General features: G+C 44.0%; 1 protein-coding gene across 1 annotated transcript; it reads left to right on the top strand.

Moving 5' to 3' along the window:
• The first annotated feature begins 14,085 nt into the window (after window positions 1-14,085).
• LOC123440997 (cysteine-rich receptor-like protein kinase 10) lies at window positions 14,086-17,979 on the top strand. Its single transcript, XM_045117531.1, has 7 exons — window positions 14,086-14,959; window positions 15,706-15,816; window positions 15,930-16,111; window positions 16,757-16,967; window positions 17,046-17,283; window positions 17,415-17,565; window positions 17,671-17,979. The coding sequence occupies exons 1-7, from the start codon at window positions 14,086-14,088 to the stop codon at window positions 17,977-17,979; spliced, it is 2,076 nt and encodes a 691-aa protein (XP_044973466.1).
• The last annotated feature ends 42,969 nt before the right edge of the window (window positions 17,980-60,948 follow it).

Here is a 60,948-nt window from a genome sequence, read left to right as displayed (position 1 = left end):
AAACGAGCCTTCGAAGTTTCCAACCCCTCTTATATAGTTTGTTAGTTTATTAGATAATCAAATGTCCGTTTTTTGCAGAACTATGGATCCACATATCAGGAACCTCGAAGAGGAAGAACTTCTCGAGGATATAATCAAAGACGGCCCCGACGTTGAACCAGCCGAATCTCCGACGTCATATCTAAACGACTCCGGATATGGAATGGAGGTCGAGCGACACGAAGATGAAGCCGATGGGGCAGGAGATAGGTCCAATGACGGAGAAGGTGATGATAGCTCCACTGATGGAGAAGCCGGTGGAGAAGCCGGTGAAGAAATAATAAAGTCCGGCGAGGTATACATATGAAGTTCGACAATCACTTGTAATATGTGAAAAATATTGGAGATAGCTCTATATTGTATACATATACATTCATTTGATGAATGTTTCTCCCTCTTAGGCCTCCACATCGAGCAAATCTACGAAACGAGGCCCGACTAGAAAGTTGGATGCACGGACGCATTACACCTTTGAAGTGATAATGCCTACAGGCGAACCCAAGCTTCCTAAGAATGCTGCTGACACATTCAAGAAGCAATGCGGAGTTCTCGTTAGGGATCACGTCCCGATCAGCGTTCGGGAGTGGAACAAGCGCAAAGGGGCAGCCGATAGTGACTATGTCGCCGAAAGGTACAAAGATAATCTTTGGAATGATCTCATGTCACATTTCAACCTGCCAGAATGTGAGAATGAAGACGCCGCAGACAAACTGAGGGCCAAAGTCAAGCAGTGGACTCTAAATAAGATGGTCGAACTGTTCCGTAGCTGGAAGAAGAAGCTATGGAAAAACTATCTGGAGACAAAGAAAGTGCCAGTATTCGAGGGGTATCTAGCCAAGCAGGCGAATCACTGGAAGGAATTTCAAGAGTACAAGGAGTCAGAAGATGCCGAGGCATTATCAGAAAAGAACAAGATAAATGCCGACAAGAAGAAATATCACCACAAGCTGGGGCCAGGGGGCTATGAGACTGCCATCCCAAAGTGGGAAAAGAAAGAGCAAGATCTGATAGATAAATGCATCGTACCTGAACCACTCCGTGATGAGTGAGAATTGAGAGCAAGAAATTGGTTCCTTGCTCATGGTGGGTCGTACGACGAAAAAACAGGGGACCTCATCTGCAATGACAATCTTAGGATACCCAGGGAGAATTGGAAAAGGATAGTGAAAGAAATTAAGGAGGGACAAAGAAAGTTTACCGCAGATAGAGATAAAGATTTGCTCACACTGGTCCTCGGCAATGACGAACATGGAGGACGAACGCGAGGCTTCGGTCCATCTTACCCGTGGTGGCTTGGGTTTGCCAGAGACCAAGACACTTACAGAAGCCGAGAGAGAGCAAAGAAGCGGCAGCAGGATGAGGAGAATGACAAGTTCAACCAGTTGCTTGCCAGGATTAACGAGCAACAGAAGCTGATTGATGAGCTTAGAGGAGTACCGCGCCAGGAAGATCCTGCACTTGATATTACCGGCGCCCCATCTAAGCGGAAAAGCAGCGTGGCTGAATCTGAGGCCCCGCCCGACGATGAACGAAGAATAATACAGGGCGGTCCCGGCTACCCCGTGGGTGGAATCAAGGAGTCAACATCATGTGAACTCCATCAGAAATTCAAGAACATATCCATGAAGGTGGCCGTTGGACAAGCTTTACCTTCTGGCCCTGATGCACGCTGGCATGGCCGTGAGATTCCAGCTGGCTTTGCTAAAGTCGGGGTGGATGAAATCATAACGGGGTTTAGTGATATGGAGCTCGACATAGCTGGACCCGAAGATGAGAGGACACTCGGAGAAGTACTGGGTGGAGTCATCCTATGGGACAAGAACTACATCAAGCTTCCAGGCTCGGCCCCAAGGACAACACCGCCTCCGAGTCGTCGCAGGTCACCTACACCTCCATTACCTCCAAGCCCTCCACATGACGTCGGCCAGCACAACACGAGTCCATCTCGATCTCCGCCGCCGCCCGCTCCGGATACAAAGCCTGAGCCTGCAACGGATACAAAGTGGGAGCGTGCCACCAAGAACGCTCCGCCGCCGCCCGCTCCGGATACAAAGCCTGAACCTGCCACGGATACAAAGCGGGAGCGTGCCAGCAAGAACGCTCCGCCGCCGCCCGCTCTGGATACAAAGCCTTAGCCTGCCACAGATACAAAGCGGGAGCATGCCACCAAGAACGCTCCGCCGCCGCCCGCTCCGGATACAAAGCCTGAGCCTGCCACGGATACAAAGCGGGAGCATGCCACAAAGAACGCTCTGCCGCCGCCCGCTCCGGATACAAAGCCTGAGCCTGCCACGGATACAAAGCGGGAGTGTGCCACCAAGAACGCTTCGCCGCCGCCCGCTCCGGATACAAAGCCTGAGCCTGCCACGGATACAAAGCGGGAGTGTGCCACCAAGAACGCTCCGCCGACGATTCCTAAGCCACAGAGCACCCCAAAGCGCAAACGGTTGCCCCTCCCAAAGGTACGTCATGCTAATCTTCCTATCGGACCTTATGATCGTACCCCCTTCCATCACAGTATGACTTACACCATAAGCCTGATGACTATACACGCACATTGCAGAAGGAAGTGAAAAAGAGCAGATCACGTGCAAGCCCTCCACATGACGTCGGCCAGCACAACACGAGTCCATCTCGATCACCGCCGCCGGACTTGGGTCGTCCGTCTCTGCCGCCGCCCGCTCCGGATACTAAGCGGGAGCGTGCCACCAAGAACGCTCCGCCGACGATTCCTAAGCCACAGAGCACCCCAAAGCGCAAACTGTCGCCCCTCCCAAAGGTATGTCATGCTAATCTTCCTATCAGACCTTATGACTTACACCATAAGCCTGATGACTATACACGCACATTGCAGAAGGAAGTGAAAAAGAGCAGATCACGTGCAAGTGCAAGTGGGAGCAAATCAAGTTCAACTACAAGCAAGAAAAAATCAGACGTTCCTCAGCTTGGACAACAGGCCAAACAGTCGATCCCACCCCTCAAGGTGTTAACCTAGAATGTTCCCCCTTCGGAGCAGGGGCTAGCTTTAGAAAGTGCAAAGAAGTTGGCGGCTCCATGCGGTGTCTCGGTTGAAGAATTGCTGTCTTCCCAAGACAACAAGATACCCAAGGCTGTGGTAGCCCCTAAGCCACAGTTTGTCATGGGTGAGCCTTTGGTCAGCAAAGATGATCTCCCAACAAATATGCGTTACTTGCATCAATGGTACTTAAGTGAATCAAAGAATGGGAGAACGATGATCGTGCTGAGTGTCCCCAAGGAGTACTACGGCCGCCCTGAACAAATCCATATCGACTTTGATGAACTCTTCCAGATGTACAATGGCGACGCCCTCGACAAATCGCTTATGAGTTGCTATTGTCTGTAAGTTTTTCAATTCGTTGTCTACATATAACTTGTTTAGCTATTTCAATTCATTGTCTATATATAACTTGTACTCTATTATGCAGAATGAAGATTCTGTATTGTAAAAGTAAGTGCATCCTAAATATTGGGTTTATTGACCCAGATAAAATACATATAGGGACGCTAACTAATTATCCCAAGGAGATGGAGGAAAACCTTCTAAGGTTTCTAATAGATCAAAATTTCTGTGACCACATACTGTTTCCATACAACTTCAGGTGAGGGTCTTTACTCTGTTGTGTCCATTCACTTATAAGTGTAATTGATAAGTTACTGACACTTATATATATATACATGTGCAGCTTCCATTGGATTCTGTTGGACATTCAAATTGATAAGGGAAGAGTTGATGCCTTCGACCCATTATCGAGACCCTTGAAACAGTTCCAAAGCCTGCAGGACATGCTCCAAGGATAATTTTAATCGTTCTTGCGCTCTATCGGTCTCTTTCGATGATTTTCTGATATATCAATTAATGAAAAACTTAGCAAATCATTATCTTTGTCGGGCAGGGTTTGGAATCGGTTCAAGTGCGTGACTCCCGGTAACTTTCATGAGAAGCTGACCTTTAAAGCGGCTCAGGTAAATAGTAGTATGATATACTTCTATTAATTTTCAATACATTTATGATGCTAGATTATTATTTTGATTATATATATTCTATTCTCGTAAAGGGCGACCAGCAGCCACGGGGAACGCATCTATGCGGATACTATGTTTGCGAGACCATTCGCACGTTTACCTCTGAGCACAAGGATCACAGATTCGACGTAAGCAATGAACATTCACACCTCTATTTTTACCCGTCATTCTTTGTTATCATGATTGATATTCATATTCATCTCCTCTTCTTATATAGCACACGGCCACGACGACGAAGGTCCTACCAGAGCAACGCGCGATTGCTGTTGCACAGGAGCTTGCGACCTTTCTGAGGACGGAAGCTATAGATGATAAATGACGATTTAGTGTAGCTAGGGGCCATTACTGATGTCCGTCCATGTAATCGAATAGACGGGCTCTAGTTCCGATAATTCAGATCTCCATATAATTGTATATATATATATGCTCGCTTGTAAGATAAGTTAACCTTATATATATATATATGCATAATTATTTCTATTTTAAATTATATGAAAACTAATTCCCGAACACCAAACGAGGCATCACGTTAATCTTCCGAACACCTAAACCCTAAAACCCTAAAACCCAAAAATAATTTCATTCAAAAAAAAAGACAAAAAACAGCAAAATCTGAAAATCTTTAGTCCCGGTCCGTGTAACGAGCCGGGACTAAAGGGCCTGCCCCTGGGGCGCTACGAGGCGCCCACGTGGAGCACCTTTAGTCCCGGCGTGTAAGAGGTCCGGGACGAAAAGGTTAGGCCTTTAGTCCCGCTCCTTTAGTCCCGGTTGGTGAACCGGGACTAAAGTCCCTTACGGGCCGGGGCTATAGGCCCTTCCTCCACTAGTGATGGTACGGCGGCGGTCAGCAGATGTCAATTGGAGATTACGCGTCAACTCATCAATACAATCTTTAACCAGGTAGGCGAGAACCAATCTCTAACAAAGTTACGGTCCCAACGAAAAATAAATTAAGATTTAGGAATTAGGAACAGGGCTATAGGAGCCAAAGTTAATCAGGAGGCCAAGCCGTTGGCAGCCGGCAGGAGTAGAAAACACTAAAATTAGGGCCTGAATCTTGCAAGTATTGATGAATTGTTTAACTCCTGCCTGTATCAAATCAAGACGGGAAACACTTGAGGTAGATCCTACACATGATCTCACATGACTAGCGTAGTGAGAGGAACGAGTCTTTGATCTACCTGTTTTGGCGATGGTGAGAGAAAGATCATCAGAGTTCACACGAAGTTAACCGGAACTCCGAAAGCTCGTTGCCCCGCATGACGCCGTGTCTCCACGAGAACCCGCTGCTAGCTCTGGATGAATTGCGATCGCTTCTGTTCTGGCGTGGATGCTACATCTCGCCTGCCAATTCCTTCTGGGTGCGATCGATCCGGTTCTGTTTCTGATCGAGGCATCGCATCGATTAGCTGCATCACGCGGAGTCGCGTGGACGCGCAAGGCACTAGCGGCCCAGCGCCATGTACGGCCCAAAGCACAGCAGAAAATATACATAGGCCTATATAAAAATTTGGGGCCCCTAAAATTTATGGGCCCTGTGCGGGCCGCACACTCTCCACGCCTATGGACCCGGTCCTGTGTACTAGGATTTCAATTATTAAACTTCCTTTTTGCTATAATTATTATTTATAAGTACTAAATGGGTAATTATGGTTTGAATTATTAGGGTATACTAATCGTCAACATGTGCATCCGCACATGCTAGCCTATGTAAGATAGATATTAAGAGGAATATGATTTCTACTTTATTTATTGAAATATTAATTAGTTTTTGGGATTGTTTTGTAAATCTATACTCACAATATAAATTAAAGTAGAAGTTGGTACATCACTAAATGAATGATATATTCATGTTCCTTTGTGTACTTACTGACCGAGTCTCCTAGATCTCTAACTTATTCATTGCAACAATAAGTTGTTTTTTTTCACGTTGCATGAATATGATGGATTTATGGGGCTGGATATCTACACATATATGGACAGATGCATTGGAGGATTGAGCGGTCCGGCGGTCACTGTATGTGGACTGACCTGATTATGTCTGTGGACATATAGGGGGGCCGGATTATCTATGACTTCCTGTAAACGCTCTTACCATGCATGAATGAATCATATATGGACGTATGAAAATTTCAGAAACTATTGAAAATAATTCCAACAGAGAAAGCTTGCAGGATCAAGTTAGCAGTGCAGTAGTTGTAACCACAAGAGATTTTTTCGCGAATATGCATTTGAACGTATCTATACTTATAGTAATTAGGGACTCTCAAGGAATTCCCACGTTAATTAAAATTTATGAGCCGTTAATCTGGTGGGCCCGAATTATTACGGTACAGATCTACCCTTATATGATAAAAATAAAAAATTAATAGAAGCCAGATGTTCCACCGTTCTACCATTACAAGGTTTACATCTAACCTAGCCGCCGCCATCTATCCTCTATGAATATTCCATGCTTCTGTTCAACTATGACGCTCCAGCTTCCAAATCAATATTAAGGTTTACATCTAATCCATCCATGCCACTTATACTCTCTTTGATCGATTTTTGTTAGGCGCTTTGCCCATATACGTTTGTATTTCCCAGTAGAATCCATCAATCAGTTAATGCTAGCTAGCTAGCCCATTATAGGAAACGATCAACCAGCTTAGTCCTGTACATCTTATTTATCTCGGCCAAAAGCACTGGCGAGCGAGGAGATTGCAAAGTGCAGTCTGCATACGGCCGGGCGAAAAGAAATTGCCCACTTTAGCAAACTGCGTCGAAGTCAAATTCGGCCGGCCCGAGATGTTTGATGTAGGTCAGGTGGGATTGATCAATCAGCTAGCTAGCTATTGAACGAAGGTATCCATCAACCTGGTTAATATATGTGCGTGCTATTTCCCCGTTAAAAGCACCTGCCAGCAATTAGACTGTATGGTGCACCTCACGCAACGGAAGTTCAACAGCCTACATTGGTGATGTGCCAATGTCCAATACCAACTACGGTAACCTGGCTTCACTATATACGTGGCTACGTATGTCGCCAATGCTAATGATGACGGATCCATTCAGGGCCGCAATATGAAAGTGTGACTGCTGTTAAGGTCCATGGATGACTAGCAAGCTATATGCTCAACAAAAGGTAGCAGATTTGGTGACACAATCTACTTGAGGTAACGTATCCCCAACTCCGAATAATAGTTTGTGATTCCATATACCTATCATATTTTTAAATACGATGCATTTAGGTCGTCATATACTTTTCTATAAATGAATTCTTTCCTTTTGGACCGCTTGGTCTGGGCTCAAGAATTTGTTACGTTTAATGTTGGTTTCTAAATATTTGTTAATGAGTAAAGTTTTGTTTTACTAATGGGGATGACCCCTTAGGACACAAATCTTTAAATCATTGTTTTAATTTATTCTAAAACAGTATATTTTTTCTTTCAAGGACGACCGATACAAGTTGTAGACATAATTAATGTCGAATATTTGACATGCACCATTAGTAAATATCTTAGTTATTTTTTGAGATTATGACTTTCTTGGCACAGATCGAGATCAAGGTTGGAACATATATTTCTGAACACATGAGGTAATATTTACGCGACGGTAGTACAAAAGTAAATAATTCGTAAGATCATTACGATTATGTTTTTTCTCTACTACATATGTGTGTGGATCAGTTGCTTCATGAATTTAGTAGGGAATCCTTTAACATATTTGAAATTATTTGTCCATGGTTTTTCCACACAATATCAAAGAAAAAAAATAGTTGGTTTTTCTTTGAACTACGTCATGGCATACAAACCTTGCTTCCAGCCTTAGGTTATTATTGAATTTTAGTTGACAATGATTAAGATATTTTGATGTTTATTTATAAAAACATTTAGAAAACCAGATCAGAATAAGTTAGGTCAAGTAGGCCAAGAGCACTATCTTCTATATCGTTTCACGTGCATTTCATTAGATACTGCAACTTCTCATTAAACTTTTTGTTGCTCCTAAGTGTATTCTCTTCGAAAAACTCATCTGGTGACCTTTAGTGGATATAGTAACAACGTTGGCTAATATTAATGATAAATAAAGATGTTTTGTAACACAATTTTCTCCTTTTGCTTTTTGTACTAATTTGGTGTCTTGGGGTTGCTTAATACTCGAACTCATGGTGCATATCTATGTGAGCTACTAAGGTTGCTTCTGAAGTGCAGGTACCCTTTGTTTTACATGTATGTATTATTTTGACCTACTTATATGTAATGTATGCATAACATCAAATGCATATATAATTATGTATTAATCTTACTTATTGTATATAGCATCTATTCTATTTTATAATGTTGTTGATCTGAGCTCTTTGAAAAAAACCAAAATTAACGTATCTTAGTTGTTATACATGGTTCATGTTTGTCCTTTCTATATGATATTTGAACTATGTGATGTACATGCAAATAATCTCACTGATTGCTATATAATGGGTTTCCTATATAATTGTTTTTTTGGAACGAAACAAATACTCTATTCTTCCCATAATCATTTGGTCAAGTAATATTTTATGTATGTACTTTCAACCAACATCTCATTGGATTGAGAAATGGTTTTATTTTCCTTTTAGTTACTACTTTTTGCAATTATTTCCATTTAATATCACACTCCCTCTGTTCCTAAATATAAGTCTTTTTAAATATTTCACTAAAGACTTTATACGGATGTATATAGACATACTTTAGAGTGTAAATTCACTAATTTTGCTTCGTATGTAATCCATAGTGAAATCTCTCAAAAGACTTATATTTAGGAATGGAGGGAGATCATAATAAACAAAAGAAATTTGCATTTCATGACCAGATTTATTTTTGGATTCTAAGTTATTTTTTTAAATAGTAGCATTGTAACTATGCACGTGCAAATGCACGGGTCTACGACTAGTCTTTTTAGTTTTCATAGGGAAAAGTAAATTTCTTTAATATTTTTGCCTAGGAATTACACTCCCCCTCCCTTCCCACCACCACCACCGGATTAACCTGACACACCAGGATGATGCCCATGTAACGTTGCGATAAGCGGCAGGGACAACCTGGCGGCGAGGGCACGGTGCCATGCACCGTAGGCCATCAGGGAGGACGCTTGTAACTCCCTTCTTTCGTGTTTAGACAGGTCAACTCTGAAATCTCATCAAGTAAGGTAGATTGTAAGTGGATGACACAACTTTTGTGGATTCAAAACTGCCCGATGAAACATTTCTCACATATTCATTTCGCAAAGCAATAAGTGTAGTGCCATTCCTTTCACTGAATTTACATGGTAGATGTACAATAAGATGCATGCATGACCACCAATTTCCTCTCTCTTAGGCTCGTCATAGTGTACTAGTAACACGCATATGTTACTAGTACCTTCTTATATGGGTAGTGTTATAGTTGTAGTAACATAGACACCCTTGTTTATTATTTTCTTGACTCATTTTTTATTGGAAAGCGCTGTGTAATTGTGACATCTTATGTTACTTCCTCCATCTCAGTTTACAGGTGATGTGTGTAGTTCTAGTTGACAATTTAACTAGCTAAATAAGCATCATATGTGATAAAAAACAATGTTTAGAAACTACATCCGCTTAAAAATCCAATGATATACTTTTTATGACATATAATGCATATTTAGTTAGTCAAATCAATGACCTAGAACCATGCACATGTCTTGTAAACTGAGACAGAGGGAGTTCTCTATTTGTCTTTCTCCTCTTCAATTGTTTGCCACATAATCTATTTTTCTTATATGGTGTATGTTACTATCTTTTTTTTTGAAAAGGATGATGGCCCCCGGCCTCTGCATCTGAAATATGTATGCAACCACTTTATTAATTATTTATAAAGACCTTAGAAAGTAATATTCCCTCCCTTCCTAAATATAAAACCTTTTAGAGATTGCACTATGGACTATATACAGATGTATATAAACATATTTTAGAGTGTAGAATCACTCATTTTGCTATGTATGTAGTCCATAGTACAATCTCTAAAAGGTCTTATATTTAGGAACGGAGTGAGTACATCAATATGTTTGAAGCCATCATCTTGGCAACATATTTCGTTACTCCTATGCAATGATGAATGTGTGCAGAAAGTATGAGCCGAATATCCAGACCTGTTACCTAAGCTAACCATCTAAATCTGGAGCCCTAACCAAGCCACATACTAGGTTTGGGGCACAAACCGGACCGACACACTCATAGGTCATCGCCGCCGTCTTCCATCAATCCATCTTCAAACCTGATACTTATGCATCGACCTTGCAAGGCCTGCTGTCGACGCCAGCATGGCTCCAGACAACACCTCCTCCCTACGGACGTGCATCATCACACATCCGTCGTTGAGGCCCTGCCGTGCCATGCCGCCAAGACTCCACGTTGTTGATGCGTCACATGGAACGCCGCTCCATCGTAGATGTCGTCCACTGGTCTCTCGAGCCTATGCATACCTCAATAATGACGCCCTCAAGAGGGATACGACACAAGAGCGCCGCCGTCATCCGATCGGCGGATCTAGGGTTTCCCGCGGAGGTGGCGGATAGGAGCCCAGATATATGACTTCCATTATGACTAGTCTAATCTTTTTAAATTAAATGTGACGTGGGACTCAAAGTACTTTAACTCAATTAAATTTACACGAGCCTAATAATAATGACAATCTTTTTTTTTTTAGATGAACCCTTTAGACAAAAAAGAGGAAGTATGAAGTTAGACGTGTGTATTTGGTAACCTGGTCGGCCTCCTGAATTGAGACTTTGAGAGAAGCAGGGTCAGTCAACAAAGTCAGCTGTGTACTATTATTAGTGCATGTCTCCTTCAAGCTAGGCCTCCGACCAACAAATCCCAAGACAGTATGAATGTATTTCGAAAATTAGGAGTTAGTACTAGTCAACTGATCCAGCTGGAAGGAGCTAACGCAACGTGTACTGTTGGGTATTGCCTCCGACCATACACTCCGTTTTCGTGGAAATTATCATACTACCTCGTCACCATCACAGCCGGTTGCAATCACCCCCCGTGACCGCGTGCCACGAAGTCGTCGGTGGGTTGCAGTGGGAACATTCGCTTCCGCTGATTTCAACACATGTTATCGTGGACGGATTATCCAAGGGTCGCCGTGGTGGCATCTGATAACCGGTTTGCAGCACATGATGGTGATGGCCGTAGCATCCGGGATTCATCATGGTAGCATTTGGATTCATCATGGTAGCATTCTAGAGCCTGTGTGGTAGCATCCGGTGACCATGGTTCCAATACGTGCTGGGTGTGGACGTAGCACGCGGTTGCAGCTTACCGTCGATCGCGGTTGAAGCACCTTTGCAGCATCGTCGCTTCCGGTTGCAGCTCATGAGATTGTTGGTTCCAGTACCTGTGGTGTCGGGTCCCAACACCTCGCACCCTATCGCAGAACCACCCCGTATGTCCATCGCAGCTCCAGGGCCGAATCCCATTAACTGTGTGATCCATCCCTCCTCTCTCTCTCCCTTCGTTTTTTCAATGTTTTTCGGTTTTTATGTGTTTTTGCTTTTGTTTTCTGTTTCTCTTTGTTAGTTGGTTTTGTTTTAATTTTTTGGATGGGATGTTGGGTGAGTGTAATGTATACACATAAATAATTTGCGAAAATATAATTTAAGAGTGTGTGTAAGTTTTGTAAAAGAACTCGTTATATTTTAATTGGGTAATAATGATGCTACTAATTCTTTGTTACTTAATTTAATTAATTACCTTATTTTTGTTTCTTTTTAAAGGGTAATAAAAATGACACTAATTTATTCTTCTTTATAAAAACTTAATATTTCGACTTTTTTTAGTTTTTGAAATATTCTTTCTTCCTAAAGGGTAACACCAATGTCAATCATTATTCTTCTCTAGAAAACCTCATTATTTTGATTCTATCCTAGTTTTATTTCATTTATCTTTTTTCCCAAAGAGTAATACCTTAACCACTAATTTATTCTTTCTTGAAAACTTTGGTATTTCATTTTTCTATTTTTATTTTATTTCCTTTATTATTTTATGATAATACCAATACCGCAAATTTATTTTTTCTTAGGAACTTTCCTTTTTGTGAAAATTACAATAATATATTCTTGTTCCTGCATATTGTAAAATGCGCAACTTTTGTGCAAATTGTATGTAAAGCATTCCTTTATTTGATTTATTATTTTCAATTCCTTTCTTCTTCACGGGAAACCAATGACACTAATTCATTGTTTCTTAGAAAACTTAACTATTTTCTTTTTGTTGAAGTTTTTATTTCATATATTCATTCTTTAAGGGTAGTACTAATTCATCTAATTCATTCTTAATTAGGAAACTATTTCTTCTGTGAAATATCACTATTTTTGCTTATTCTACTATATTATAAGAAAGAGCAATTTTTATGCAAACCGCGTGCAAATTTTGTAGGTATTGTTTATTTACATTTCTTTCTTCTTAAACGGTAATACCGATACCACTAATTCATTATTTTGATTCGGAGGAGTTGAGACACCATGGATCAAATACCAATGCGAGTAGTTCATTCTTTCTTTTGAAAATTTTTTATTTACCAAAAAAACACTATTATGTGTTTATTATTGCATATTATAACAAAGTGCTATTTGTGTGCAAAAAAATTCATCATTTTGTTTCAGTTTTTATTCCATTGCCTTTCCTATTTATTGGTACTTCTGCTTCATTTTTTATTTCTGTTTTCTTTTTCTTTGGGTTTTCTTTTTCTTTTTTCTTTCCTTTATTGGTTTTTTTTGTGGTTTTTATGGCTGAGTGTAATTATATACAAACTAATACTATAGATTATGTGCCAAAATTTCATGATTTTGATTATTTTTGCATACTACGATAAAGTGCAATTTTGGTGCAAAATTGTCTGCAAGTTTTTTCTTTACTTCTCTTTCTTCTTAAAAGAAATACGTTATTTCGGTTACATTATGTGTAAATCATAGAATGCCAAAAATGTATTATTATATGTTTATTCTTGGTATATTTCAAAACATGCAATTTCAATTCAATTTGTGTGCAAGTTTTCTTTTTCATTATCTTTCTTCTCAAAGGGTTTCATTCTTTCTTAGAAAACTTCATTATTTTGATTTTGCTTTAGGTTTTTCTTGAAAGGGTAATAACGATGCCACAAGTGTTTTACTGTATTTGTTCACTCATTCTAGCCTGTACGGAGTCCCTATTGAAATATTCAAATTGTCTTATATTTATGTAAGCCTTATACTCCCTCCGTTCCTAAATACTCCCTACGTTCCTAAATATAAGTCTTTTAAGAGTTTCTACTAAAAAACTATATACGGATGTCTATAGACATACATTAGAGTGTAGATTCATTCATTTTGCTCCGTATGTAGTCCCCTAGTGGAATATCTAAAAAGACTTATATTTATGAACGGAGGGAGTATAAGACCTTTTAGAGATTTTACTATAAACTACATATGGATGTATATAGACATATTATAGAGTATAGATTCACTCATTTTGCTCCGTATGTAGTCTGTAGTGAAATCTTTACAAGGTCTTATATTTAAGAACGGAGGAAGTATTTATGTATGGAGGCAGTTCACAAGTGTACGTGCGTGCATTAACGGGCTGTACGCATGCACCTGCAACTTAAAAATTCAATTTTACTAGAGCATGGAAAAGGTAAAGAGAAAAAAAGAGCGAGAGCATTACATAATAAAGAAACTTGTTTGAGTCAGTCGACTGACACAAATCTTGTTTTCAGTCAGTTGACCTGTAGCCAGTCCTCTTATTATTAGAACATAAAAATCGTGTGCGTACACACACCAGTTTCTTGTGAATTTCTCTCCATGTAGCATTGTGGTACAAACTTCAAATGTGAAATCGTTAGTCTCGCTCGGCGGCGAGATAAGTACAAACATACAAACAAATTTTCCCTGCATGTGATGTTGACGGGAAGTAACTCAATTGGTATTGTATTCTTTACCATAAATAAAAGCCCTCCTCTATTATCTTCTGGCCACGTGAACATGAGCATGGCTACCCTCCCCATCCTCCTCCTGCTCCTCGCGCCTCTGGCCGCTGCACAGACTTTGGGGCAAATCTGCGGCAACGGCGGCAACTACACATCTAATAGCGCCTACCAAGCCAACCTCAGGCTCCTCTCTTCTACCCTCCCCAAAAAGGCCGCGTCCGACACCACCCTCTTCGCCACCGCCACCGCCGGCGATGCTCCAGACACCGTCCACACCCGCACGCTCTGCCGCGGCGACACGAGCGCGTCCGTCTGCGAGAGCTGCGTGGCTACGGCCTTCAAAGATGCGCAGCTGTTCTGCCCGTACAACAAGGACGCCACTCTGTACTACAATGCCTGCATGCTCAGGTTCTCCAGCCAGAATTTTCTCGCCAACGCCGACGATCACCTACTCATCCTCAAGAACACCCAAAACATCATGGTGGACGAGGACTCCTTCAGGCTCTTCTTGTTCACGCTTCTCAACAGCACAGCTCAATGGACCGTGAACAGCTTGAGGAGGTTCACGACCTCGACATTAGACTTAGACATCAGCCCGTCCACGACGCTATACTGTCTTGTGCAGTGCACACCCGACCTGACCGCCAACGAATGCGCCGCCTGTTTGCAGCCTTACTACCAGTATACGATTCACTACGTGGATAGTAAGCAAGGTGGTCGAATTCTGGGAACATGGTGTACCATGAGGTACGAGATCTATCCATTCTTCCAGGGAGAGCCCACGCACCGTATTACCAACTTGGCATCTGCAGTTCCGGCCTACAACACTACGCTAGGGTCCACGCCAGTTACCGTGTCCTCGCAGTCGCAGCAACCAGCTGCTCGGTCGCCATCCCCGGAGGCCCAAACGACCGTCCAACAACATCAAGGTATGTAAATTTCTCTTGCTTTCCTTTTTGTTTTAGTAAATTTATCTTCCTTTTTTTTGCGGGGATAAATTTATTTTCCGTTGAGGCACATATATACTTACTCCCACCGTTTCTAAATATAAGTCTTTTTGAGATTTTTATTACGAGATAACATATGGATGTATATAGACATACTTTAAAGTGTAGATTCATTCATTTTACTTCGTATGTAGTCGCCTAATGAAATCTATAAAAAAGACTTATATTTAAGAACGAAAGAAGTAGTTTCAGACATACAACCACAGCTTCAGTTAGATTGTAAGATTCCTGTAGGAAACACAATTATACTGTAAGATCTTATATTATACCAGAAAGAAGCTTTGAAATAAAAAATCATATTCTACATAGTGGTAATCTCCACTTACAAGGAAAATCGATACTTATACCTTCCCTCTATGATGATAATTAGCTTGTTAAGTTAAAATACGTTGTACTAGCACTTTTCGACTGGTAGACTTGAGCCAAGGAATAGATGAATAAAAACAACAATAAAAAGGGAAAATAGGTTAATTGATAAGGCGGAAAGCGGCTGAATCAGAACGGTTCAAATTAAAGGGCATGGTAAGTTTCCCTCTCAAATAGGGCCCACAAATATCGATGGGTGAAGCTGATTTGTCATTGTGTCTCTATGACTGTTTAAGTCCACGGTAATATTCCTTTTTATTTAAATATGTGAACTATACAAGAATTACTTTTTTTTTTCTTAGGACGCAGCTCACGCAAGAGGGCGATGTGGATTCTTGCTGTGGCGGCTCCACTATTTTCAATACTTTTTTGCTTTATCTGTTCCGCTGTATGGATGAGAACACGAAGAAAAGGTTTGTTGTGATAAAGATTCGTTCAATATCACAAAAAAAATGAAGATCCATTCAAGTCAGCCAGGATTGAGGCCCAACTTAATGCTGTATTTTTGTGTATTCTCTCAATTTAGGAAAGGTGAACTTAAACCATCAAGCTGCACCGAATAGACGGGAAGAAAATGCACTGGTTTGGAGATTGGAGGAGAGGAGTTCAGAGTTCACTCTCTTTGACTTTTCTGAGATGTTGCATGCTACACACAATTTTTCCAAACAGAATATACTTGGGCAAGGTGGTTTTGGCCCTGTCTACAAGGTAAATGTATTGTCCTTAAAAGATTCCGCTCAGTCACAAAATAAATCACTATTAGCTTAAATAAATTAAAGACTTGTCAGGCCACTAAACAATACATTCAGGTGAGCAAGCCTACAATATACATAATTTTAAAATTTAAGAAACATTGGTAAACCTTCTTATTATGTCCTATTTTGAAAGTGAACTAGAACTCAGAAGGCAATGGAAGTAACGCGTTGAAATGGAATATTAACAGCATGTCTTAGATATGTGATGTTTTGTATCCTAGAAGTTCTTTTCTCATGGATGGCGCGTCCTGTCATTTATAAAAAACCAAATAATTGAGATAAGACTTGCATGTCATTATATTATTATAAGAGAAGAACAGATGTACAAGAGTTTTCATTACAAAGAACCATACAGCAGCAGATCGCTAAGTCAAATTCTTATCTGATCAGGGGAACTACCAGCTGCTGCTGACTACTGCAATTAATCAAACACTATAGCATCCGTTCAAGCCAGATGTTACACATACATTGGACTGCTACTGTTGAAACAGGCACGATTAGAAGATGAAGCGAGAGACGCCACTAGGAACGACTAAAGCGAGTCATTTCCACTAGGAACGAGAGACCTCACCTCCAATTTTCTTTTGTACGCTTACAGGGACAACTACCAGATTTAACGGAAATTGCAGTTAAAAGGCTTGCTTCACATTCAGGACAGGGTTTCACAGAATTCAAGAATGAAGTTGAACTTATTGCAAAACTACAGCATAACAATCTGGTCAAACTCTTGGGATGCTGCATTCAGGGGGAGGAAAAAGTTTTGGTGTATGAGTATTTGCCAAATATGAGCTTGGACTTCTTTATATTTGGTACCTACAATGCTGTTTTTTTACGATATCCTGGATTTTGATTCGTCCATATTCTAATATGCACTTTCTAATGTGCAGATGAAAACAGAACAACTTCAGTTGATTGGAAAAAGAGGTGTGTGATAATCGAAGGGATAGCCCAAGGTCTTCTATATCTCCACAAACACTCCCGATTGCGCATCATACACAGAGATCTCAAGGCCAGCAACATTCTCTTGGATGGGGACATGAATCCTAAAATTTCCGATTTTGGCCTAGCAAAAATTTTCAGCTCCAATGATTCTCAGGGAAGCACAAAGAGGGTTGTGGGAACATAGTAAGCATGCCTTTCATAAAGACAAATTACAGCTTGGATATTAGATAGTGCATATGACACCATTTTTTAGTTGATGAGAACCTACTTTAAATTTTGGTATAACATTTTCTTGTGCTTCTAACTCATTTCAGTGGTTATATGTCTCCGGAGTATGCATCTGAAGGCATTTACTCGATCAAATCTGACGTCTTCAGCTTTGGTGTGTTACTTCTTGAGATTCTTAGTGGGAAAAGGAATTCTGGTTTCCACCAGTACGGAGACTTTCTTAACCTTCTTGGATATGTGAGCATTTTCTACACTCTCGCATACGAGTGTACTATTTTGTAGACTGAAGTAAGTTTTATCATTTGTATGTATATCAAAAAGATACATTATGATTTCATGCAGTCATGGCAACTTTGGGAAGGAGGCAGATGGCTTGAGCTTCTTGAAGTCTCGATTCTTAAGGAGATCCATACAACAGAAGCTAGGAGGTACATTAACATTGCACTGATGTGCGTACAAGAGAGTGCAGATGATCGACCCACCATGTCAGATGTTGTTGCAATGTTAAACAGTGAGAGTGTTATTCTCCCAGAGCCTAATCACCCAGCATACTTTAACTTAAGGGTATCTAAGGTACATGAATCAGCTAGTGTTGTTGCTCCATATAGTAATAATGATGTAACAATCACTGAGGAGACAAATGGCAGATAGTTATTTACTTTGCTTCACTTGTTATCATCTAAGTTCTACGCTAATTCATACCAAACTCAAGATGTTAACAAATTGATTATCCTATTCTCCAGATATTTTTACATTAATTCAAGCTTAAGTAAGTCTAACATAGGATGGCGAACTAAGTACATAAATCAACATTAATTTAATACTCCCTCCCTCCGTTCTAAAATAAGTGTCTCAAGCTTAGTACAACTTTGTACTAGAGTTAGTACAAAGTTAAGACATTTATTTTGAGACGAAGGAAGAATATGGTTTGGCATCTCGGTTGCGTAGTCGCTATCGCCGTGTGAGCGTGTTATTCTTTCATCGTCCATGCGGACTGTACGCCTGGGTGCCGACTAGCCCACTGACTATAACCGTGGGGGGTTACCTTTCTTTGGCCCCAGCAGTGTTAGGTAGTTCTCTCTTAAGGAGAGTGATGTTTTCTTTTTGATGGAAAGGAGAGTGATGTTTTGGCTCACAGCTGTAGATACACATATTATGAAATATATGTAAAAACAAATTTAAATATGTTAAAAAATCCAAACAATAATTTACATCCGGACATTCTATGTACGCACATACAATTTCGCAAAAAAGAGAATATTTTTTGTGGCATGTGTACAAAAAATGTCTTGTAAATAGTTATAATCAAGCATTGAAATATCCTTTTTACAAGCCACAAAAAATATCTCATATAGGTAAAAAGTACACGTGGCATGTGTACCGAAACTTTGCGCACGGACATATAATGTCCAAATGTACACGTGGTATTTTTCTCAACCTTTTAACTTCTGAAAATTTGTATTTAAACAACGTGTGCATGTACACCTATAAGCCAAAGTGAATTTCCATCTCATATGTTGATATACCTCATATGATAATGTGTTCTAGATGCCTTGGGAGGGCCATGATAGCTCCTCAAATACTTTCTCCGTCACTGTTTAGAAGGCACGTTTGGAAAATTACTGAGACCAAGGTAGTCATCGATTGGTTCTGAGATATAGCAGGTGTAGATGCTAATGCGCCTAATCAAGTGAGAAAATACTAGTATTAATGTGTGAGCAGCAAATTGGGAGGACGCATGCATGAGTAGTACTAGTACTAATTAATAAGAGTAATTGTTTTCGCGCCTTAAACCTTGTCTATTTTGGAAAAGCACACAAGTTTAATTGTGCCTTCTAAACCGTGACAGAGGGAGTATATGCAATCAATATAGCTTCATAATTACGTAATCATTGACAGTATTACTTACTTAGTCAATTGCCAGTTGGCCAGCAGTAGCTTTAATTTTTTGGGAACATCCATACCTTACCAATGGACACCACACAAAATTTCTTTTACCATGAATAGGTAAAAGGTAGCGATACATACCATGATAATTTATCGTGTATGTGCAACTGCAAATAACAAATATAAACTCGATGCTTTATTTATGGGTCTCGATATTTATCACACTTATGGCATATTGGATATTTACTGTGTGTGACGTATGCAGGAGGCAGCCTACATAGGTCATATGTGGGAGAGCATTAAAACTGCTCACATGTATGGGCGTAGCTACTTCGTGTCACATGCTCAACAAATAGTACTTATCCCCATCCGTGCGTGTGGCACGAGCAAAACTGTCCACATGTTCTGACATGGCTACGTTAGTTACCCGCGGGATGATACTTTAGTTACCACCTGGGATGGCAATTTTAGTTCCGGGGATGGCAAATGTAGTTTTAATAACATGACAACTCTTTCTATTTTGGTTAACTATAGTTACCGCGGAATGACACTTTAGTCAAACAGGGATAGTTGTCATGTGTGTTTACCTAGTTGTCATGTGTTGTTCAACCATAATTGCCATGTATAGTTAATTATAGTTGTCATATGTGTTTACCTCGTTGTCACGTACGCGTAATTGAAGTTGTCATCTAGTAACGGATCATAGTTATCATGTGTGTTTACCTAGTTGCCACGTAGGCGTAAATACAATTGCCATGTAGCAATGTACGAGCGTTATGTGGGCGGAGAGCAATTCGCCCACACACGTGTGGACTAGGTGATGGTTGTGTCAGCAGAAACTGGTTCGCCCACACGATGCAGTTGGCAACCGCGCGTTGCGGATCGTGTCGACGAACACTCCAACACCCACACACACACAATGATGTCTAAATGGCACTGAAATTTCAACAGATTCCTTTATAATTCGGGCAAAACAAAATCAACATGGATCGACACATCCTTTAGAATTCGTGCAAAACAGAATCAGGGTGGATTGACACATGTGGGCGAAATACAAACATGCCACACATGTGGATGTTATCATTTGGTTTATTTGTAAAGAGGGGCATGAGTCTTTTTTAGTAATATATGTTCATAATGCTAGTAACACACTCTATAGCCATAGGAAAATATAATTGTACGTAGTAACCAAATATACAGCTGACGGTTTCATAATTGCATCATATGTGATTGTTTTTGTATGAGTATACAGCTTCATATATGATCTAAGTATTTTAGGATTGGGTTTGTACGAGGACTATCTCATCTGCTCCTTGTATCTTTGGGCCGTATACTTTGTTGAGTTGCTGCTTTAGAGCGTCTCCAATAGATGGTGTAAATGTAAAATTAACTAACTTTTGGACCGTCTGAGGTCAAAAACACAGCTCCAACAAACGATTCATATGTAAGAAAAAATTGGACCGTGGCCTCCTCGTGATGTAAAATGCAACACCTCGCGGTGTAAATTTACATCACGAGATGCATCTGGTCCAAAACCAGCCGCTGTCCGCGAACGCCCAACCGCCACTTCATTTTCTTACCCGCCCGCCCGCTCGGGACCTCCCGCCCATCCGCCACCGCCCCGCCACCCGCCGCCCGCATCAGATCCGGCCCCGCCCCGCCCCCCACCGCTCTTTCCACGCCGCCCCGCCGCCCGCCCGCCGCGGATCCGGCCGTGGCCGCAGCACACGCAGCCACCCCGTGCGTCGCCGCCTCGTCCGCCCCGCCCCGTCCGTCCGCCGCAACACGGCCCGGCCCCGGCCCGCCCGTCGTAGCTCCGACCCGCCCCGTGCGTCGATGCCCCGTCCGCCCCGCCCCGTCCGCCGCCCCTCAGCTCCGCCCCACCCGGCTCCCTCCGCCACCGCCCTGCAGCTCCACCCCGCCCGGCTCCGTCCGCCACTGTCCCGCAGCTCCGCCCCGCCCGGCTCCGTCCACCACCGCCCCGCAGCTCCACCCCGCCCGGCTCCGTCCGCCACCGCCCCGCAGCTCCGCCCCGCCCGGCTCCGTCCTCCACCGCCCCGCAGCTCCGCCCCGCCCGGCTCCGTCTGCCACCGCCCCGCAGCTCCACCCTGCCCGGCTCCGTCCGCCACCACTCTGGCCGCACGCCGCCGCCGCTCCACCGCTCTCACTGCTCTCCGATGGCACCGAAGAAGACGTCGAAGGGCAAGTCGGGCTTCTTCGGCGTGAGGAAGAAGCCCTCCGGTAACTGGGGAGTGGAGTTCTCCGATGCCGGGAGGCGTTGGTGGATCGGCACGTACCCCTCCGCCCACGAGGCCGCGCGTGCCTACGACTTGGCGGTGTGGCGTGCCGAGAGGCCTCGGGAGCACCTCAACTTCCCAGAGATCGAGAGTCGGGTGGAAGCGGAGATGCTTGTGCCGCAGGGCATCAAGAGGAGGCGATGGCGAGGTTTGCTTGGGAGCATCCGGAGTACGTCCAGGCCGAGCTGGAGCACTACTGGAAGCGTGAGGTGGAGCAGAAGAAGAAGGAGGACTAGGCCGGTCCCTCGACGGTGATCCCCATCGCGTCCTCTTCCGAGGAGGACTGGGCAGACTTCGAGGAGGAGGAGGAGGAGGAGGGGTGCGACGACCCGGAGAAGGAGGAGTTCTGGGAGCAGTTCCGCAGCTCCGACGATGAGGAGTAGTTTATCTAGTAGTTTGAAGTAGTAGTTCAAGTTCATGTATGAAACTATGTTGAATTTTATGTTTGAACTATGTTGAATGGACTAGTAGTTTGTGGTTTTAAGAAATTTTACATCTTCATTTTGGACCATCTATTGAAGTTAATCTTTTGGACCATCAATTTGGACCATCTGTTGGAGTTGAGTTTTTTTTAGCTCCAAAACGCACTTTTTGACGGTCCAAATTTTACATCTTCTGTTTTGACAAATTTTGAACCGTCTATTAAAGATGCTCTTATATAAAAAACAAACCGGAAGCCTGTTTCAAGGCGTGCCCAAGTAGAGCGCCAATGGAGTAGCAGACACTGTCGTGGGTATAAGCCTGACAGTAGATGTGTAGGGTACGAATGAGATGGGCAGAGTCCTAGCTACGGCGAGGTTGTATGAGTTCAGGCCCCTCTGCGGTGGAGGTAACAGCCCTACGTCTCAGTGCTCTCGGAGCTTGTTACCGAGTGTGATATGGAGTACAAAGATTTGCTAACCCCTTTACCAGTGGGGGAGGGCGGCTTATATAGAGTGCGCTGCCCCCCCCCCCCACAATGGTTCTGACTCAGGAGTGGAGTAGTGGCGATTGAATGCGTACGTTACAGGTAACGTATGCTCTAAATACTAATAACTGCACCCGGAAACGTACGGCAGTTTCCCTCCGGGGAGGTTATGACGTACCGAGTGTGTCCAGTCGGTGAGCCTGGTATCCTCCGGATGCGAACTACCGACTGGATGATCCAGGGCCTGTTACCGACTGGATGACGGGGATACCTTGATTCAGTCGGGGCAGACTTAGGGTCCTGTCCTTTGTGTGGGGTAGTCCTTGGGTAGGACGTGTAGGGCAGGCCTATGACCCTACCCTAGGACTATGACCCCATCATTAGTCCCCGAATGGATTGGGGTTGAAACGTAGAAGCGGTGCTTGAGATTCAGATCCGACTGAACTAGGTTCGGCTTGGGCGTTGCTTGCCTCTATCCATTTTATCTCTCTCTCGACCAACGCTCCGAGTGGAAGTGCTTGCGAAACAGACAGTCCGGAACCGAGTGCTTCCACGGCATCTTTTGACGCGACCGGTCAACTCACAGCGGCGGATTTTCCGGGATCTCAAATTTCGGGTTCCGCGCGCTCAGCGGGGACGACGTCAGCGCGCTCGAGTAGCGCCTGACTCCTTGATCTTCGCGCCTTTAACTCCTCCACTGATATCGCCGCGGTTGGTTGGGTGGATAAGATTTCGGGCCCGCTCGCCAGCGACCCAGTCGGTGTTCTATTTAACTCTAGACGACGAGTCCTTTCGGTTACGCTCGCCGAATCCCTTGCTCTTGCTTGCTCCGTCTTCCTCGCCACCTCCTGCGCCCGTACGCCCTTTCCTTCCCCTCTTTCTCGAGAGCGCACCATCGCCGCCCTGACCAAAGGCCAGACCAGCAAGATGGAGGCGAGGAAGAAGAAGACCAAGGCGGCGGTTGCTCAGCGGCGGCAGCGGCCGTTGCCGGCGGGGTGGATCCAGGGAGACTTTCTCCCCTCCACGGTAACGGAGGGGGACCTGCTGGAGCTGGTAGAGCACGGCCAGCTCGTGCATAAGTCCTGGAGGCTGCCGGCGAACGACGAGGTCGAGCCGGCGCCACGGGAGGGGGAGCGCGTCTTGCTCCTCAGCCATGTTCACAGGGGTTTCTCTCTGCCCCCGCATCCCTTCTTCAAAGGTATCATGAATCATTTTGGTGCTCAACTCCATCACTTCCCTCCGAATGCCATCGCCCACCTTTCTGCCTTCATTGTTTTGTGCGAGTGCTTTATCGGTTGCCCCCCTCATTGGGGTTTATTCAAACATATCTTCTCCGCCCGCTCTCAAACCATCAAACGTCTTAGTCAGTCGGATGACAAGACGCATCTCCTCCAACTCTGCGGGGGTTTAGGGTTTCAGAAGAAAAGTCGGAGCAGCTGCCCTGCTCTCCAGTTGAGCGAGTCGGTTAGGAACTGGCAGTCGACGTGGTTCTACTGCCAGGACATAGCCTGTCCGAACGCATCGACTGGGCTGCCTCCATTTAGTCTAGACCGCCCTGCTCCACCCAAGCAACTCGCCCTCTCGAAAGCCGAGAAGAACGGCATCCAGCCTTTGGTCGAGGCACTCGTGGATGTTGTCAGGAGGGGGGTCACCGGTATTGACTTGTTGGAAGTCTTCATCGGTCGGCGAATCCAGCCTCTGCAGGCCCGCCACCACGCTATGTGGCACTACACAGGGCCCGAGAATTCCACTCGGACCAACGTGGAGGGCATTCTCGAGGAGAAGGTGACCTCATGGGTGCTCCAAATCACGGGTCCCTGTGAGAACCCCAAAGGAGCCCGCCGAGTGATGCCTTACAACGCGGACAACCCTCCACCGAATCAGGTGAGCAGCATTAACCGAGTGCATTGAACTGTCTTGATTTCAGTCGTTTATTTATATCTCCGTGTGATGCTTAATGTTTCCGACTGAACTTCATGCAGGAGTGGACTAACTGGTCTTCCCCCGTCTCGAACGGGAATCCGGAGGAGGAGGAGGAGGAAGGCAGCTAGGAGGGGAGCGTGGAGAGCGCCGAATACGTCTCCGACAGCGGGGAGTCGGAGGAGGAAGACAGCGAGGAAGAGGAAGAGGATGAAGAGTCGGATTCGCCACCTCCGCGGCCAGAGCATCGGAGTAAGCGTCGGCATGAGCCTGCCGTCCCTTCAGCCCCTCCTACGTCGTCGAGTGCTCCGCCTGCCGCCCCGGCGGTACCGAGTGTTCGTGGCACCAAGAGGGCCAGGGACGCAGCTGCTGATCTTGCAGGCCAGTCTTCCAGGGCACCCAAGCCGATTGGGCCCAAACCTAGGAAGGCTCTGCCGCGGATGAGGATGGCCGTCCCCGTCACCTCCACGTAAGTGAATCTAGCTTTCGACTCTTTCTGTTGACCGAGTGAACTCCTGTTTTACAAGTCGAATGGACTTCACTCGGCAGGGTTGCCACTTCTGCGACCTCATCGCCCGCCAAGGGGGACGACCCCATGGACGCGGACGACGTCGTTTCGTCTCAACCAAGTATGCTATGGGAGAATCGCGTATTTTATTTCTGTAAACTACGCCATCCTTTTCTTTTTCCGAGGCGTTATGTTATTTGGCTTGTCAGGGGCGATCTGCCTGGACGAGGGTGAACAGGGGAGAGCTGACCCCGTCGCGGAGCCTGCCCAAGAGCCTGTCCTGGAGCCTGTCCTCGAGGCCGCTCTTCCTGCTGCCACCCCTGCCGCCAACGCTCCCCCGACTGAAATGCCTCCCCCGACTGAAGTGCCTCCACCGACTGAACCGGTGCCAGTGGGTGAAGAACCTACTGGGGCGAACCTTGGGATGCCCCATGAACTTTCCACGATTCCCGGTTCGTCGAATGCTGAATTCAGCATTCGGCGTGCCCCAGAGGAGCAGGTGGGGGCGGCCAAGGGGGCCATAATCCAGGTGGAGCTGATGGCCGGAGAGGCCAAGAGGGCTTATGACTCCGTTGCGGCCTTGTATCAGCAGAGCTTGGAGCTGCGCGATGACATCCGAGTAAGTGGCCTAGTAAGTCCTTACTTTTCTTCTGTAACCCACTGGGTGGTATTATTGTTGCAATGGGTTCACTCTGAGTGAACCCAGTGGGTGTAGTCCCCGAGACTTCTGTCGAGTGCTTGCACCGACAGTTGTCTTTATATATTTGATCTTTATTTTAGTTGTGTCCGTAGACAATATTTGCGAGTGCGAGTACTTATTGCAGTCGGAGCGCTCTTGCGGTAAGAGTCTCCGAGAGTAAGTTGCACGTAGATGGGGTAGAATTAGCCCTTGAGGCGTATGGAAACATGCATCTCAACAGGGCGGACCTGCTTGAGGTGCATGCCAGTGGGGTCACTCTCAGTGAACCCACTGGGTGTAGTCCCCGAGACCGCTGTCGACTGCTTGCGTCGGCAGGGGTCTTAAGAACTTAGCCTGTGAACTGATAAACTTGCTGATTACCCTTTGTTTCTTGATGCAGAAAACTTGTGAAATGGGAACTGCTTATGAAGCCTTGAGAGCGGAGAGGAACCAGTACGCTGGTGAACTAGAAGCTGCAATGCTCGCCATGGCCGGCATGAAGAGTGCACTGGAAGTACGAGAGAAGTCCTTGGAGGAGGCGCTGGAGGCAAACAGGGTGTTGGTGGCGGAGGTGGAAAGGCTGAAGAAACAGAGGACCGAACTGCACAATCAAATGGCTGTTCGGAACAAACGATGGACAGCTCAGGAGAAGTATGTCAACGACTTGGCTGTCCAGATGATGTCTCGTTTGGCCGGTAAGTCTTATGCGTTGTCGAGTGGTTGTACCGTGTGACTAACACTCGGTTTTTACTGTCTATTTTCTCGTTTGGTGCAGATTTTTGTACTGATGCTGAAGCTGAAGCGGCGGCTATGGAGCGGTTTATGAAGGACAATGTGCCACTCGGCGAGGACGCCAACCGGGATCTTCTCCGGGCGCATATCCGCGTAGGCAAAGTGGGTCCTTTCATCAGCCGATTGAGAGAAATCTTCGGCCGCATTGAGAAGGAGCTGTGGCCGGAAGACGAGTCGCGGCGGGAGATGGAGACTCTGTTGGGGCCACTGGAGGAGATTCCAGCCCGAGTGCAATCCTGGAAGAAATCGGCAGCGCGTTGCGGTGCTGACGTTGCGCTGTCCTTGGTCTGAGTCCATTGCAAGGAGGTGCGAGAAGATAAGCTGAAAGCATTGAAGGTCGCCAACACGAAGAAGCTTCAATTCGAAGACTTCATGGAGACGTTCCTTGAGACTGCTACCCGCATCGCTGATGGAATCGACTTGGACACGTTTGTGGAGCCTTCTATTCCTGAGGCCGGCCCAGCTGACACGTGATCAAACTTTATCCTTGGTATGCCGAGTGTTTACCTGTAATATACTCTGGCCACTTCTGTTGGCGGTCGTACTTTTAAATTGGTGCGGGTAAGCTTGATCCGCACCGAGTCAGCTATCATTTTTGAACTTATGTTGTCGGAATGAAAACATTTATTCGTTTGTTTGAATGCTGTTTCGAGTGCAACACTTAGTGCATACTCGGAGAAGATTAAGACTTAGGTGATTCTTGGTCACGTCTAAGTCGCCGAGTGCGACTTGCCGTGCACACTCAGAGGAGATTCAGGATCGCAGGTAAGTCCCCGAGTGTGACTTATAGTTCACACTCGGAGGAAGTTATTACTTAGGTGATTCAGGATCGCAGCTAAGTCTCGGAGTGCGACGTATAGAGCACACTCGGAGGGAGTTATTACTTAGGTGATCCTTGATCACAGCTAAGTCCCCGAGTGTGACGCGTAGTGCACACTCGGAGGATGTTAATACTTAGGCGATTCAGGATCGCATCTAAGTCTCCGAATGCGACGTACAGTGCACACTCGGAGGAAGTTAATACTTAGGCGATTCAGGATCGCATCTAAGTCCCCGAGTGCGACGTACAGTGCACACTCGGAGGAAGTTAATACTTAGGCGATTCAGGATCGCATCTAAGTCTCCGAGTGCGACGTACAGTGCACACTCGGAGGAAGTTAATACTTAGGCGATTCAGGATCGCATCTAAGTCCCTGAGTGCGACGTACAGTGCACACTCGGAGGAAGTTAATACTTAGGCGATTCAGGATCGCATCTAAGTCCCCGAGTGCGACGTATAGTGCACACTCGGAGGAGGTTAATACTTAGGCGATTCAGGATCGTATCTAAGTCCCCGAGTGCGACGTATAGTGCACACTCGGAGGAAGTTAATACTTAGGCGATTCAGAATCGCATCTAAGTCCCCGAGTGAGTCGTACAGTGCACACTCGGAGGAATTTAATACTTAGGCGATTCAGGATCGCATCTAAGTCCTCGAGTGCGACGTATAGTGCACACTCGGAGGAAGTTAATACTTAGGCGATTCAGGATCGCATCTAAGTCTCCGAGTGCGACGTACAGTGCACACTCGGAGGAAGTTAATACTTAGGCGATTCAGGATCGCATCTAAGTCCCCGAGTGCGACGTACAGTGCACACTCAGAGGAAGTTAATACTTAGGCGATTCAGGATCGCATCTAAGTCCCCGAGTGCGACGTATAGTGCACACTCGGAGGAAGTTAATACTTAGGCGATTCAGGATCGCATCTAAGTCCCCGAGTGCAACGTATAGTGCACACTCGGAGGAGGTTAATACTTAGGCGATTCAGGATCGCATCTAAGTCTCCGAGTGCGACGTACAGTGCACACTCGGAGGAAGTTAATACTTAGGCGATTCATGATCGCATCTAAGTCCCCGAGTGCGACGTACAATGCACACTCGGAGGAAGTTAATACTTAGGCGATTCAGGATCGTATCTAAGTCCCCGAGTGCGACGTATAGTGCACACTCGGAGGAAGTTAATACTTAGGCGATTCAGGATCGCATCTAAGTCCCCGAGTGCGACGTATAGTGCACACTCGGAGGAAGTTAATACTTAGGCGATTCAGGATCACATCTAAGTCCCCGAGTGCGACGTATAGTGCACACTCGGAGGAGGTTAATACTTAGGCGATTCAGGATCGCATCTAAGTCTCCGAGTGCGACGTACAGTGCACACTCGGAGGAAGTTAATACTTAGGCGATTCAGGATCACATCTAAGTCCCCGAGTGCGACGTATAGTGCACACTCGGAGGAGGTTAATACTTAGGCGATTCAGGATCGCATCTAAGTCTCCGAGTGCGACGTGCAGTGCACACTCGGAGGAAGTTAATACTTAGGCGATTCAGGATCGCATCTAAGTCCCCGAGTGCGACGTACAGTGCACACTCGGAGGAAGTTAATACTTAGGCAATTCAGGATCGCAGCTAAGTTTTTTTTTTTGTGTGTGTGGGAGAACTCTGAATCCGCACAAAACTGAATCTGCTGAATATATTATTTCTTCAAACTTGTTCGTTACACTGCTTCAGTCGATGATCACGTATAGAAACGCTTGAGGAGATCTCCGTTCCATGCGCGCAGCTCGTTTGTATCCATCCGAATATTGTAGAGTCTGTATGCTCCGTTGTTCAGCACCTTGGAAACGATGAAAGGTCCTTCCCAGGCCGGAGCCAACTTGTGTGGTCTTTGCTGATCCACTCGGAGCACCAAATCACCAGCTTGGAACGTGCGACTCCTCACGTGACGTGCGTGAAAGCGCCGCAGATCTTGCTGGTAAATTGCCGAACGAGTGAGTGCCATCTCGCGTTCCTCCTCCAGAAGATCGACTCCATCTTGCCTTGCTTGTTTCGCTTCGGCTTCAGAGAAGAGTTCGACTCGCGGGGCATTGTGAAGTAGGTCACTCGGAAGGACCGCTTCTGCTCCATAAACGAGGAAGAACGGTGATCGCCCCGTTGATCTGTTCGGAGTGGTATGGAGGCTCCAAAGCACTGAGGGTAACTCGGTGACCCATGCACGAGCAGCATGTCCTACCTCGCGCAAGAGTCGGGGCTTCAAACCTTGAAGGATAAGTCCATTCGCACGCTCAGCTTGTCCATTGGATTGCCGATGTGCCACAGAAGCAAAATCCACTCGGATACCCTGACTCGTACAGAAACCTTTGAATCTGTCCGAGTCGAAGTTTGTCCCGTTGTCTGTGATTATGCTGTGAGGCACTCCGAATCTGGAGATGATGTCCCTGACAAACTTAACAGCTGTGGAGGCGTCGAGTTTCTTGATGGGCTTGGCTTCTATCCATTTTGTAAACTTGTCGACTGCCACCAACAGATGTGTGTAGCCTCCTTGGCCTGTCTTGAATGGTCCGACTGTGTCTAATCCCCAAACTGCAAATGGCCACACAAGTGGGATTGTTTTTAGTGCAGATGTTGGCTTGTGGGACTTATTGGAGTAGAACTGACAGCCTTCACATCGGTCGACCATAGCTTTGGCCATCTCGTTGGCCTGCAGCCAGAAGAACCCAACTCTGAATGCCTTGGCGACGATTGCTCTCGAAGAAGCGTGATGGGCGCAGGTTCCCGAGTGAATATCCTCTAGGATCAACTGTCCTTCCTCTAGGGAAATGCAACATTGAAGAACGCCTGAAACACTCTCCTTGTACAATTGACCATCTATGACCGTGAATGCCTTCGACCTGCGAACTATCTGTCGGGCTTGGACTTCATCTTCTGGAAGTTCTTGTCTTAGGATATATGCTATGATCGGCACAGTCCAATCGGGAATGGCGACCAGAATCTCTGTGACCAGATCAACCACGGCAGGCACATCGACTTCAGTCGGATCTGTTGCGCTCTTGGGCTGTACTGGTTCTTCCGTGAAGGGATCTTCTTTGACTGAAGGAAGATGGAGGTGCTCGAGGCAGACATCACTCGGGACTGGTCTCCGAGTGGATCCGAGTTTCGCCAACTCGTCAGCTGCTTGGTTCTTCAGTCTTGGAACATGATGGAGTTCTAGACCTTCAAACTTCTTCTCCAGCTTCCTGACTGCATTGCAGTATGTTGTCATGGTGGGGTACCTTACGTCCCACTCTTTCATCACTTGGTTGACCACCAAGTCCGAATCGCCGTAGACAATCAGGCGACGGACGCCGAGTGAGATGGCCATGCGCAATCCGTAGAGAAGAGCCTCATACTCTGCCTCGTTGTTAGAGGAATCAAAGTATATATGAAGCACGTACTTGAGCTTGTCACCCTTCGGTGATACGATCACAACACCAGCGCCGGATCCATTCAACATCTTAGACCCATCGAAGAACATTGTCCAATGAGCCGAGTAGATGTGAGTCGGTTGCTGTTGTTCTACCCATTCTGCTATAAAGTCAGCCAGGGCTTGAGACTTAATAGCTTTCTTGGCCTCGAACTTGATGTCGCAGTACAGCATCTCCATTGCCCACTTCGCCACTCGGCCTGATGCGTCCCGACTGTGGAGAATTTCCGACAACGGAGCATCAGAAACGACAGATACCGAGTGGTCTTGGAAATAATGGGCCACCTTCTTTGCAGTCATATAGATCCCATAGATAAGCTTCTGATAATGGGGATATCTCTGCTTGGGAGGGGTCAGGACTTCGGAGACGTAGTACACTGGCCGCTGAACTTTGTATGCTTTGCCTTCTTCTTCTCGCTCGACTGTAAGAACAGTACTGACGACTTGATTTGTAGCCGCGATATATAGAAGAAGGGGCTCTTTACTGAGCGGAGCAGTAAGAACCGGCTGGGTGGAAAGTAGGACTTTGAGGTCGCCGAATGCGACTTGGGCTTCGTCTGTCCACTCGAAGGTATCTGACTTCTTCATGAGTCGGTACAGAGGAAGTGCTTTTTCGCCAAGTCGACTGATGAACCTGCTCAAAGCCGCTAGGCAACCTGTGAGCCGTTGAACATCGTGTATTCTGACCGGCCTCTCCATTCAGACGATGGTCCCGATCTTTTCGGGGTTAACATTGATCCCTCGTTCGGAAACGAAGAAACTGAGTAACTTTCCGCTGGGAACACCGAATGAACATTTGGCTGGATTTAGCTTGATATCGTACCTACGAAGGTTGGCGAATGTTTCTGCCAAGTCAGTCAGCAGGTCGGAACCTTTGCGTGACTTGACTACGATATCATCCATGTATGCCTCCACATTGCGACCGATCTGGTCGAGGAGGCATTTTTGGATCATGCGCATAAAGGTAGCTCCTGCATTCTTCAGACCGAAAGGCATAGTGATGTAGCAAAAGCACCCAAACGGGGTGATGAAGGCTGTTTTCAACTCATCGGGACCATACAGACGGATCTGATGATAACCCGAGTAGGCATCAAGGAATGACAACCGCTCGCATCCCGCAGTCGAATCGACAATTTGATCTATGTGGGGGAGCGGAAAATGGTCTTTCGGGCAGACCTCATTGAGGTGTTTGAAGTCAATGCACATTCGGAGTGATTTGTCCTTCTTGGGCACCATGACGACATTGGCGAGCCACTCAGAGTGGTGAACCTCGCGAATGAAGTTGGCAGCCAGCAGCTTGGCCACCTCCTCTCCGATTGCCTTCCTCTTGTGCACGGCGGACTGACGCAGGCGCTCTCGGACAGGCCGAGCGACAGGATCCACATGCAGTCGGTGCTCAGCCAACTCCCTGGGAACACCCGGCATGTCAGAAGGTTTCCATGCGAAGATGTCCTAGTTCTCACGGAGGAATTGGGTGAGCTCGGCTTCCTATTTAGGATCGAGGGTGGTGGAGATGTTCGTCGGGGCGGCAGACTCGTCCGTCGGGTGGATGCTGATTTTCTTCGTCTCTCCCGCCGACTGGAATGCGGACTCAGAAGCTGGTTTCTTCGAGCGCATCAGGTCGGCACGATCGACTGTTTTCTTGTACTCTTCGAGCTCAAGTACAACCATCTGCTGGTCGGCGATCCTTGATCCCTCTTGCAGACACTCCTCAGCTCGCTGACGGTTGCCGGTGATGGTGATAACGCCTTTTGGACCTGGCATCTTCAACTTCAAGTATACATAGCACGGGCGTGCCATGAAACTCACGTACGCCGGGCGACCCAGAATCGCATGGTAAGCACTCTGGAAATCCACCACCTCGAATGTGAGCTTCTCCTTGCGAAAATTCTTGTCGGAGCCGAAAGTGACGTCCAACGCGATCTGGCCGAGTGACTTGGCCTTCCGTCCGGGGACGACTCCGTGGAACTGCATATTGCTCTCGCTGAGTCTGGACATCGGAATGCCCATTCCCTTGAGGGTGTCGGCGTACATGATGTTCAGTCCGCTACCGCCGTCCATGAGGACTTTGCGCAGTCGGACTCCTTCCACCACCGGGTCGACGACCAGAGCCTGTCTTCCTGGAGTGGGTACATGTGTTGGATGGTCGGACTGATCAAAGGTGATCGCAGTCTGAGACCACTTAAGGAACCTGGGAGCAGTCGGAACGGCCATGTTGACCTCTCTGTTCACTAGCTTCAGGCGACTCTTGCTTTCGATGTCAGCAAAAATCATGAGAGTTGCATGGACTTGGGGGAACGGATCCTCCTTATCCTCCTCATCCTGTTCAGGATTCTTCTCACTCGATTGTCCTTCGCTGAACCCCTGGATCAGGAGACGACACTGCCGAGTGGTGTGCTTCGCGTATATGGGGTTGCCTTCTTCGTCCATCTTCGTGTGAATGGGACAAGGCTGATCCAGGATGGGATTGTTGAACGGCTTCTTCTTGGGGGCAGATTGCGCTTTCCCTTTGCCCTTGAACTTGGCGCTGGTCACAGCTGCAGCTTCTTCCTGAGGTGTGGGCGGAACTTTCTCTTTCTGCTTCCGAGTGTTACCTCCGTCGGCGTCGCCGACTATCTTGTGTTTGCCACTCCGGATGCGGTCTTCTTCCTTGCCATTTGCATAACGAGCAGCTATCTCCATCATCTTGCTCATGGAGATGTCGCCTGTCCGACTGAACTTCAGGTACAACTCTCTGTACCGTACGCCTGCCTTGAATGCACAGACTGCTTGATGCTCGGTGACGCTCTCCACCGTGTGGTAAAGAGTCGTCCATCGCTGGATGAAGTCGCGCAAGGGCTCATTCGGCTTCTGGACGCAGTGCTGAAGCTCCACAAGGCCTGCAGGGCGTTTTCACGTTCCTTCGAAGGTCCTGATGAACACTCGGGCAAGATTTGCCCAACTGTAAATGCTTGAGGGGGCTAACTGGTTCAGCCAAGCTCGCGCCGAGCCGTCCAGCATCAGAGGGAGGTGCTTCATAGCGACATAGTCGTCCCCTCCTCCGATCTGGACTGCCACTCGGTAGTCGTCTAACCATGTTTCAGGCTTGGATTCCCCCGTAAATTTACCGATTCCCGCTGCCAACCGGAAGTTGGGCGGGATGTCAGCCGAGCGGATGGCTCGACTAAAACACTCGGGGCCGGACACGATGGTCCTGCTGCCACTCGGACGATCCAGATCGTGGCCATCGCGGTGAGCGCGACCCCTGTCGACTCTTCGCTGGGCGATTCGCCCTCTTGCGTCGGGTCTTGGGTCGTACGCGTCACCGACTGAACGCCGATCATCATGATGTCGGGACCCATAGGGTCCACCCCGCGGAGGGGTGCGTGAATGGCGGCGATCTTCACGGACTATGGAATGACTGTCTCCTCTGTTGTGCTGATAGGAGCCGAGGCTGTGAACCGACCGATGCGTGTTCGCATGGGCGGAACTATTGTGGATCCGATTGTGCGATTGGGAGACTGCCGAATTCTGCTGCTGCGCTGTGTGCAACAGAGCACGGATCTGCTCGATTCCTCTTCCTGCCTCTGAATCAGTCGGTTGGAGGGAATCGGCGATCTTGGCTGCCGCAACCAAGTTGAGGAGAGGTGTGCGGAACAACTCTATGTTGCTCTGCCGGGTGTGCCGACTGGCAGAACGGCGAGGCGGACGGCGTGCACCGGATGCTTCACCGGCTTCGCGTTCGTTCCGGCCAGCCTGATGGGGATCTTCATGGGAGTTGGCCATGTGAACTTCTGCTGCAGGCCCGAAGCCCACGTACTCGGAAGGGAGCTCAGTCGGAACCGAGCCCGAGCACTGGGGATGCGGGGCGACCACAACAGACTCCAGAACTGCCACTTGAGAGGACGCGAACTGACACGCTCGGGCATGCTGCACCCAACGTTGCAGACGCGGACTACGAGATCGCTTGCTGCGACGCGTGACGAAGGTGCAGGCCGGCAACGGAGCCGATTGTTGGAGAAGAAGAACGCCGCAAGCGCCGGCACGGAAGTGTGTGGCCCCGCGACGGGGAAGCGCCTCAACGTCGAGAGGTGCCTCCCGAAGCCACGCCGAATCGTCGACTACGAAGGAGAGAGCGCCGAAGAGGATCTGGTGACCCATGCTCGAACCTCCACCGGACGACATGACGAAAGGAAGTAGTCGCAAACTCGCCGGAAGTCGCTTAGACGCCTGCCCCACGGTGGGCGCCAACTGTCGTGGGTATAAGCCTGACAGTAGATGTGTAGGGTACGAATGAGATGGGCAGAGTTCTAGCTACGGCGAGGTTGTATGAGTTCAGGCCCCTCTGCGGTGGAGGTAACAGCCCTACATCTCAGTGCTCTCGGAGCTTGTTACCGAGTGTGATATGGAGTACAAAGATTTGCTAACCCCTTTACCAGTGGGGGAGGGCGACTTATATAGAGTGCGCTGCCCCCCCCCCCCCCCCCCCCCCCACAACGGTTCTGACTCAGGGGTGGAGTAGTGGCGATTGAATGCGTACGTTACAGGTAACGTATGCTCTAAATACTAATAACTGCACCCGGAAACGTACGGCAGTTTCCCTCCGGGGAGGTTATGACGTACCGAGTGTATCCAGTTGGTGAGCCTGGTATCCTCCGAATGCTAACTACCGACTGGATGATCCAGGGCCTGTTACCGACTGGATGACGGGGATACCTTGATTCAGTCAGGGCAGACTTAGGGTCCTGTCCTTTGTGTGGGGTAGTCCTTGGGTAGGATGTGTAGGGCAGGCCTATGACCCTACCCTAGGACTATGACCCCATCAGACACCGTTGGGCAGTAGCCAAATGCCATTGCCTCAAATTGTTCGACGAGGGGGCTGCTCGTGCGATTGGGAGCTGCTGCTGCCGGCGATGAGCCAGGACTGGGAGGAACGGGGTATCAGCATTGTATTTGTAACCACGCCGATGCGGCTACTCCTTCACTCCTTGTCTTCCTCAAACAACACCTTTCGCCAGCCAAATTCATGGATTCTTTCAATCCTCGGAAGATACACTCCACCGACGATCCAGTCACTAGACAGCCCACGCCCCCCAGAAAGCCCGACTTCCCACTCGCAGTATCAGCTGTAGCTCTTTGTTTTTTTGCAAATATGCAAAGCTTGCATATCATTTTATTAATAAAAGAAGTTGAAACAAGTATAGCGTAAGGTACAACACATGACACAAACATAAGAGGTCTGAATACGGTGACCAGAGCAGAGTACCATCGGATGCTCGGCCCTAACAAGATAAAACCACAGCTAAACTCGCCATCCTAAGAAGTAGCTCAGACCAACACCAAGACAACCGACATCATCCGATCCAGGCCTGAGGACACCGCGAGCAACCAAGACGGCACCTTCACGAAGGAGAACGACATCGAGACGCCATCGCGATCCGATCCGAAAGATCAGACCTAGGGTTCCCCTGATTGTCGAAGAAGGGACCAGATAACAGCCATGATAGCGCCTCCAAGAAGGGGATGGCACCCACGGGTGTCGTCATTGGCAGCATAGAATGCAAAGATTTCTCCATGGCCAGAGTCCGAGCAATCCCAAGTCGTCGAAGCATGAGTCGGAGAAGAGGAAGTCGGGCATAGGCCGGAACCACGAACATAGGAAGGGGAGCCATGCCCGCCGATGATGAGGCAACGGGCGTCACTGGACTTGCAAGTAACGAAGCGACAGAGGAACAAACGGGGCACGAAGGTGGATGGCTAGGCGGATGAGGGGCGATGGTGATGCGACGGTGGCCGAAGGCCCAAGCGAACTGAGATCTGGAGGGTAACGCAGATCCAAGTCATCGGGACTGGAGTAGCAAGGACGTCGGCCAGCCCAAGGAGCCGGGGTGCAGCTCCTGGAATGCGATGGAACCAAAGACATGCCAGGATGAACGGCCAACCAAGGGACCAACAGGGTGGGGATGCGGAGGCGCCTCAGCACTGCCGAGCTGTAGGAGCCGTAGAATGGAGCTCCAGGGGCTTGCTGCCCCGGGCCGCACCGGGCGACCATGGACGCTGGAAGGGGGCGCAGGTCCATGGCTGTCGGCCTTGGCACGCCCCTGCCGGGTGGGGGTGCAGACGGGTGGAAGAGCGCACTCAAACAGCCAAGACCCGGCCGGCGCACGACAGAGGTCGCCACTGCTGGGCACCACCAAGCAGCTCCATGGTCGCCATCTGAGGTGGGTCGTCCTGAGGCTCGCGGGGGATGAGGAAGGAGCCGCACCAAGGGAGCGTGTCCGACCGTCGGAAGAGCCGCAGCCAGCCGGAGGACCACGCACCAGATCATGGTGGGGTGGAGGTGGTGGAGGAAGAGTCCCGGAGATAACCGTTGGGCGCCGTCCAGGCAACCACAACTCCCGTCGGAGTAGAACGGCGACAGGGAAAGAGGGGTGCCCGTCACATCGAGGGAGCTCGTCGGAGGGGGTGGGAGGGTTGGAGCGAGGGGAGCGCACGACGCGTTAGATCCGCCCCGCCGCTATCATCCTGGGGTCCGTCGTGGCCTCGTCGGTCGATCCTCCGGCAGCTGTAGCTCATCACGCAGGATGTTGAGCCCAAGGCCTTCACCACTTTGTCATCTCTGACATTTGGGTTTTCAGCCGCAAGCGCACTGTATCCTCCAACGTGTATTCTCTATCACCAGATCGAAATGCGTGAGGTTCTCAGCTCGTGTACGCTCTTCGTGGCCATGCGTGCATTATATTATGAAAAAGATTATAGGTAGAATTTTATTCGCAGATATAGAAAAACAGACGGCATTAGTGTTACTTAGTACTAATAGCGTTGGGCAACAACACGCACTATGGATAAATTATAACAGTAATGCGTTTCCTCTTACCCAGCGCTACGAGGGCCGGGCCCATCGTGGTGTAAACTGTGTGACCCTTATAGGGTCTAAAATTCTGAAGGGCACCAAAAAAATTAGATAGGCCTACTATTAAATACTCCCTCCACTCATAAATATAAGTCTTTTTAAATGTTCTATTATAAACTACATACGGATGTATATAGACGTACTTTAAAGTGTAGATTCATTCATTTTGTTTTGTATGTAGTCTCCTAATGAAATTTTAAAGAAAAACTTATATTTAGAAACGGATGTAGTAAAATCCTATGCACTATTGGGCCAATGGGCCACTGGACGCTGCTCCCTCCGGAATCGAGGCGTGAGGGGCGAGGGACGACCACTCCTGCTCAAGCGACGACCGTTGCCACTACTTCTGGATCGGAATCATGGATCGGGCAGGGACATGGTAAAAAACTTATATTTCAAAGTTTCAGAAAAAATGGACAAAAATCCATCATAACTTATATGATTTCCGCACGAACGACTGTGAAAATCATTTGAATATTTTGTGATTTGTAGGTTGTAAAAAAATAAAATTCCAACCCAACAACAAATAATATCGGCCCATTTTAGAAATAAATTTTCTCTTTTTTCTAGATACCACGTGTGAAACTATTTGGTTATGATTTTTTGGACACACAGAATACACATGTCCGCGAGTGTATAGAAATTTTTCAATTTTTCCGCGCTCTGAAAGGCCTCCAAAAGCCCTCACTCCACCTCGGCCATGCTTCACTATAGAACAAATTCTACTTATGATATATAATAATTTTATTCTCTACAGAAATATTTACTATAAATCATGATTTTATCTCTCTAGACGAATAGTCATATTTCATAAATTTTCATAGCACTTGACGACAACCAGATGAGCTCGATCTTATGTCGTTCCGCTTGTTGGTCATATTGGCGCAGGCCCGACTCACTGTGCACTTCCTGATTAGTTTCATCGGAACACGTTCCCGACTCATCGTGTACTTTCCGATTCTTCTCGTCGCTCAGTCATGCGTCGTTTTGCTCGTTGATCGTGCTGCCGCAGACCAAGCTAGTTTGTAAATTGATTCTTTCCGGCCACAATATACACATACTTCCACATAGCCCATCGGTGATCACAAGAAAATTATGCGTACATAATAGACCAAATAGCTAGCTAATAACAAACCAACTCAACAATTGGTTGGAGCCAACTCGACAAAAAGCTTTATCTCGTGCGAAGCACGAACGGCCAATACAAACAAGGCTATTTGTTATATTATGTTTTAGTTTTAGATTATTTTTATTTTTGACAAAAAGGGGAAATAATACTTCCTCCGTTTCATAATGTAGTGCCTATGGATTTTTTTAAAGTCAAACATTATGAACTTTGACCATATTTATAGAGATAAATATGTACATCTAGAATACCACATAAACATCATTGGATACTCATCATGAGTTATATTTTCATAGTGTACATATTTAGTAGTGCACATGTAGACGGTTTTCTCTATAAACATGATCAAAGTTGACAATATTTGACTTCAAAAAATTAAGACAGTGACTTAAAAATCTATACGCAGTACATTACGGAATGGAAGAAGTAGTGAACTTGGGTCATGTATTTTGTAAAAAGCAATTAGTTGGTGCTGCATCGAAAATCTATTTCTGAGCCCAGGCTCATCTGCACCTTGATGAGTAAAAAATCAAAACATTAAACAAATTCAAAATATTCCAAATTTATTTTGGGTGATAGATAATTTGATGTGTGTGGTTCGCTTCAAAATTTGTACAATTTAAACATCTGAGCAGCTCTTGGCAAAAAAAGACAAAATTCGGGGTCTCTAAATAAGTTCACTGTACATGCACCGTTTTGACCGGATTTGTCTTTTTTACAGAAAGCTTGTCAAATGTTCAAATGATACAAACAATGGGAACGGACCTCATGTACCAAATTATCTAGCACGCAATTTTTTAAATTTTTAGAATTTGTTTAGTATTTGTTTTGATATTTTTTACTAAACGGGTGCAGACGAGGCTGGGCACCGAAACACCGCACTCATCCTGCATCATCTAGTCTCGTTCTTATCTAGGCCGAGCTCTACCTTCAAATGCTTACTAGGTGATACGGTACTAAAACTCGCTGGGCTACGAGGGCAACTAGTAGCGAGCACTTCCTTGGGAGCCTCCCAACGAGTACTCTCACGCGTCATCATTTGACGCGTTCTCAACCGCGGCCAAGTGTCGTGTTCTGAGCGTTTTCTTTAAATTTTATTATTTTTTTATTTTTTCACATGCATTTTTCTCTTTTTAGATTGGTTTATTTCAAGGTTTTTTTTGGTATTTAGGTTTTTTGCCGGTCTTTTATAATTTTTTGACAAAAAAATATTAATAAAAGTTGGGTGAAAAAACTCATTTTTTATTTTTTTTCGCGAGAGGCATGGTATTTCTTCCGTAAGAGGCATAATTTTGTCTTTGCTAGAGGGACGGTCGTGACTCACAAAACCAAAAAAACAACTTTTATGTTTTTTTACAAGAGGCGCGGTTTTGATTCCATGAGAGGCACGGTCATGCATTTCGGAAACAAAAAGACGTGTTTTCTGTATTTCTTTTGCGAGAGGCACGCTTTTGCTTTTGCTAGAGGCACAACCGTGTCTCTTGAAAATGGAAAAAAACACGATTTTTTCGTGACAGGCACGGTTTTGCTTCTACGAAAGTCACGGTTTTGCTTTTGTGAGTCGCATGGTTTTTTCCTTTATGCATATCATCTAGTTCTAAAGATATTACAGACAAGCAGATTTATAAATACATGATGGACAATAAATTTGGATGGACAGAAAAAACCGGGAAAAGCATCACCCTTTGCCCTGTTAAAAAAATATACTTTGTTTCGTAATGGAGGAGTATATGTGAGCTATGGTTTGGATATTAAACGTTATAGTTTAAATTTTATTTCCAATGTCTTACTTTTTTTGCGTAGACAAGGAAGTTTGTTCAATTCTTTACTCTATACATTCTCCCGTACACGATAAAAAAAGCGTTTTCTGGTTTTCTGTTGTGGTTCTCTCTCCTCTCAGGGCTTAGGTCAACTCCGGTGCTGCCAACCTCTCACGATGCAGTTTCCAACCATCTCGGTCGCATGCCGCCCCTGCTACCACCCCGCTTGCACGACTTCACCATCCCCCCGCTCAAACGCCGGCGTATCATCATGGATGGCTTCCTCCCTCTGCGTGTTCCGACAACAACTCGCCTCGCCGCCCCCTAGATTTGATAACCAATGACGCTCGGCCAGGACGATTCAGATTAGTTGATGCCTCTTCGGGAATCCACTATTTGTCGCTTATTGCATCCAATTGTCGGGGCTTCAAACACGGGAGTGACCGTGCAGCGACACAGTGGACCGGCCCGTTTAAGCTTTCCAACGCAGCCGGTTTTGGGAACCTTCTAGAGGTTCCCAATCGGTTTTTTCTGATTTTTGCAAAACTTCTAGAAGGTTTCAAGAACCAGTTCTTTTTGTTTTTCTGTTTATTTTTCTTCTTTCTCCTTTTCTTTTGTATTATTTTCAATCTTTTTTCTTTTTCTTTTTCTATCTTTTTTCTTTTTCTTTTTATATCTTTTTTTCTCAAGTTTATTTTTTAACGAATGTTCAAAGTTTCAAAACTTATTCATTTTATTAAGATATATTAAAAAAATTATTAATTTAAAAAATGTATGATTTCAAAAATGTTCACAATTTGAAACATTTTTGTGATGTAAAAATTCATTCGCGATTCAAAAAATGTCCACAATTTTCTAATTTGGTTCACAAATTTTCAATTTGTTCTTGTTTCAAAGTTTGTTTACAATTTGAAAACATTTCATGGTTTCAAAATTTATTCACAATTCGAAAAACGATCACAATTTTATAAGTTTACTCAGGAATTTTAATTTCGTTCATGTTTCAAAATTTGTTCAAAATTTAAAAATGTTCGCTATTTTCAAATTTGTTCACATTTCAAAACATGTCCGCAACTTTTCACTTTTTTCAAGAATTTGGAATATGTTCGTGTTTCAAAAAAATTTCATAAGTCGACAAATGTTCAGAATTTTATAATTTTACTCAGGAATGTTATATTTATTCTATCTTTTTCCAAATTTTATTAAAAATTCAAAAAAATACCACCATTTTATATTTTTCTTGATAAATTTAAAAAAAAATCAAGTTTCAAAACTTATTTATGATTCGAAAAATGTTTATTGTTTCAAAATTTGTTCAGAATTCGAAAAATATTCAGGATTTTATGATTTTACTCACGAATTAAAAATTTGTTCGCTCTTTTCAAATCTGTTCACAGTTCGACAAATGTCCACAATTTGTTCATGAATTCCATATGTCTTCATGTTTCAAAAAATTTCTTAATTTGAAAAAAGTTGGTGGTTTCAAAATTTGTTCACATTTCGATAAAAAATAATAATTTTATAATTTTACTCACGAATTCGAAATTTCTTTGCATTCCAAATTTGTTCACAATTCGAAAAATGTCCACATTCTTTAATTTTTTTTCACGAAATAGAAATTTGTCCATGTTCCAAAATTTGTTCATAATTTCAAGAATATTCATTTTTTCAATATTTGTTCACAATTCGAAAAATCTTCACAATTTCATCATTTTACTCATGAATTTGAAATTTGTTTGCTGCTTCCAAATTTGTTCACAATTAAAAAATGTCCAAAAATTTTAAATTTTGTTCACGGATTTTAAACTTGTTCATGTTTCGAAATTTTTTAATAATTGAAACAATGTTCTTGGTTTCAAAATATGTTCACAATACAAAAAATCTTCACAAGTTTATATTTTTACTCGAGAATTTGAAATTTGTTTGTAGTTTCCCAGAAATTTCACTTTTGAAAAAATGTCCATAATTTTTTTATTTTGTTCACAAATTCGAAATTTGTTTATCTTATAATATTTGTTCATAATTCAAAATATGTTCATAGTTTCAATTTTGTTTTCACAATTTTCTAATTTTACTGACCAATTTTAAATTTGTTCACCATTCAAAAAATATTCGTCATTTCAAAATTTGTTCATATTTTAAAAACGTCATAATTTTATAAATGTTCATAATTTATTTTTCATTTAAACAATGTTCGGGATTTTCAGAAACTGTTCCTTTTTTGCAACAATGTTCGCATTTTAAAAGTTTGTAGGTGCTTGAAAGTATACTTATTTTTTTCAAAAAGTTGTTCGTACATTGAGAAAAACTCTCATTTTGAAAATTGATAGTTTATTTCATTTTTCATATTAGTCTTCAACTGAAGTAATCCGGGCGGACTGGCTAAGAACATCGATAGTGACCAATGAAGGCCGGGCTCCAGTGAGCTCGTTTTAAAAAAATCATATTTATATAACACAAAATAATTTGAAATAAATTGTACATACACAACTACATGTTTAACACGTTTGAGGAAAGTTTCATAACAATATATTTTCATAGGTGCCGTACACAAAAAACACAACTACGTAAATGAACATGGGCCAAATTGTTTTTGTTGTTGGGCCTATATTTTGTCATTTTTGCACAGCAAGCAAACAACAATATTTTTGAACAAGAATTTTCAGATCCGTCATGAATATGTATAAGTTTGCACAGGTTGTTTTTAAAAAAAAATTGAAACTCAAAAATATCATTTTTGAAGGTTTTCAAATAAAGGATTCCATGGAGCCTCACCATGTAAGCAAACCCTGCACACAAATAGCAAAAATCCTCGCAACCCAACGCCTAGAGGGGTTGTCAATCCCTCGTGGGTAAAGTAAGGATAGATTGATAGATGCAAATAAGAGTGATAGCAAATAGAACGCATCAAGGTATTTTTGGGTTTTTTGATAATATAGATCTGAAAACAAAGAGAAAATAAAGTAGAAAAGCAAATAGCAAAGTAGAGATTGCACATAGATAGTGTGAAGTAGACCCGAGGGCTGTAGGTGACACTAGTGGCTTCTCTCAAGAAAATAGCAAGCGATGAGTAGACAAGTTACCAGTAGGCAATTAATAGAAAAGCAAATAATTATGACGATATTCATGACAATGATCATGTATATAGGCCTCACGTCCAAAATAAGTAGACTGACTTCTACCTGCATCTACTTCTATTACTTCATACATCGGCAGTTATCTAGCATGCACCTAGTGTATTGAGTTCATGGAGGAACAGAGTAATGCCTTAAGAACGATGCCACGATGTAGACAAGATCTATTCATGTAGGAATAGACCCCATCTTTTTATCCTTAATGGCAACGATACACGCATGTCATGTCTCTTTCTGTCACTCGGATTGAGCAACGCAAGATCGAACCCATCACAAAGCACCTCTTTCCATTGCAAGATAAAAGATCAAGTTGTCCAGACAAAAACAAAATATCAGAGAAGAAATATGAGGCTATAACAATCAAGCATGAATATGCGTTCATAGATCTGATCATAAACTCACAATTCATTGGACCCCAGCAAACATACCGCAAAATAAAGAGTTACATCATATGGATCTCCAAGGGACCATTGTATTGAGAAACAAAACAAGAGGGAAAGCCATCTATCTACTACCTACGGACCTGTAGGTGTGATATGAACAACCCACACATCATGGGAGGAACGCCAATGGACATGGTGAACCCCTCCATGATTGTATTCCTCTCTAAAAAAGGCTCTCGATTGGTTTTCATGGCTCTAGAACTTGTGGCAGTCGAAACGACTTTTTGTCGACTCCTCTAGGGTTTGTGGAATATTGGGGTATTTATAGAGCTCGGAGGCACTGTAGAAGCTTCTGGAGGCCCCCACTAGACACTAGGCCGCACCAGGGGCCTCTGGCCCACCGTGGTGTCTAGTGGGCCCATGGGCCCTGGGTGCTGCTCAATCTTGGCCCCCAAGTTTCCTTCTGGTCCAAAAGAAATTTGTAAAGTTTCGTGGCAATTGGACCTCATCTGATATGGAGTTTCTGCGAAGGAAAACAACAACAAAAATCAGCAACTCGCACTAGGCACTATGTCAATAGATTAGTCCCAAAAAAATGATATAAAGTTCCTATAAAATGATTATAAGACATCCAAGAATGATAACATAGCAGCATAATACAATCAATAATTATAGATACATTGGAGACGCATCAACAACACCAAGCTTAATTCCTGCTCGTCCTCGAGTAGGTAAATGATAAAAACAGATTTTTTTTATTGTGGAATGTTGTCTCTCATGTTTATCATATTATTTTTCTTTCAACATGGACATATGGACTTGTAGATGATGCAAAGCAATAGTCTATAATTTGACATGAAGATTTCAATAATCAAGCATATCAACAAGCAACTAAGTCTTTCAAAATATCAATGCTAAAGAATGTTATCCCTAGCCCATCATGCTCTATCATTGATCCATTCATGCAACATACTCAAATATTAATTACATCCAATGCTCAAGTATGATAATAGTGTTACTTATTTGGGGCTTTATAAGAGAAGATGGACATGAAATTCAAAAAAATTGCATAAGGTAAATAGATAGGCCCTTCGTAGAGGGAAACAGGGATTTGTAGAGGTGCCATAGCTCAAAGTGAAAAACCTAGAGATAACTTTTTCAGGGTGGCATGCTTTTCCTATCAGTGAGAACGGCTAAGAGTTTCCAATATCCTCCATGCTAAACAAATTATAGGCGGTTCCCAAATGAAAATAAATTTTATTCCTTTTCCACTATTCTTTCACATTCCACGGCTAGTCGTATCCACGAGTGCCATCCATACCAACACTTTCCAAGGAATTTATTATTTGACAACATATTGTTTTTTTAGACTGGGCATCCCTATTACCGACATACTTTCGTGCAATGGCAAGTGAATAAACACTATCTTGAGAATAACCTATTTAACATGGAAGATACCGGCCACCCCTCGCTTCTTCATGAGAGGTGCGAGCACACAGAACATATTTTTATTTTGAAAATTAGAGTTGGCACTTGCAAATTTACTTGGAACGGCGTTGAAATACCGCATATAGGTAGGTATCGTGGACTCATTTGGCACAACATTGGTTTTAGGATTTGTTTCCACAAGCAGCATCCCCGCTTAGTACAAGTGAAGGCTAGCAGATAGATTGAGAAGCGCCCAAGCAAGGAACAAAAATCATCATAAGCAAACATTAAACATAACTAACACCGAATGATGCAACACAAGTAGGATGTAATTTCATAGAAAAATCATTGACTTCATGTCCATGCACAAGGAATCACAAACCTTAACACCAATATTTTTACTAGAGCAAAATTACTCATCAACATAACTCACATATTACTATCTTCATATCACAAAACTATTGCAAAGAATGAAGTTTAATATCCAATGTTCTTCATGAAAGTTTTTATTATATCTTTCCTCGACATTCATCACTTTGGGACTAATTTTCATTTGAAGCAAATTGCCAATGCAAATAACAAGCTCTCAATTAAGTATAAGTGAAGCACGAGAGCATAAGTTTCTTTAAAATTTCAATTCTCAAAATTATATAAGTGAAGCAAGAGAGGATTTCTTTATAATTTCAGCAACTGTCAAAATAATCTAAGTGAAGCATGAGAGAAAAGTTCTTAAAAATAACAGCACCACCATGCTCAAAAAGACATAAGTGAAGTATTTGAGCAATTCCATGGCTCAAAAAAAAATTAACTGAAACATAAAGAGCGATTCTAACAAAGACATAAGTGAAGTATTTGAGCAATTCCATGGCTCAAAACTCAACAAAATTTTGTGAGATCCGTTAGTATAAGAAAACCAAACTTTACTATGGGTACTGTTGATAACATATTCAAAATTTGTTTTCGCATTATATCTATTGTATTCTAACTTTACCATGGCTTATGCCCCCGATATAAACCATGGAATCATTAAAATATGCACATAACACAAAGAAAACAGAATGTGTTAAAAACACACTAGTCTGTAAAGATTCGAAATTTATTTATACTTATGTAACTTCAAAAAATTTAAAAAATTAGGACAATGTAGGGAATTTGTATATCAATCATGTGTCAATATTCAGACACTTTTGACATTTCTGTCATTTTTAGGAATTTTTCTACTAGACGCAAAAGTTTCAGCACGATTACAGCAACTAATACCCCGCATGATCCTAAATGATTTAATTGGTACAAACACTAAATAAATCACAATTATAACAGTAGCTTAATTGTGCAAACACACAAGAACAGAAAACAAAAACAAAAATAAATTTTATTTATTGGGTTGCCTCCGAACAAGGGCTATCGTTTTACGCCCCTAGCTAGGCATATAGGATAAATTTGAAGTGATGTCGTCCTTAGCGACTGATCCATTGGTTGCCCTTATGATTGATTCATACGGTAATTCAATTTTAGTTCTAGGGGAATGTTTGATGACCCACAAGTATAGGGGATCAATCGTAGTCCTTTCGATAAGTAAGAGTGTCGAACCCAATGAGGAGCGAAATGATCTGACAAGTGGTTTTCAGCAAGAAATCTGCAGGCACTGAAGTTGTCGGTAACAAGTGATTGTGTGGTGAGATGATTCGTAGCAAGTGCTACGGCAACAAAAACCTTCCCCGGCAACGGTGCGAGAAATCCTTTTGCTGCTGGCTACGCCTATAGGGATTTCCTTGGCAAATATTCAAAGGATTCCCCCGCGGCCTTGGAGACTTGCGTTGGTGTTCCCTTGAAGAGGAAAGGGTGATGTAGCACAGCGGCGGTAAGTATTTCCCTCAGTTTGAGAACCAAGATATCAATCCAGTAGGAGAATCGCGTCAAGTCACAAGTACCTGCACAAACACAAAGAGTTTGCACCCAACGCTATGAAGGGGTTGCCAATCCCTTATAGATTGTTTGCAAAGTGAGAACTGAAAGCAAAAAGTAAACAAAACAAAGTAAAAGTAAGAGCAGAGATGATAGTTGTGAATAGACCCGGGTGCCGTAGTGTTCACTAGTGGCTTCTCTCATGAAAGCAAGTAGACGTTGGGTGAACGAATTACTGTCGAGCAATTGATAGAACCGCGCAAAGTCATGACGTTATCTATGGCAATGATCATATCTATAGGCATCACGTCCAAAACAAGTAGACCGATACTTTCTGCATCTACTACTATTACACCACACGTCGACCGCTATCCAGCATGCATCTAGTGTACTGAGTTCATAAGAACAGAGTAACGCCTTAAGCAAGATGACATGATGTAGATGGACAATCTCAAATCTATGACGAAAGCCCATCTTGTTACCCTTGATGGCAACAACACGATGTGTGCCTTGCTGCCCCTTCTGTCACTGGGAAACGTCACCGCACGGCATGAACCCAAAACCAAGCACTTCTCCCATTGCAAGAATCATAGATCTAGTTGGCCAAACAAAACCCAAGACTCGGAGAGACTTACAAGGATATCAAATCATGCATATAAGAAATCAGCAAAGACTCAAATATAATTCATAGATAATCTGATCACAAATCCACAATTCATCGGATCTCGACAAACACACCGCCAAAGAGGATTACATCGGATAGATCTCCATGAAGATCATGGAGAACTTTGTATTGAAGATCCAAGAGAGAGAAGAAGTCATCTAGCTACTAACTACGGACCCGTAGGTCTGAAGTGGACTACTCACGAGTCATTGGAGAGGCAATGATGTTGATGTAGAAGCCCTCCAGCTCCAAAGTCCCCTCCGGCAGGGCACCGGGAAGGGTCTCCAGATGAGATCTCGCGGAAACGGAAGTTTGCGGTGGCGGAAAAGTGGTTTCGTGGACGCCCTGATTTTTTTCTGGGATTTTAGGGAATATATTGGCGAAAGAGCTAGGGCAGGGGAGCTCCAGGGGGCCACAAGCCTTGTGGCCGCGCCCCGTGGCCGTGGCCACAGGGCTTGTGGGCTCCCTGTGGGCCTCCTGCCTTGGCCCTCAAGTCCCCCGATCTTCTTCTATTCTGGAAAAAAAAATCGGGGATTTTATTCCGTTTAGACTCCGTTCCAAAATCAGATCTGAAAAGAGTCAAAAACACAGAAAAAGCAGGAACTGGTACTTGGCACTGAATTAATAAGTTAGTCCCAAAAAAAAATATAAAAGGTATATAAAACATCCAAAGTTGACAAGATAACAGCATGAAATCATCAAAAATTATAGATACGTTTGAGACGTATCAAGTATCCCCAAGCTTAACTCCTGCTCGTCCTCGAGTAGGGAAGTGTTAAAGAATGAATATTTGATGCTTTCATGCTACCTGGCATAGATGTCCTTTGTAACTCCTCTTATGTGACATGAATGTTCAGATCCGTTAGATTCAAAACAATAGTTTGCCATTGACGTGGAGACAATAATATTTCAAGCAAACTAGCAAGGTAATCATGAACTTTCAAAATAACAAGGCCAAAAGAAAGTTATCCCTACAAAATCATATAGTCTGGCTATGCTCTATCATCCTTGCACAACAAATTTAAATCATGCACAACCTCGGTATTGGCCAAGTAATTGTTTTCACACCTTTACTTTCTCAAAAAATTTCAACTCTCACGCAATACATGAGCGTGAGCCACGGTTTTAGCACTATAAGTGGAATGGAGTGTGGTGGGGGTTGTTGCAAGGCAAACAAGGAGAAGATGGTCGCATTGACTAGGCATATCAATGAGCTATGGAGATGCTCATCAATAGATATCAATGTGAATGAGTAGGGATTGCCATACAAATGATGCACTAGAGCTAAGAGTATGTGAAAGCTCTTAAAGAAAACTAGTGGGTGTACATCCAACGTGCTTGCTCATGAAGACCTAAGGCAATTTTGAGGAAGTCCATCATTGGAATATACAAGCCAAGTTATATAATGAAAAATTCCCACTAGCTATATGGTGGTGACAAAACGAGAGACTCTCAGTCATGAAGATCATGGTGCTTAATATGAAGCACAAGTGTAGAAAGATAGTAGCATTGTCCCTTCTCTCTTTTTCTCTCATTTTTTTGGTGGGCTCTTTGGCCTCTCTTTTTTTTGGTGGGCATCTTTGGCCTCTTTTTGTAAATGGGCTTCGCTGGCCTCTTTTATTTCCTCACATGGGACAATGCTCCATCAATGATGATCATCACACTTACAAATCAAAACTTAGAGCAATGATGACTCTATATGGAATGCCTTCGGTAGTGTACTGTGACAATGATCTAGCATGGCATAGACATCAATGGAAACATCATGCTAGCTATCTTATGATCATGCAATGGCATGTAGAAGCTGTGGCACATGTCATGGTAGTAGTTGCATGGCAATATATCTCGGAATGGCTTTGAAAAAGCCACAGTAGGTAGGTATGGTGGCTGTTTTGAGGGAGGCTAATGGTGGTTTTATGCACCGGCGAAAGCTGCACGACACTAAAGAAGACAGTGATTGTGGAAGGTGAAAGTGCATCTAAACCATGGACTCAACATTAGTCATGAAAAACTCATATACTTGTTGCAAAAGTTTTAGTAGTAATCGAAACAAAGCATTCAACGCATACTCCTAGGGGAAGGGTTGGTAGGTATAAACCATCGCGCGATCCCGACGGCTACACAAAGGATGCCAATCAATAAACTAATCATGCTCAGACTTCATCACACAGCGGTTCACCATACGTGCATGCTACGAGAATCACTAACTTCAACACAAGTATTTCTAGATCCACAACACCTTACTAATATAACTTCAATATTACCACAACCAGAACTCAAAACTAATTGAGATGAATCAAACTTCTCTAACTACTCAATGCACATGAAGGTGGAAGTTTTCATATCCCTTTGGATAACTACCCCTTTTGAGACTACTTTCATAGCATAAGCCAACTATCAATCCACGCACCGTTGTGCTCTAAATTATATAAGTGAGGCACATAGAGCAAAATCAACTAGCTCTAAAGATATAAGTGAAACACATGTGAGCTGAATTGCCTAACAAAAGGATATAAGTGAAGCTCGACAAAATCACGGTGAGTGCATGTATCTCTCTCTAGGTGTGCAGCAAGGAAGATTGTGACACAACAAAAATAAAAGACTCCTACGATACAAGACGCTCCAAGCAAAACACATAACATGTGGTGAATAAAAATATAGCCCCAAGTAACGTTACCGATGGATTGAAGACGAAAGAGGGGATGCCTTCCTGGGGCATCCCCAAGCTTAGGCTTTTTCGGCATCCTTGAATAAACTTGGGGTGCCTTGGGCACCCCCAAGATTGAGCTCTTGCCACTCTTTATCTTTTTGTCCATAAGAACTTCACCCAAAACTTGAAAACTTCACAACACGAAACTTAAACAGAAACTCGTGATAACATTAGTATAAGAAAGCGAACCACCACTTCCTTAGGTACTGTAGCAAAATTAATTTCTTCTTATGTTTATGTTGGGTTACTGTATTTTCAATCTTCCATGGCTAATACCCCCCCGATACTATCCATAGTTTCATCAAAATAAGCAACCAACTCAACAAAAACAGAATTTGTTAACAGCAGACCAGTATATAGAAATCTATATACTTTGTATACTTATGGTACTTCAAAATTCTGAAAAATTACGACAGTCTGAAGAATTTGTGTAGCAATCAGCAGCAAAAAGAATCAACTCAAAAGGTCTCACAGAAAAAAAAATGAAAATTCTTTTCGTGAGCAGAAAGTTTCTGTCTTTTCCAGCATGATCAAACGATCATGCCCAGGGCTAATCATAACGGTTTTGCTTGGCACAAACGCAAAAGAAACACCAAAAAACACAATCATAACAGAATTATGATGGTGTGGACGCAACAAAATAGAAAGAAAAAGATAAATTCATTGGGTTGCCTCCCAACAAGCGCTATTGTTTAACGCCCTTAGCTAGGCATTGATAGTTCAATGATGCTCACACAAAAGACAAGAATTGAAGCACAACGAGAGCATCATGAAGCATGTGAAAATCACATCTAAGTCTAACATACTTCCTATGCATATGCATTTTATAGGAAAACAGATTGTCAAGACAACCAATAGTTACCATATGCAAGGAAGAAGAAAGAGACAATATCAATCTCAACATGACGAGAGGTAAATTGGTAACATGAAAGTTTCTACCACAATATTTTCCTGTCTCATAGCAATTACATGTGGGATCATAATCAAATTCAACAAAATAGCTATCACAAAGAATATTTTTTTCATGATCCACATGCATGCAAAGTTGATGCTCTTAAAAAATAGTGGGATTATCATCAACTAAAGTCATGACTTCTCCAAACCCACTTTCAATATTATTGCAACAAGTAGTGGACAAAGCGAAACTAGCATCCCCAAGCTTAGGGTTTTGCATATTTTTAGCATGATTGTCACTAATTAATAGGATTTATAGTGAAACCATTGCAATCATGCTTTTCATTCAAGGAGCCCTCGTGAATCACTTCATAAATCTCTTCATCACGATTTTCAGATTCACGCATCTCAAGCAAAACTCCATAAAGATAGTCAAGTGCACTCAACTCACTAACAATTGGATCAACATAATTGGATCTCTTAAAGATATTAGCAAGTGGATGAGGATCCATATCACTAGATTTTTAGCAAGCGAAGATGCAAACATATTGAAGGCACATGGCAACGCAAGCAAACAGAAAGCAAGCGAGAGAAAAGGGCGAACGAAAAAGGCAAACGAAAAAGGCAAAGAAAAATGCAAATTGTGAAGTGGGGGAGAGGAAAACGAGAGGCAACTGGCAAACAAAGTAAGTGCAAGAGATGAGTCTGTGACACTTACTTGGATAGATCTTGACTTGATCTCCCCGGCAACGGCGCCAGAAATCGGCGTGTTGATGGGAGATTATTCTTGTCTTGATACTCCTCGGCAAGTGATCCTCCCCGGCAACGGCGCCAGAAATCCTTCTGCTAAGGCAACAAAAACCTTCCCCGGCAACGGCGCCTAAAAACCTTCTGCTGCTGGCTACGCCTATAGGGATTTCCTTGGCAAATATGCAAAGGATTCCCCCGCGGCCTTGGAGCCTTGCATTGGTGTTCCCTTGAAGAGGAAAGGGTGATGTAGCACAGCTGCGGTAAGTATGTCCCTCAGTTTGAGAACCAAGGTATCAATCCAGTAGGAGAATCGCGTCAAGTCACAAGTACCTGCACAAACACAAAGAGCTTGCACCCAACGCTATGAAGGGGTTGTCAATCCCTTATAGATTGTTTGCAAAGTGAGAACTGAAAGCAAAAAAGTAAACAAAGCAAAGTAAAAGTAAGAGCGGAGATGATAGTTGTGAATAGACCCGGGGGCCGTAGTGTTCACTAGTGGCTTCTCTCATGAAAGCAATTAGACGGTGGGTGAACAAATTACTGTCGAGCAACTGATAGAACCGCGCAAAGTCATGACGTTATCTATGGCAATGATCATATCTATAGGCATCACGTCCAAAACAAGTAGACCGATACTTTTTGCATCTACTACTATTACTCCACACGTCGACCGCTATCCAGCATGCATCTAGTGTATTGAGTTCATAAGAACAGAGTAACACCTTAAGAAAGATGACATGATGTAGATGGACAATCTGAAATCTATGATGAAAGCCCATCTTGTTACCCTTGATGGCAACAACACGATGCGTGCCTTGCTGCACCTTCTGTCACTGGGAAAGGTCACCGCACGGTATGAACCCAAAACCAAGCACTTCTCCCGTTGCAAGAATCATAGATCTAGTTGGCCAAACAAAACCCAAGACTCGGAGAGACTTACAAGGATATCAAATCATGCATATAAGAAATCAACAAAGACTCAAATATAATTCATAGATAATCTGATCACAAATCCACAATTCATCGGATATCAACAAACACACAGCCAAAGATGATTACATCGGATAGATATCCATGAAGATCATGGGGAACTTTGTATTGAATATCCAAGAGAGAGAAGAAGCCATCTAGCTACTAACTACGGACCCGTAGGTCTGAAGTGGACTACTCACGAGTCATTGGAGAGGCAATGATGTTGATGTAGAAGCCCTCCAGCTCCAAAGTCCCCTCCGACAGGGCACCGGGAAGGGTCTCCAGATGAGATCTTGCGGAAACGGAAGCTTGCGGCGGCGGAAAAGTGGTTTCATGGACGCCCTTAATTTTTCTGGGATTTTAGGGAATATATAGGCGAAAGAGCTAGGGCAGGGGAGCTCCAGGGGGGCCACAAGCCTGGTGGCCGCGGGCCCCCTTGGCCACGGCCACACGGCTTGTGGGCTCCCTGTGGGCCTCCTGCCTTGGTCCTCAAGTCCCCTGATCTTCTTTTGTTGTGGAAAAATTTATTTCGGGGATATTATTCCGTTTGGACTCCGTTCCAAAATCAGATCTGAAAAGAGTCAAAAACACAGAAAAACAGGAACTGGCACTTGGCACTGAATTAATAAGTTAGTCCCAAAAAAGATATAAAAGGTATATAAAACATCCAAAATTGACAAGATAACATCATGAAACTATCAAAAATTATAAATACGTTTGAGACGTATCAACAAGCAACAAGTAACAAAAGTAGCAACAGCACAACAAAGTGGCCCAATCCCTTTTGTAGCAAGGGACAAGCCTGGACAAAGTCTTATAGGAGGAAAAACGCACCCGAGGACACACGGAAATTTCTGTCATGCTAGTTTCATCAAGTTCATATGATTCACGTTTGTTACTTTGATAGTTTGATATGTGGGTGGACCGGCGCTTCGGTACTGTCCTTACTTGGACGAGCATCCCACGTATGATTAACCCCTATCGCAAGCATCCGCAACTACGAAAGAAGAATTAAGACAAAGTCTAACCATAACATTAAACTAGTGGATCCAAATCAGCCCCTTACGAAGCAACACATAAACTAGGGTTAAAGCTTCTGTCACTCTAGCAACCCATCATCTACTTACTACTTCCCAATGCCTTCCTCTAGGTACAAATAATGGTGAAGTGTTATGTAGTCGACGTTCACATAACACCACTAGAGGAAAAACAACATACAACATATCAAATTACCGAACGAATACCAAATTCACATGACTACTATTAGCATGACTTATCCCATGTCCTCAGGAACAAAAGTAACTACTCACAAAGCATAATCATATTCATGACCAGAGAGGTAATGAGTAGCATCAAGGATCTGAACATAAACTCTTCCACCAAATAATCCAACTAGCATCAACTACAAGGAGTAATCAACACTACTAGCAACCTTACAAGTACCAATCGGAGTCGCGAGACGGCGATTGGTTACAAGTGATGAACTAGGGTTTGGAGATGAGATGGTGTTGATGAAGATGTTGATGGTGACAAGTCCCCTCCGATGAGAGGAGTGTTGGTGATGACGATGGCGACGATTTCCCTCTCCGGAAGGGAAGTTTCCCTGGCAGGATCGTCCTGCCGGAGCTCTAGATTGGTTCTGCTCAAGTTCCGCCTCGTGGCGGCGGCGAATCCACGAAAAAGCTCCTCCCTGATTTTTTTTTCCCTGGACGAAACCCTCCATATAGCAAAGGAGGGGAGAAAGTGGGCCAGTGGGCTGCCCACAAGCCCTCATGGCGCGACCTGGGGGTGGCCGCGCCGTGCAGGCTTGTGGGCACCCCCTGGTGCCCCTCTGGCACTTCTTCGGCCCAGTATTTTTGATAAATCGGGAAAAAAATCCTCGTTGATTTTTACGGCGTTTGGAGTTGCGCAGAATAGGTATCTCAACTTTGCTCCACTTTCAGGCCAGAATTCCAGTTGTCGGTATTCTCCCTCTTCATGTAAACCTTGCAAAATAAGAGAGAAAACGCATAAGAATTGTACCGTGAAGTGAAATAACAGCCCAAGAAGCGATAAATATCAACATGAAAACATGATGCAAAATGGACGTATCAACTCCCCTAAGCTTAGACCTCGCTTGTCCTCAACCGAAAGCCAAGCTCAATAAATATGTCGACATGTTTAGGGAGAGAGGTGTCGACAAAACAAGATACGAACATGCATGCATCATGATGAAGATCAGAACAGCAATACCAACATATAATCTCTCATGCTAAAAGTGACAATTCCTTCACAAAGTAAAGCATGGATCAAGAACCTTACCGAGAAGTAACAACCGATAGCCTTTAGTCATTGAAGCAATTGCAATTTATCACAACATCAGAAAGAGTCAAATAAGAGCTTGTAAAGCAAATCCACATACTCAATCATTCTTTTGTTCTCTACAATTGCTACAACTCACGTGGTACTCATGAGATCAAAGTTTCAGCTGGACACAGAGAAAGATAGGGGCTTACAGTTTTGCCTCCCAATTGCTTACCTCAAGGGTAATGTCAACAATAATAATTCATGAATGCTTACCTCCAAGTTGACATATGAATATAGATCTTTCCCTAGCATATGACGTTAGCCAAGATAAAGGTGAAATAGGGAATTGGTGAAGATCACCATGACTTTTTGAAGGGAAAAAAGTAAACGTACAAGATAGGCCCTTCGTAGAGGGAAGCAGAGGTTGTCATGCGCTTTTGAGGTTTGGATGCGTGTCCTCTTAGTGCGGAGGAACGTCACTTTATATTGCCTCCTGTGATAAAGAACTTTATTATGCAGTCTCTCGCTTTTATGTCTTCCTCATCACAGGGTCGTATAAAGCTTATTTTCCACACACTAATAGATCATACATATTAGAGAGCAATTTTTATTGCTTGCACCGATGACAACTTACTTGAGGGATCTTATTAAATCCATAGGTAGGCATGGTGGACACTCATGGCAAAACTGGTTTGATGGTTTATGGATGTACAAGTAGTATCTCTACTTAGTGCGGGAGGTTTTGGCTAATATGAGGTGGAAGCAATCGTCACATGCTAAGGGATATCTAATCATATAACATTGTTTGGAACCAAGCAAACACAATTCATTATATTCTCTTCCTTGTCCAACATCTACTTCTAGGCATGTAATAGTTTAGTGAGTGTTCACAATCATAGATGGTGTCAGAGATGATATATTTATATGTGAACCTCTCCTTCTTTATCACTTCCTATTAATTGCAACAATGACCAAGGTCTACGTTTGCCTACCCTCAACAAGTTTCAATCCTCATTCTTTTTATATGTGAAGCCATCGCTTCCCATAAGATCATTACATGACCTTTCATGCTTTTGTTCTGTTCTCACTCTTTTGATCATGGCAAGAGGCAAAGCCCTTGAACTAAGACACTCTTTATTATAAGGCTCACGAGCAAGAATACATCGGGGGTGACACAAAGCAAAACTCAAGACTAAAACACTAAGAATTTTAAACTACTAGAGAAAGAGAAAAGTGAAAAGGAAAACTAAAAACAAAGGTAAAGGCAAAAGATGTGATGGTGATACGATACCGGGGCAACTCCCCCAAGCTTGGCACAAGCCAAGGGGGTTGCCCATACCAATGCTCAGTTGTCTTCCTTTGGTGGTGGTGGTGGTGGTGTTGCAATCTTTGACTCCAAGATGGTCATTAATCTTTGATTTATACCTTGGAGATCTGCGATAAGTTTTTCCAGCAAAACAACTTCATGAGTGAGACAACTATTGCGAGCACGAGTTGTTTCACAAAACCTCAAGAGTTCAATCAAGTATGGAGACAGTAGGTGGAGGTAGGGTTGGAGGAAATCCACTTCTGCAACTTCTTCCTTGTTGAGCAGAGATTGCACCTCGTCACATGCCTGATTGTTCTCCTCAGCTTTGCCCTTGGTTTCTTTAGGTAGCCTTTCCTTAGCCTCCATGACCTCCATCCTTTTCAGATCAGCATGTGCTTCTCCATAGAATTGACATAGATTGTTCTCCCCCACAGATTCCTGGGACGACATCTTGCTCTAAATCTGCGGCAGAAAACAGACTCGAAACGAAAAACAGAGGAAATCTGCGTGATGGAGGGGTCAGACCAAACGGGAGTATATATAATGATTTTTCCAGACTAGAAGGAGTACCCCGCACGAAAACAGAGTCCGGGAGGCGCACAATGTGGCCACAAGCCCTGACGGCGTGGCTAGGGGGTGGGCCCGCGCCGTGCAGGCTTGTCGCCTCCTCGCGCACTTTCCGGACTTCTTCCAATTTTTTTATTTTTTCAAATATTCCAAAAGGGAGAAAATTTCCTACTGGAAAAGTTTTGGACTCTGTTTTCTTACCGAATCACATACCTCTTCGTTTTCAGAGTCTGAAACAGGCTGATAAATGTCCCTTAGGTATTCTTCCGGAGTTATGGTATTGATGATATTGCTTTCAACATTTATGGGAGTACCTGAGATATAATGCTTGATTCTCTGCCCATTTACCACTCTCGGACAATTACCTTCCGTGTTATTGATCTTGATAGCACCGGAACGATATACTTCCTCAACAACATAGGGACCTTCCCATTTAGAGAGAAGCTTGCCTACAAAGAATCTTAAACGGGAGTTATATAGCAAGACATAATCACCCACATTGAACTCACGCTTTTGTATCCTCTTATCATGCCACCTCTTAACCTTCTCTTTGAACAGCTTGGCATTATCATATGCCTGAGTACTCCACTCATCAAGCGAACTAATGTGAAATAACCTCTTCTCACTGGCAAGATTAAAATCAAAGTTGAGCTCTTTGATTGCCCAATAAGCTTTATGCTCTAGCTCAAGAGGTAAATGACATCCTTTATCGTACACCATTTGGTACGGAGACATGCCCATGGGATTCTTATAGGCAGTTCTATAAGCCCACAGTGCATCATCGAGCTCCTTAGACTAATTCTTTCTAGGCCTGTTGACAGTCTTTTGCAGAATCAGTTTAATCTCTCTATTGCTTAGCTCTACTTGACCACTGGACTAAGGGTGATAGGGAGACGCAATTCTATGGTTGACATCGTACTTAGCGAGTGTTTTACGGAAAGCACCATGAATGAAGTGTGAACCACCGTCGGTCATTAGATATCTAGGGACTCCAAATCTAGGGAAGATAACTTCTTTCAGCATCTTGATAGAAGTGTTGTGATCAGCACTACTAGTGAGGATAGCTTCTACCCACTTAGTGACGTAACCAATAGCAACTAAGATGTGAGTATACCCGTTGGATTTAGGGGAAAGGTCCCATATAATCAAAGCCCTAGACATCAAATGGTTCAATGACAAGTGAATAGCTCATAGGCATTTCCTGACGTTTGTTAATATTACCTATTCTTTGACATTCGTCACAAGACAAGACAAACTTACGGGCATCCTTGAAGAGAGTGGGCCAATAGAAACCTGATTGCAATACCTTGTGTGCAGTTCTATCTCCCGCATGGTGTCCTCCGAGTGACACTTCTGTACGATCTGTCCCTGTTCATGTTCAGGTACACAACGTCTAATAACTCCATCTACTCCTTCCTTATAAAGGCGAGGTTCATCCCAAAAGTAATGTCTCAAGTCAAAGAAGAATTTCTTCTTTTGCTGGTACGTGAAACTAGGTGGTATGTATTTGGCAACGATATAGTTTGCATAATCAGCATATCACAGTGCACTACGTGAAGCATTGATGACATTCCATTGCTCATCGGGAAATCTATCATCAATAGGTTGTGGGTCATCAAGAACGTTCTCCAACCTAGACAAGTTATCTGCTACAGGGTTATCAGCACCCTTTCTGTCGACAACGTGCAAATCAAATTCTTGTAGCAAGAGAACCTATCTGATAAGTCTAGGTTTAGCGTCCTTCTTCTCCACGAGGTACTTAATAGCAGCATGATCAGTTTGAATAGTGACTTTGGAATCAACTATGTAAGACCTGAACTTTTCACATGCAAACACGACTGCTAAAAATTCCTTCTCCATAGTAGCATAGTTTCTCTCGGCACTGTCTAGAGTTTTACTAGCCTAGTGAATAACATTCAACTTCTTATCAACTCTTTGCTCTAGAACAGCACCAACAACATAATCACTAGCGTCACACATGATCTCAAAAGGTAAGTTCCAATCAGGTGGTTGAACAATAGGTGCAGTTATCAAATCCCTCTTAAGTATTTCGAAGGCTTCCTCACAATCATCGTCAAAGACAAAAGGAATATCCTTTTGCAAGAGATTGGTAAGAGGCCTAGAAATCTTAGAGAAGTCTTTGATGAACCTTCTATAGAAACCAGCATGACCGAGGAAACTTCTTATACCTTTGATATCTGTGGGGTATGGCATTTTCTCGATTGCATCAACCTTAGCCTTATCGACTTCAATACCTCTTTCGGAAATTTTATGTCCTAAGACGATGCCTTCATTAACCATAAAGTGGCACTTCTCCCAATTTAAGACAAGATTGGTGTCTTTACATCTCTCCAAGACTCGATCAAGGTTGCTGAGGCAATCATCAAAGGAAGACCCGTAAACGAAGAAGTCATCCATGAAAACCTTGACAATCTTTTCACAAAAGTCAGAGAATATAGCCATCATACATCTTTGAAAGGTGGCAGGTACATTACACAAGCCAAAAGGCATACGTCTATACACAAAGGTACCAAAAGGGCAGGTGAAAGTGGTTTTCTCCTGATCAGATTGTGCAACTGGTATTTGGGAGAAACCAGAATAACTGTCTAGAAAGCAGAAGTGTGTGTGTTTAGACAGTCTTTCTAGCATTTGGTCGATAAAAGGCAGAGGGTAATGATCTTTGCTAGTGGCCTTATTCAACTTCCTAAAATCAATCACCATCCTATAGCCAGTAATAATCCTTTGTGGGATCAATTCATCCTTATCATTAGGGACAACGGTAATGCCTCCCTTCTTAGGAACGCAATGCACCGGACTCACCCAATCGCTGTGAGCAACATGATAGATGATACCTGCTTCCAGGAGCTTTAGTATTTCTTTTCTCACAACTTCTTTCATCAAGTTCATATGATTCGCGTTCGTTACTTTGATAGTTTGATATGTGGGTGGATCGGCGCTTGGGTACTGCCCTTACTTGGACAAGCATCCCACTTATGATTAACCCCTCTCGCAAGCATCCACAACTATGAAAGAAGAATTAAGACAAAGTCTAACCCTAGCATTAAACTAGTGGATCCAAATCAGCCCCTTACGAAGCAACACATAAACTAGGGTTTAAGCTTCTGTCACTCTAGCAACCCATCATCTACTTACTACTTCCCAATGCCTTCCTCTAGGCCCAAATAATGGTGAAGTGTTATGTAGTCGACGTTCATATAACACCACTAGAGGAAAAACAACATACAACATATCAAATTACCGAACGAATACCAAATTCACATGACTACTATTAGCATGACTTATCCCATGTCCTCGGGAACAAAAGTAACTACTCACAAAGCATAATCATATTCATGACCAGAGAGGTAATGAGTACCATCAAGGATCTGAACATAAACTCTTCCATCAAATAATCCAACTAGCGTCAGCTACCAGGAGTAATCAACACTACTAGCAACCTTACAAGTACCAATCGAAGTCGCGAGATGGAGATTGATTACAAGTGATGAACTAGGGTTTGGAGATGAGATGGTGCTGATGAAGATGTTGATGGTGACAAGTCCCCTCTGAT

The sequence above is a fragment of the Hordeum vulgare genome, chromosome 3H (genome assembly GCF_904849725.1).
Source record: "Hordeum vulgare subsp. vulgare chromosome 3H, MorexV3_pseudomolecules_assembly, whole genome shotgun sequence".
In the NCBI taxonomy this organism is placed as follows: Eukaryota; Viridiplantae; Streptophyta; class Magnoliopsida; order Poales; family Poaceae; genus Hordeum; species Hordeum vulgare.
The sequence above is the reverse complement of the archived record's forward strand: the minus strand, read 5'-3'. Positions and strand labels throughout refer to the sequence as shown.

What these genes read in the sequence shown, in the direction of transcription:
- LOC123440997 (XM_045117531.1), top strand. Translation starts at nt 14,086, where the DNA reads ATGAGCATGGCTACCCTCCCCATCCTCCTCCTGCTCCTCGCGCCTCTG. An exon ending in GACCGTCCAACAACATCAAG is followed by an intron (nt 14,960 to 15,705) that starts GTATGTAAATTT and finishes TTTTTTTCTTAG; the next exon opens with GACGCAGCTCACGCAAGAGG. An exon ending in GATGAGAACACGAAGAAAAG is followed by an intron (nt 15,817 to 15,929) that starts GTTTGTTGTGAT and finishes CTCTCAATTTAG; the next exon opens with GAAAGGTGAACTTAAACCAT.